The following is a 72,089-nucleotide window of genomic DNA, read 5'->3' on the forward strand; positions in this document are numbered from 1 at the left end:
ATTAGGATAGCCAATTGAGCTCTCTTTTGATTACCAACTGCATGTCTTTTTCCATTCTTTTTCTTTGAATTTTGTGTCTTTGAAGGAAAACTGTTGTCTCTTGTATAAAGCATGTAGTTGGATCATGTGGATTTTTTTTTGTTTTACCAATTCTGCTAATCTCTGCCTTTTAATTGGAGAGTTTAATAAATTTATTTTAACTAAATTACTGATAAGCAATGATTTATGCTGTCATTTTTCTATTTATTTTCTATATGTCTTGTGTCTTTCCGTACCTCCTAGAACTTTTTTCCTAATTATATCTGTTTCTCCACCTGTTGTAAGTTGCCTGCTCAAATCTGCTGTTGAATTCCTCTAGTGATTTTAATCTTTCATTTCAGTTATTGGACTTTTCAATTCCAATAAGAAAGCGAAAGGAAGAGTAAAACTAAGGGGATGACAGTGGCCTCACCTCGTTAGGTAGCCCTAAGGAGAGAAGGATTAAAGCCAAGAAGTGAAAGAATTTTTTCATCTGAGATACTCAAGACCCAAACACACAACTGTGCTGCTAGAGTGGCTGTATGACAAAGTGTACTGCAGAGCTACAGAGGGTCAGTTCTCCCTACTTGGTCATGGATAGTCAGCTCACCACCGGACCACTCACGACAATCACAATGGAATCCCACTATGCTGTTTTGCTGGACAGAGACAAGAAGGTCTACAGGTCAACTTCCCCTACAGGGCAGCATTCCCTTCAGGGGCTCCAGCAGCAGTGCTGATGGCAGTGGGCGTGTTTCTCAAGTTGTTAGTACAGTGAACTCACATAAGTAGCCTGAGTCAAAGAACCAGAATTCACTATTTCCTGAGCACCTGTGAGACAACCTTGGGGACTCCCATATACTTCTGATGAGACTTTGAAGTAACATAAAGATGCAGCAAATATTGAGTATTAAATATGAATGTGATCTCCTATATTCTCACAGACTCTTTCCACCCTTTAAATAGATTTCATTTTTTAGAGCTGTTGGAGGTTCACAACAAAATTGAACATAAAGTACAGACAGCTCCCATATATCCCATGCCCCCACACATTTATAACCTCCCTGGCTGTCAATATCACCCACCAGAGTGCTACATTTGTTACAATTGATGAACCTATATTGACACGCCATTTTCACCCAAATTCCATAATTTGCATTACACTTCACTCTTCGTATTGTACATTCGATGGGTTTTGAAAAACGTACAGTGACAAGTATCCACCATTATAGTACCATACAGAATAGTTTCACTGCCCTAAAAATCCCCTGTGCTCTGCCTATTAACCCCCCCCCCACCTTAACCCTTGATCTTTCTACTTTCTCTATAGTTTTGCCTTTTCCAGAATGTCATATAGTTGGAATCATACAGTATATAGCCTTTTCAGATTGTCTTCTTTCACTTAGTAATATGCAGTAAGTTTCTGCCATGTCTTTTCATGGCTTGATAGTTCACTTATTTTTAGTACTGAATGATGTCTTAATGTCTGGATGTACCAGTTTATTTATCCATTTATCTACTGAAGGACATCCTGGTTGCTTCCAAGTTTTGACAATTATGAATAAAACTGTTATAAACATCTATGTGCTGGTTTTTGTATAGACATAGGTTTTCAACTCCTTTGGGTAAATACCAAGTAGTGTGATTGTTGGACTGCATGGTAAGAGTATATTTAGTTTTGTAACAGATCATCAGACAGTCTTCCAAAGGGGCTGTACCATTTTGCATCCCACCAGTAATGAATGTTGTTCTGCATTGCCACCAATGTATGGTGTCTTTGTTGTTCCAGATTTTGGCCATTTCAATAAGTTTGTAGTCGTATCTCATTGTTATTCTAATTTGCACTCTCCTAATGACATATGATGTGGAACATCTTTTTATGTACTTATTTGCCATCTTTATGTCTCATCTCGTGAGGTATTTGTTCAGGTCTTCCGCCCACTCACAGACTTAAAGTTTGAGGCTAATCAGGTTATTTTCTAGGCAATATTGCTTGAAAACAGTTACTTTCAAGAGAATTATTCAGTTTAGGATTTAAATTTCTTTCTTCCATCCATCCATCCTTTTTTCCCCATCCTCTCCTTTTTCCTCCTTCTTTTCTTCCTAACAAAAGCAGGAGATATGCCTATGATTTGACTACATGATGTATGCGATATCAAAGTAAAGTTGCCAAGTAAAATACAGGATGCCCATTTAAATTTGAATTTCAAATAAACATGAATAATATCTAGTATAAGTGTGTTCCAAATATTTAATTATTCATTTTTTATTTTAAATTCAAATTTAACTAGATGTTCTATATTTTTTTCTTCATGCTTAATGTTTAAAGGTTTTATTGGACATATTAATTTTTCTCAGAAAACTTTGTAAGTTATCCAGGATTCTTAGAATGTCAACGTAGAGAAGAAAAACTGAGTTGAAGAGGACGGCAGGGGAAGCAGCAGTTTGGCCATGATTCCTCAACCGTCCTATATTTTCAGGCATCCCTGCTCTCCAGCAACACTTTGGGCAGCTCATCTGCATCTTTACTTCTTTATTTCTTCATATTCTAATTAACACTTTAACTGAGATGGTGGCATTTTTTCATCCATTGGTGGATTTACAAGACAGACAACAACTACATTGTTCTTCTGTGTTCCAGTACTCGGGACAGCAGGCGGATCAGAACTTTCAGCAGCATATTGCCTAAATTGGCATCTACCTGCACTAAAAGCTGTGCTTCTAATTTGCTGTAGATTTTAGTGCAGAGTACCTATGGCCTTCTCTTCAAATTAATTGCCATACTTATAAACTAGTCTTTAGGTTTTGGAGCAGAAAGCATCTTCTGTGACGTGAGTAACTGCTATTTTGGTGGCTCATCTCTCCCTTCCCTCTTCTCTACCTTTGCATTCATTTCTGCCACCTTCCACTTGGCTTTCCAACATTTTAGTGGAAAGTGTTGAATAAACTGGTTCACTCTGGGTAATATTTTTGCCAAATAAAATCGAGTTTCCAGGGGAAAATGAAAATCCAGTCAGGGGCTCAGAGCTTAACAAGCCCAAAACAGAGCTATCAATTTTCTTGTAAAGGCATTTGTTGCACTTAGTGATGGGCTCATTTTCTTTTCAGATGGAAACTCCACCTTCTTTTCAGATGTATCCTCAGTTTTGCTTCCATGAAAAAAAAAAAAATGTTGATTCTCCTTGTAATATGGTTGAACCAAGTAGGGAAGGAGATTGTTTCAACCAGCATTTTGTTAGTTTTGCTTTCATAATTACTACTGCTGTAACCACAACTGGCCCATTTAGAGCAAGTTCGAACAGACCCCATCTCTTATCAACAGAGTGATTAAGAATAGTCTTTCAGAAAATTTGCAAAATCACGTTGCCAGAGCATGTGCAGAAAAGGAAATGTTGAAGAACCAAAGATTCTCCTCCCCAAGGAACCAAAGGAGAAGGACTTAAAAGTCGGACTCTTATCAGGAGAAAGGGGTCCCTCATCCAGGAAGGTCCGGTGTTAAAATTCCTTCCCCATCTCATCATAAGTGTTTAGAACCCTGTCACAAAAGATTAGAACCTTGTCACAAGCATTTAGAACCCTGTCCTAAAAGATCAGAACGTCAGCATAAACGTTTAGAACCCTGTCTTAAAAATCGGAACCTCAGCACAAACGTTTAGAACTCTGTCATAAATGTTTAGAACCTTACCATAAATGTGTGAAGGATGCCAATCCAAACCTGCCCTGCCTGCATTCCTGCATGCCAACCTGTTCTCCTGAATCTCTGAAGTTTCACCCCAAATCCTGAATCAGGGAGAGAGATCTGAGGGCACACGCACCCTGTCTCCCTGCAGATTGATCTCGCAGAATAAAGCTGATTTTCCCCCCAAAATCTGATCCTGTAGTTAACTGGGTTTTTTAATGTGCATTGGGCAAGAGAACTCTAATTTGTGCAATAACACTACCACTGTTCCCGTGTTCAACATTTGCTAAATATTTCTCAGAGTCTTTAAAGACAGATGTCAGATGAGAGCGGGTTTATATTCAGGCGATTCCCTATCCAGTCACGAACAGAACAGTTGAACACAGTTGATGGCATGTTACCAGCATTCCCTTGGCATGCTTTATTTACAATAACAACAGAGGAAGAAGGCTACTGACTGTCACCATTAGTTTTGGGATTTGAAATCTTTTCCTTGCCCTTTTAAGTAATAATGGAAAGAAAAGTTGCCTTTGGACTAGTGAAGGAAGGCACACTAGTTACTGCTATCACCACTTGAAAGTCCTTGTAAAGGTCTCACTCCAGTGCCATTACCAAATCCAGAAAACCCTCCTCCTCCAGAAAGTACGACCAAACCTTTGAGACCTTTAAAAGCGCCTCCACTATCAGATTCAATCCAACATCTACACTTTGCTTTTCTAATGGCTCTATTCTTCAAAACTTCCTCACTTGACCAGTGTTGTTGGAAAGTACAGCCACATTTGTGTCAACAGCAGATTCAGTAATAGAGTGACTGCCTCTTACATGGCATCTAATTTAGAATCTCATAACTTAGAAAGGCCCATCTAAAGAATTAAATATTTTCTGTTTGACTCTCCTGGAAACCGAGACGGTATTCATAATTTCTTTGTTTTTTAAAAATTTTAATTGATATCTTACCAAATAATACATCTATTTTTAACAACAGAAACTCAAATAGTCCTAAATCTTATTAAAAAGAAAAAAATAGCATTTCCTTGCCTCCCAGGTCCTTACCCAGACTCCCACTGCCCCAAATTTAACTGATACATTTCCTTAGCCATTTGGTCCTATTCTAACTACAAGTTTATACCTTTTCTGTTCTTCCACACTCATTCTGGTGAAGTTTGTGGAAGGTTTCATATAAATATGTGTATCTTCAATATGAAGTCTGGAAGTCTGATTTACTTTATAATTCTTCATGGTGGCTAGCACAGTGATCTACACAAAATGACAAATCAGTAAATAAAACTGAATGTTACTGAGCACATAGAAGCAAACAGCTGCTTTGAAAAAAAGAAATTGGGAAATTCCCATTGGTAAATCTGTTTTTAGCAATGACCAAATACCTGTGGTCTGGATCTGCTGCACATTGGTCTTATTGTAACTCTTCAAATCATGTGTGAACAAACATTCTCCAAAATTATTTGGACATCCACAAAAGAATCACAGCCCATCTATGAACGGGTGGCCATTGCCAACACTTCAATGCGATGTCTCTCTGCTGTACTAGGGTATAGATTCACATGGTCTTTCCTCTGTGTGCTCAATAGAGAGGACCATCTCCAGTGTCTTTTCCTCTTCTTATGAGGATACAAGTCCTGCAGAATTAGGGCCTGAGCCTTATAACCTCATTTAACCTTAACTACCTCCTTAAAGACGCCATCTCCAAATACAGTCACATTGGGAGTTAGGACTTCACCATATGAAGGGGAGGGGGGACAGAATTCAGTCCATGACAGTCACAAATCATCTAAGTATACATCCAGTGGTTACACATGTTATTAGTATACTAAAAAGTCTATTCAATGCCCAGGGGGAAGTCTGGGAAAGTTGAAAGCAAGAATTAAACAAGGACACAAAGATTCAGTTTTCACTCAATTTCACTTGAAAATAAGAGCATGACTTTAAAAAGGAGAGCTGTCATTGCAAGGCAGGAGAACCAGCTCCAGGAATCTGGAAATTACATTATTATTAGCAAATGCTTCTTCTAAGAGGAGGTGTCCCTATCTGTTGCAATCTATTTTATAAAACTCACTAACAAGAGGTCAGAAAATCATTTGCGCCTGGAGAATATATCATCTCAACAGCCTCTCCTCGCAGATTAGTTGCCTCTCTGAGTGAACAAAAGTCACGTAAAATGTCAACAGCGAGCACACTTCCCTTAGGTGGTTGTTAGAGTTCTGGAAATTACACAAATAGCTTTCCCTAAATCTTTTCCAGATAATTTTAAAACTGAATTTATATATGTCTTCCACATTTTTCAGAGAAAATATTTACTGGCAAAATGTAATTTTTACAACTGTACTTTAGCTTTTGTGGGGGTTGTCAGCCCGATTAAAAGATTAAAAAATAGCTATTGTACCATTCTCTGCTCTTATTTTTAATGGTGGAAGCTTTGTCGCATGCAAAAGACCAGACTTGTCATTAAATTTCAAGATTCTTTTAAACAAAATTCAATCTAGAAACATTATGAAAGAACACTTCTTTTGAAATTATGAAAAGGGCTTATAAAATAATTCTATCATCCAAGCATGAAATACGTGCTTCACATGGGATCATTCGTGAGCAAGAGTGGAGTCCAGAGGGCGGCTGAGGGCCGGGAAGGGGCGTGGAGGGAGCAGGGGCTGCCGTGCTGCTGCTGCTGCTTTTCCGAGCAGGGACGGGATTGGTCTCCAAGTAACAAACTCTTGTTGCTCAAAATGTCAAGGAGGGAGACCCAGTTTACTCAAAATTTCACAACAGAGTCTAGACATCAGTATTTGATTTTTAGTATGTGATAATGTTTTGATGAATATAGTATTTTGTGAAACTTTGAACTATTAAATTAGAAAAATAAGAGCCTGGATAGAAGCACAGTTTGTGAGTTATTTTTCACAGATTTTTCTTTCAGCCACTGTTAGCCAGTTTTCTCTCTTCCATCAGAAATATATAAGCATGTCCTTCGTGGAAGTAAGTTCTCCTATGATTTCAGAAAATTTTAAAAATTCACTGTCTATGGATTCACTCATCCAAAAGTCTTAGTGTCTGGCCTTGTGCCTGATGCTGGGACAGAGCAGGGAGAGGCTGACACCCCCTCTGCCCTTAGGAGCCCCAGTGTATGGTTACTTAAGTGTTAGAGCTGATGGTCACTAGGGTACACTGGCTGTTCATGATCCACTTCTACTCCCATTGATCAGTGCCCTATTTTGATTGGCTAGTGTCTGTGCCACCAAAGATGCTTAAATATTCTGAATGTCTCCCCTGACTATAATGTTATAGCAAGTATTCAGCTTAAATTTTAAAACGATATTATTTCAGTGATATGTGATATGGTTTTACTTTATGGTAACATAAAAATTCTGAACATCATTTGGGAGATTTTACAATTCCAACATAGACAAAATAAGCCAATATGGAGTCAACTAATTGTATTTCTCAGAGGTTTGTATGCCCTACAAAGAGCAGCATCTCCTCAAGTGACTCAACATGCCCGCCTGATTGGAGCATCTCCGTTATACGTGAAGCAGGGACTACAATAGTACAGGCGAGACTTAACCTAGTCTCAGTTCTGAGAACTTGCACAAATCATAACCTCTTCAAGTGACAGTCTCCTCACCTCTAAGACAGAATCAAACCGTATGAGCTCATCTTATCAAAGGGCTGCAGTGAAAAACAGACAAGAAGGGAACATAAATGCAAGGCCTGTTGATCATTTTATTTCCATTGACTTTTAAGGGCCAAATCCATGATCTCTTACTCTTGGGAACAATGGTGTCTAAACCACTTCTCTTCAGTTCGCCTGGATCCACTATTTATACTAAAGAGAAGCACTCACTGCAGAATTCTGAAGATCTCGGGCCTGAAAACTTGCTGTTTCCTCATTTTTCTCCCATTAAGCTGAACTTTTTTGACCATCTTCTATATTGAAGAAACCTAGTGTCGTTATCCCTGCCTCCATTATTCCTAAGTTTCTTCCAAATATACTCTCCCTGGTATGTGACATGAAGTGGCTGGAGGCACACTGCGTTTTGACTTCACACAAAACAAATATTGAATTTTTTAAATTGTCATAAATGCTACAAATTTGAGGTAAACATAAAGTGGATTTTACTATAGCCCCTCTGTCAAACATTTATTTTTACCCTTAATAAAAAAGGAAATTTTATGAGAAGTTTGAAATCTGTGCACACCATAGGTTAGAAACACATTGGTCGCATAAACAACTGTGTATGTGTGACACAGCTGAATGTGGAACAAGTAGTGGGGGCAAAAGATAGGCATTCTGTGTGGAGGCAACCTCTTTTCCTCTCTCTAGCCTAAGTTATTGTAACTTTGTAATTTTTTAAATTTACAAACAGCTTATCAATTTTAAAAAGAATCTGAAGATATTCTTGGTCATGGTGAAAAGAGAAATTCTTATCTGCCACCTCTACTGTGAAGAACTGGTGACAGCCAGGAAGGGGAGGAATCCATGCCAGTACTTGAGGAACAGCTGATTCCAGACGGCTGACTCAAGTGTACGTGGCCCTGGTGTCTGCTAGACAACTGAGGGAGATAAAATTATTCAGGACTAGGCATTATCTTTGTTTAAAGATTTCAAGACAACGAGGTAGACCATACTGAAAACAATAAAGTTTTGGAAGTCAAAGACGGCTTCAGAAATTCAAAGCAGCCTCTAGATTCAGAGCCTTCAGCAAAGTCTCGAGGCTGTGATTCACTGAGTGTTTCAGGGGCCAGCCCCGTGGCCAGCTGGTTAAGTCTGTGCACTCCGCTTCAGTGGCCCCAAGTTCACCGGTGTGGATCCTGGGCGTGGACCTACACACAGCTCATCACGTCATGCTGAGGCAGTGTCCCACATAAAGGAACTAGAAGGACCTACAGCTAGGATATACAACCATGTGCTGAGGCTTTGGGGAGAAAATTGGCAACAGATGTTAGTTCAGTGCCAATCTTCCACATCAGAAAGCCTAGCCAAAAAAGAAAAAAAGGAGCATTTCAGAAAATCATTAGAGACTTGGGCTGGTGAATTCGTTTGGGTGATACTAGCAAAGAGAAAGAGAGTATGGAGAAGGGTGGTCGAGAAGAGACACACGTCATTTTTGTCCACATCCTACTAGTAAAATGGGGGTGGTCACCAGGGAACTTAGTCACTGCATGGGCAGCTGCTTCCCAGAGAGAATTCTATTCCAGAAAGGGGAAGCACATGGGTAATGGGCAGCTAGTTCTTTCTGCCTCTGGCTCAAAAAAAAAATTTGATAAAGAATTTGTACACAATTTTCAAATTGAGTTGTTTATGAAATCTTGCACAATATTATTTCCTTGAGTGATTTTTATAATAAATTTAAAGCTATATTTGAGATTTCACTTTAAATGGGTGAAATGGTAGAGCCCAGATTCCAGTGTAATGTTTGATTATGTTGCTAATCAAAGTAGATTATCAATTTAAGGAACGTGACATTATAAATGGTTTGTAAGGAGGAATTGTACTTGTAAACCAGCTGAGATTGCTTAATCTTTGGTCTTGGCCAGGTCTTGTCCTAGGTTGCTGACTCTATTTTCGTGTCCAATGAGTTCTCATGACAACCACCAACCTCACTTGTCCCATAATTTTTCTCCACTAATAGAGTTTCCCTGTGCCACCTAGTGAGCAGGACTACTGCTGCCCAGGAAAACAAGTCTCCCAGTAGATGACAAGCCATAAGACATATAGAAATTAGTGGGGGGTGGGGGAAATCCAGATGGTTTAGAATAGTATGCTGGCTTTTGCATGCTTGATTTTAGTTACTATTACCACTAAAAGCCATATCATCAAACCACGTAAACCTAAAAAACGTCATTTGGCAAAATCACTTGGTTTTCACTTAAATGACAAATGGAAGAGTTTATATGTGCACTAGGAACCCACAAGTGCTGTAGGAGGATTAAGCCAAAGGAGGATACATACTCATTTTTCTATGTGTCCTCCTTTTGGCTACATAGAATTCTAAATATAAAAATAATTTAAGTAAGGGTCAGAAAAGTATAACAAAATTTTCTGTCATGTTAGGCCAAGATCTGAATTTTAAAAAGGAAGTGAGATGTTACTAATTGACATTACCAAGGAGGAGGGGTGAGCGTCTGAGCAGAAGCCGGAGCTGGCAACGACACGCTTTCTCCTCTATGTAAAGAAACATATACGCAACATCTCTAAATTCATGAGGAGTCTGTGATCATCACTGGGTACAAAGTTCAAGAGAAAGGCAGCAGTTTGCTTATAATGTGAATTCTGTTTATGGGTCCTACTGTGAACAAAGAGGCATAAACTATCAAATAGCAATAGATTTACTGTGCCAAAAAATGAGAAAAAAAGTTATTTTAAGCTACTTAATCTTGGTTCAGAGTTTCAGGTTATGCTTTGGTAAAAACACAATAGTTTTAATAAGAATCTTGTGTTTCAAATTTCAATAACTGTGTTGTAGTAGATACATTTAAAGGTTAACCTTAGGGGGGCTGGCCCCGTGGGAGAGTGGGTTAAGTTCCTGTGCTCCGCTTCTGCAGCCCAGGGTTTCGCTGGTTCGGATCCTGGGTGCAGACATGGCACCACTCATCAGGCCATGCTGAGGCAGCGTCCCACGTAGCACAACCAGAGGACCTACAACTAGAATATGCAACTATGTATGGGAGGCTCTGGGGAGAAGAAGGAAAAAAATTGGCAACAGTTGTTAGCTCAGGTGCCAGGTTTTAAAAAATAAAAAAAATTAAAAAGGTTAACCTTAAATTTATTGTATATTTTTTAATTCAGTCTAGGACTATTTCTCGGCATCTTTACAAAGGTTTAAATTCAAATTTAAATATTTTTATTGTCAAAAAAGTCAGTAAGTACACTGAATAAAAAAAGCCCCCACTTTAACTTTATTAAACCTTCAGTGTTTGGAAAATTTCAAATAAGGTGGAGTGAAAGTTGTGGTCATGTTTCAGCATTCCACCTTATGACAGCAAAAGATACTCCACAGATCAAAATCTTTTGGTAGAAGATTTTTTTAATTAGTAAACAAAGAAAAAACAGTGGAGATTCAAAAGGATAAGCAAATTAGCTTGAAAAATATGTTTATACACAGTCATAATAAAATATCAGGGGCCGGCCCCATGGCCCAGTGGTTAAGTTCACGTGCTCGGCTTTGGTTGCCCAGGGTTTCGCCGGTTCGGATACTGGGCTCGGACATGGCCCCGCTCATTAGGCCACGTTGAAGCGGTGTCCCACATGCCACAACTAGAAGGACCCAGAACTAGAATATACGGCTATGTACTGGGTGGATTTGGGGAGAAAAAGCAATAAAAAAATTTCAGAACAAAAATAAGGTTATTTTCATTTAGAAAATACTGTTATGAACACAAAATTTTCTCACATATTCCCTAAGGATATTTGTTAATTCTTTTAAATGTAATAATTTGTGTCTGGTTAACAGCTTGCAAATCTATATTTGTTTACAACTATACAGTCATATTCAGTGGAAAATAACAACTAAATAGGAAGATTAATAGAAAGAAAGCTATATTTTTCCTTCAGCTTATTTTAATTTTTGGCTCTATTCTGGTGTGTGGTCAAAAGTCCTAAATCTAGAAGTTACCTCATCACCATGGTATTACTTGCCTAGAGCTGCCATAACAGTCACCACAAACTGAGTGGCTAAAACATAGACATTTAAGGTCCCACAATTCTGGAGGCTAGAAGTCCAAGGTGAAGGTGTAGGCAGGGCTGGTCTTTCTGAGGTCCAGGAGGCAAGGGTCTGTTCCAGGCTCTCTCCTTGGCTTGCAGATGGCCATCTTCATGTTCACATGGCATTCTGCCTGTATGCATTTTTCCGATTTTCTTTTTATGAAGATATCAGTCCTATTGGATTAGAGTTCGCCCAACTTCCTCCTTTTAACTTGGTAAAGACCTTATCTTCAGATAAGATTACATTTCTGAGATACTAGGGGTTAGGACTTTGGCATATGAGTTTGGAGGGGACACGATTCAATCCACAGCAACCGTGAGTCTCAGCAGTCGTGAGTGAGAGTGCTGGAGTGATTAATGTACACGTCTAGGCCATCTCTCCAACGCCTATGGCAGCAGAAGGTCCTTCCACCCAGGAGAGAACATTGGCAGCCTTCTTGGTTTTCACTAGCACGGAGTAATCATGCCACCTGCTTCTCTTGCTCCCCACAGTCCCCACACCATTTGTTAGTAAGTGGTACTTGATGTCTGCAGTCCAGAATGGAAGGTAATTTGTGAAGTATGCTTTGTGCACATTCATTTAAGGATTCTAAGACTACCCTTGGATCGAATGTGTCATTGAAGGTCAAGCTGACAGACCTTTATACCAAATAAATCCCTTGACTTTTATCATACTAACTCCTTGCAGGGAGCTGGTCACAGACTCACATTTTAATTTTAGCCTTGGAGTTTATCAAGAGGAATACTGGAAACATGCCTTTGAATCTGGGTTCTAGATTGACTCTAAAACTACTGTTGTCCACTTTTTCTGAATTTGGTAACTAGGAGCAGAATTGTCTTTCTCAGTAGCCAATTTATTTTCCCTTATCTATGATTATGAAAATCATATAACTTCAAATGTTACCTTTTTTGCCTTAGTGGACTATTATCAAAGTTTATGCTGTCAGAGCAATCGTGGAGAGTTTTACATCAGGAACAATTGTTTTTCTCCTTTTAAATGTATTATCATCACTTTTTAAATTCCACATTTTAATTAGTGTGTGTCTGTGTGTGTGTGGGTGCACATGTGTGTGCCTCTTCTTTGGCAACTTTCTCTCTAAAACATTTTGGAAATACATGGGGAAAAATGAGTTAATAACTTAAAATTTAATATTACAGGAAAAAAACCACTACCTTTTCGTTTCTCATATTGTCTATTTACCTACACCCACACCTATGACAACAGTACTCTCAAAAACTTGGAGAATTAAGCCAGTTATATCCGTCCACAGGCAGAACGGTTCTTAGTCTATAAATGCCAGTTATTCCAACTGCATCACATGATTGGTAGACAAATACTGAATGGTCTAAGCAAATGCCACAACTGAAATTACAGGAATCTTAGCTCTTACCACTGAACATTTAAAAATCACCTGTTGTCTTGACACTATGTGATTTATTAAGAGCTTAATTAAAATTAAGACTGCTAAAGATATTTTCAGTAACTTTAAAGCTGAGGTTACATTCCCCAATGCCTTAGAGCTGTAAGGGATTTTATATCAATTCTCCAAAAAAATTCAGAGGCAGAAAATTTAAATAATATTTCTTCTTATTTTATTTTAATTTAATTTAAGTATGCTTTTTGGTGAAGAAGATTGGCCCTGTGCTAACATCTGTTGCCAATCTTCCTCTTTTTTTTTGTTCCTCCCTAAAGCCCCAGCACATGGTCATATGTCCTACTTGTGAGTTTGTTCTAGTTCTTCTATGTGAGCTGCCACCACAGCGTGGCAGCTGACGGATGAGTGGTGTGGTTCTGCAACCAGGAAACAAACCTGGGCTGACAAATCAGTGAGCGTCAAACTTCAACCACTAGGCCATCAGGGCTGGATCAGTATGGACATTTTAAGAGCATTAATTCTTCCAATCCATAAGCATGGACTATCTTTCCATTTATTTGTGTCATCTTCAATTTTTTTATCAATGTCTTATGGTTTTCAGTGTACAGGTCTTTCACTTGTTTGGTTAAATGTACTCCTAGGTATTTTATTCTTTTTGATGCAATTGTAAATGGGATTGTTTTCTAATTTTTCTTTCTGATGGCTCATTATTAGTGTGTAGGAATGCAAAAGATTTTTATATATGGATTTTGTATCCTGCAACTTTACTGAATTTGTTTATTAGGTTATTTTTAAGATTTTATTTTTTTCCTTTTTCTCCCCAAAGCCCCCCAGTACATAGTTGTATATTCTTCTTTGTGGGTCCTTCTAGTTGTGGTATGTGGGACGCCGCCTCAGCGTGGTTTGATGAGCAGTGCCATGTCCGCGCCCAGGATTCGAACCAATGAAACACCGGGCCGCCTGCAGCGGAGTGCATGAACTTAACCACTCGGCCACGGGGCCAGCCCCTGTTTATTAGTTTTAACAGTCTTTTGGTAGAGTCTTTAGGATTTTTTATATGTAATATCATGGCCTCTGTAAATAATGATAGTTTTACTTCTTCCTTTCTGATTTGGATGGCTTTTACTTCTTTTTCTTGCCTAATTGCTCTGGCTAGGACTTCTATTACTGTGTTGAATAAAAGTGGCCAAGACTGGGCATCCTTGTCTTGTTTCCGATCTTAGAAGAAAATCTTTCAGTTTTTCACTATTGAATATGATATTAGCTGTGGGCTCCAACTGTTTTCTTTTGCATAGAAATTAAACACTGCTGATTTTGCTAGATATCTAGCATAGTTTACACAGGGTGGCTTGTTATGTTATGTAGTTTATACCCAGCCAAGAAGCTTGAGTGACAACCAAAACCAAACATAGCTCTTTGGCTTGAGTTCTGTCAAGGCAGAGGGGGAAACTTTTTTCTAGTTTGTCAATGCAGAAAGAGTACCTTTTCTAGGTCACTGTATGTGATGATGTGGCATCCCCATTTTGGGGTCATTTTATTTTCAGTTAAACCTATCTAGAGTTTCCATTAAGGCTAGGAAGTTCATATAATATCAATCTAAGAGGTTTGTTATTTAAAAGGCTTATGGAATAGATGATAATATTGCTGTACGTTGAAAAAAATTTCAATAATGTGAGATGAGAAAACAAATAATAAGGGGGAAAGGTCATCTATACTCAAACAGGAATAACTCACAACTCATATAAGATGCATGAAAGAATATGAGAAAGATATAATTTTGTCCAAATTGAAGGAGGATCTTGAAAATATGGTATAAAGTGGGAAGTAAAGAAGGAAATGCCCCACTAATATTCCCCAGCCTATAGGCACAGGCATGGGAGATCATCCAGACAGGAAAAAAATGAGAAATCCCTAAACCGGAACACATTTCCCCAAGTCCACAGATCATTGGTGGAGGCGAGACTGGAAGACAGACCAGGAACCTACACATTTCCATTATTTTTCCTCTACCCTCACTTCTTAAAAGACAAGGGTTATGTGTAAGGTTAGGGTGGACTGTGTGAGATGGAAACGAATATTCCCCAAGCCAATTCTGCAATTTCAGAACAAAGATAACTGGAAGAAAAGAAAACATGTATTGACCTAAGAAACAAAAACATCAGTTAACCTTTTCTCTAAACTGCAGCCTCACCAAGGCACCGGCTCGCTCAGAAGCAAAATTTAAGTGCCACAATTTGCTGTCACTGTAGCCCAGCACAAGAGTCTCAACCAATTTAAAGAAAAATCAAGCAAATACAGAAACAAAACAGAACAAAACAAAAACTCAGATTGTAGCTGCCTGTGGTGTCATATTCACACTGTTGACTGATGAAGAAAATATGAACTATCAATATCTCACTCTTAAGCTCTAGGGGATGTTTATACAATGCACAAGTGAACAAATAATGAAGTCAAGAAAAGTAAATCCACACTATTCTGGAATAAATAATAGGTGGAGAGATAACCATCCATTCCAAGATGAATAGATAGAAAATACTATAACCTTAAATTTTCGCAAAAAGACTTCAAGTATAAAAAAAGAAAAGGAACAGAAGATGTCAAAAATGAGAAACAATTTTCAGAAATTACTATGTATAACATAAAAAATTAAACTTGTGTCTGTACTCTCAAGGAATGCTGAGAAAACATTAACTCTAGGAAACATGAGTTAATAAGGCATTAGGATAACATTTTATTTTGAAAATCAAATAGGCACAACCAAAGAAAAGTTCTGGAGAAAAATAATACCAATGTATGATTTATAATTCAGTTAGAACCATTAATACACACAAGACTGTAATAGTGGTATGGAAAAGCAACTTCAGAAAAATTACGCAAGTGAAGAAATGGACAGAGAGATAAAAGTTATCATAGGTATGTATGAGGACAGATGTGAGGGATATAAAATATGAAGAATTGGTGCTCTTCAAAAAGTGATGACAATAAATGGAACAGGAAAAATCCTCACAGATACAATAAAGGGCTTCCACATAAGTATGACAGCTTAGCCACACTCGTTTCTGTCCTCCTTTCACAAATCGGCACTAAAATCACATCACAGTAATTAAACATTGTATTAGCCCACATGGACAAAAAGAATTTGAAAGGGGACACCAGTGACAAAGATTCCAACAGGTTTGGGAAGAAGGAAAGCTGACAGATTATAATATAAGGCCATGGAAAGTGATATTGAAGAGAGATTCAGAATTGGGGCAAATCATAAACCTGGAAAGTGAGGTCCTTCTTTCCCAAGACCCAGCAGATACTTGCACTCACAGCGAAGATTTATCACAGTGATACAAAAAGGATCAGTAAGGGAAAAGACGTAGGTGGAGTCTGGAGGAATCCATGTGCAGGCTTCTTGCGCTCTCTCCCTGCTCTGTCACAGAGCACATAGTCCTTCTATCAGGGAAAATGCAGCAACACATGTGTGATGTTTCTACCCAGGGAAGCCTGTTTGAGACTTTTAAATAGAGTTTTTATTGGGTGCTGGTCTTGTAAGCACCATTTGCCCAGCAACTTCAAAAATTTCAGACTTCCAGAAGGAAAACAGGTTTTCACCATAAATCACAGTGTTTCTACAAACAGCAAAGGCAAAGCAAAATAACCTTATCAGTTAGCAAGAAAGGGAACATTTTGAAAGTCAAGGTACTAGATGCCAGCTAAGGATCAACCTTGCAAGCACATCCTTCTGAAGACGGTAGCCTCAGGCCTCCTATGTTAACTTTTGTACAGTCCCATCCTAACCTTTACAATAAGACTTCTTCTTCCTCCACCGCTTTGCCAGATGGGTGACTTATTCCCTGAGAAATTGAACCAAGATGTCTTATACTGGGGACCTACGCCTCAGGCAGCACAGAAATGAGGCACAGTACTAAACACAAGGCAAGTAGGTACAATGCTGTATATTGGGCTGTGGAGTTCTTGGGCCACCCTACTGCCCTGAGGGTTGGAAGTTTCTACTCTAGAGAAACTAAACGATTCCCAAGAAAAAATCCTGTACTTCATGCAAAGATTTTGCAATGAAAAGATTTTAAAGATTTTTTAAATGTATTTCTCCAAATTAAATAATCGATTGTTTTAGTAGGTACTTGAATTGATTTGCTAAGTATCTTTTGTATAAAAACTGCCTTTTCCCCCATCAACATGGCTCATGTGGAAGTGTTTCTTTCAGTATGGTGTAACCCTGACCCCGGCCCAATCTGATTTAGAGTTTGGGCCCAACACAAGTTGAATCCCTTTTCTAGGATATTTTAACTCAGCCCTAAGGCAAACTTTAGGTCATTCTCTTCCTGGTGTCTTAAATAATGAGGTGTAAAATTTGGAACTCATTGGCAACCACATGTTCTGCCATATGGCTAAATTTTCTCTGCAATGGAAGAGAATAAAATTCAACAACAGACAGCAATGCTTGCACTTGAGTACCTGGCGCAGAATGTACCCAGCACCCTTGCATACTTGCCCTTTCCATGGTTTGTTATTCAATATTTTCCTGAGTTCTATAAGCCAATCAATTTGCCTTTATTCGTGTGCTGTTTCGGGTTGGCTTTCAGTCATTTGCAAATAAATGTGTTATTACTAAATATATTATGAAAATAAATCATTCCTAGTAGGTTTGTTTTTTAATTTATTTTGTTTTCTGCATTGCTTCTGGAACTCAAATATTTTACCAATATTTTCTCTGACAATTATTTCATCTGTAAAATAAAAAGATTGGATGCTGGTTTTTCAACCTTGGCTGGGCATTGGGAGTCACTTGGAAAGCCTTTTTTTTTAATGCCCAGACCCCACTCTATATACTTTCTTTTTCTTCTTCAAGCACTAAAATCTATCATTCTGTGATTCAAATTGAACATTTATGCAATATGTTAGGCTAACCTGAGAGATATTATGGTGGTGAAAGATTTGAGAAAAACTAAATTGAAATTATATGATAGAATATATCTAACCTAATTTATCCATATTCCAAAATACACTAGTCAATTAAATATCAGATTTGTTGTTGTCGTCACCTTTCATTATAATGGCAAGAACGGAAGAAAAGTATCTGAGGCAAAGAAAAAAGTTAAATAATACATAAATAATACCAGTGCCGAAACAAACATTTTTGTAGTATTTAAGGAAAATCTTGCTGAACAAATACAAGAATCTTTTATTTATTTATTTATTTTTAAAGATTGGCACCTGAGCTAACAACAGTTGCCAATCTTTTCTCTTTTTTCCCTGCTGTTTTCTCCCCAAATCCCCCCAGTACAAAATTGTATATTTTAGTTGCAGGTCCTTCTGGTTGTGGCATGTGAGATGCTACCTCAACGTGGCCTAATGAGGCAGTGCCATGTCCGCGCCCAGGATCCGAACCCTGGACTGCCCAAGAGGAGTGTGAGAACTTAACCACTCAGCCATGGGGCTGGCCCCCACAAGAATCTTTTAAAGAAAATAATATTGAATCCAGTCATTTGCAAAGAATCCAAGAATTGCTCTCCAATGTCTACTTTGTCTCAGGAGACAGCTATAAAAAAAGATCAACAGCTCTTCCAGCAGGGCCTTCCAGACCTCCAGCCTAGTATAGATACCCTGCAAGGTTCAGCACATCCAGAGGTCACAGCCTTCTTTCCTCCCTCCCAAAGAAAGAAACAGAAGAAACATAGCACTTTCTCATTTTCATCCAAGTCTTAGTCATCATTCAAAACTTTCTGTCTGCCATTAGTTTTTTTCATTACTTTTTTACTAATCAAGTCTATTAAATATTAATAGATCATCTACTCTAGAAAAAGCACAAGCCAACTAGAAAGGAAAAGAGACCTAAAAATACAAATTCTACCTTACTCTGAATTTGTGGGGATAGAGCATGTCCACATATAAACAGAATGGACACCACAAATATATAAACACCAAGTGAGCAATGATGAGAATCAGATCCAACACTAGAGACAGTGTACAGAGGGTTAGTCTAGATTTGGATCCAGGCTTGTCGCTTTCCTGCTTTGTGACTTCAACAGATTATTTAATCTCAACATCCTTATTTTCAAAATGGGATAATGATATCTATTTCAAAAAGCAGTTGTAAGAATTAAATTAGTTAACATATAAACACAAATATCACACCTGGAATAGGGTAGTCACTAAACAAATGAATTGTCTTAATCACAACTCTTTTGATGGCAAGTTAAAAAAAAACACGCTATCTTAAGTGAGATTATCTCAAGGAAATTAAAAAAAAGAAATTTGTTAGGAGAGCAAAGAGTAGAAACCAAGAACTAAGACATTGGAAATCTAAGTAGCGATTCTCACAGTTCTTCTTCTCTCTTTCCCTCTTTCTCGCTGATCACATAGCCACAGCACATCCAAACAAGGTACTTTGCATTCTGCAGAAAATTCCTAGCCACCCATCAAGAAGCAGTTTAAATATGATTTGTTCTACAAAGTGTTCGTAAATGCCCCAGAGAAGAATTAATCATTCTCCTCTCTGTATTCCTTTATGTAACATACACTCTGTATACTTCACACCTCCATCCATCCATCCATCCATACACACATGCTGGTGCATCCTCTGCGCCAGCCTGCCCTTGTTGAGAATGATCAGAGTGAAACCTCAGAACTCACGACTACAGATATCACTCAGAGCCAGTTTGGTCTGCTCCACAAACAGGTTTTCTACTACTGCTTCTTCCATTTCTTAAAGTTCATAGTTCTTGCTTTTTGGTTCCTGCATATCAGGAATTCTGAAAGAGCTTAGATGGGGGGTTCTGGCTCTGAGTCTCTCATGTGGTTGCCCTCAAAAGTTGGCTGTGGCTGGGGCAGGTCCCTGGCTGGTTTCTCTTTCTCTAAGTGTAGTCTCAGAGCTTCTCCATGCGAGGTGGTTTGTGCTCTCCTCACTCATGGTCTTCCCAGGGCAACTGAACTGCTTACAAGGCAGTTTAGGGCTTCAGAGCTATTGCTGCATGATGAGCTACACCAAAACTTAGTGACTTGACACAATCATTTGCTCATGAATGATTTAAAATTTTGTGAATCTGAAAGCTGAGCAGGACTAAGCACAGCATCAGCTAAAGTCACTCAACTGGGGACTGGATAGTTCACTCTCAAGATGGCTTATTCATAGTGCTGACACGGTGGGTGGAGGCTATTGGCTGAGAACTCAGCTGTGACTATGGAACAGAGGACTCCAGGAGAGCCTTCTCATAGGGCTTCTTGGGTTTCTGTATTATAAGAGCGAATGTCCCATAAGAACAAGAAAATTTTACGTTATTTTTAAATCTAGCCTCAGAAATCACTAATGCCACATTTTATTGGTTATAAGCAAACCACAAACATGCCAAAATTCAGGGGAAAGGAATTAGGCCATGCCTCTTGATGAGAGAGTGGTGAATTTCTGAAGGAACATGTGGAATGGGAAATTTTGTTGAGGATAACTTTGGAAAATACATTCTTCCACAACATATAGCTAAGAATATGGAAAACCTTATCTGAAATCTTTGGGGATAAATATGTTTCAAAATTCAGAATTTTTTAGATTTTAGAAAGGTAACATGGTAGATGTAATGCTTTTTATGTAAAATCCCCAGCAGATCTGGTGAGGCACCTGTAATAGAGAATATTAATATGTTGCCAGTGCAACAGTCATTCTAATTCCAAGTAAAGTGACTTTACAGAAAGATTATTCAGTTCAGATCATGTTTTGCCACCAAATGAGTTTGTCACATATTTACAAAAAACAAAAAACTTAACATTTTCAAAGTTTTTGGGGAGTTTGTATTGGCAAATAAGTGATTGTAAAATAAAGGTTATAATGTTTAGAAAAAAATAAAGTCAGTGATTTCTCCTAGACATATGTCTTTAAAAACTGTATTTATGATTTAATTATTTATTTTTAGGTCATATATTTTTCAAGGAGTAATACTACTTCATGATTTTTATATCTTATTGTGATAGACTGAGAGGAGAAAATTAATTTAACATATCAAGATTATGGGGAAAAAATTCTTCAAAATCGTGTTGACAACTTCCATGAAAAGTATCTTCTATCCACAAACAATAAAGAATATGAAAAACAAATGGTATTAGATAAAAGTGAGACCCTTCCAGTATCAGTTCAAAACATCTATTTGGCAACACAAATGTGTTTTAGAGGAATCTCCAAAGCCATTTATTGCTGACGGTGCTGAGCGATCACTGCTCCTGCATTATTTAACTCCTTTAAATGTTTACCGTAAACATTTGAACCAGGGAAATTTAATAATAATTAAACTTTGGGATAAAATTTCATTTTCCTCTATTGCCCCAGAAGTTCATTCTGTGATGGTGATATTCAGCCTTAGCTTAAGCTAGACATTGAATTTAATAACTGAACTTTCAACATCTGGCCAAAACGTCTATTTTGTTACCTCTTTAAACAGTTTAAGCTGTAAAACTGTTACTCCATTTTAAAAACTATGTTGAGGGGCCGGCCAAGTGGCACAGCGGTTAAGTGCGCACGTTCCGCTTTGGCTGCCTGGGGTTCGCTGGTTCAGATCCTGGGTGCGGACCTGGCACCGCTTGCCAAGCCATGCTGTGGTAGGTGTCCCACATATAAAGTAGAGGAAGATGGCATGAATGTTAGCTCAGGGCCAGTCTTCCTCAGCAAAAAGAGGAGGATTGGCGGCAGATGTTAGCTCGGGCTAATCTTCCTCAAAAAAAAGAAATTATCTTGACTACAAAAGCAGGACAATGAATTAAATATTACTTGATCTTGAATAATGTTTCTTTTCAGAAGCACAGTGCCATAGTACCCACTTTATGGATTATATGTTTTCTAAATCACCTTTGCTCTAGGTAGTTAAGAAGATAACAGAAACATTGAGTTTTAAATCCTGAAGAAATTTCACATAGTTAATCCAACCTCACTTTATACATGAAGCAACCAAAGCACAGACCACTGAGCTGATTTCCCCAAACAGGTGGTAATCATTGTTGTAGAAATTTTCTCCACTTCGGCTTTCTTAATAAACCCATTTGAAATAAACTAAATGAAACTTTTCACCATAAAAGATAGTAGAAGCTTCATGTTTGACCTCCACATATTTTCACAAACAAGAAAAAGGAATTCCTTTCACAGCTTTTCTTCAACAAAATCTTTCTTAACATATTTTTTTAATCATTATTAATAATATGCGTAGTTTTCCTAATAAATAAGTGATTTCTCAGGTGATACTATTAACTCTGTTTAGTAACAAAGTTAAATTAGGAAACAAAAGCAGCTGAATAAAATATTCAATGTTTGAAGTTTAAACTATATCAACAACAGAAAAGATTTTTAGTTCCTTTTTTCCCAAAATGAGCCTAAGGGTTTGTGAAGTTTGAATCTGACATATAATTCAATAGAGTATGAATAACAAACCAAGTCATAGCATTTACTTTTTCTTTTCTTGAAACCTAGTTGAGAAAATTCCTAACCATCATCACACTCACCACCCCTAGTGAATGTTTTTTGGGCTATGAACACTATTTGACTTTCTTTTTGATAAATTATCTAAGATACCTGCATTCAAAATTTATGCTAATCCAATCCAGTTTTCAGCATTTATTCCAGAAAGTCTTCTACACTGTTTTTTTAATTAAATATAAACTATAAGTCATGTATCCACCTTCCTAAACTTCATTTCCTCTTTTCCCCACTACTTCATTTCTCAGAAAGAGAAAAAATAAAATAAAATAAAATAAAACTGACGTGACACTTTTAATATTAACCTCAGCTATGTCTGCAAGAATATCGAGTGATGTGATTTTGTTTGGAGGGTTTTTTTCCTTCTGGAATGTGGAAAGTTAGTTCATACCTCAATTTTGTCCAGACTTAAACACCCCTTTTCTATTTTATATGTCTTGCAGGACCCACAGCGTCTGAGAATGCGACAGAGGAGCACTTCCACGTCTGGGAATGTGACAGGGAACATATTATATCTATTTTTAAATCTTCAAAATTCTTGTAGTCGCTGAAACCTGGAAACTAGACTTGAATTATCTCATTGTTGGATCTCACCTAACGCGTGATTGTCCTTTCCCTGGTGTTATTCACTTGGCTATTGCTCCTGTCATTTATGTGCTTCCTGCAATATTGTCATAGACCACCATCACCTCCACGTTCATTCTCCAACCACTCCCAACTACTCTGACTAAATGATAACCTAGTAGCTGGAAAGAGTTAGGGTAGTTTTCTAAAGGCCAAACTAAATTCCATCAGTAAAGCAACTGAATGGCATCCTTGTGAGTTTGAATAGTTAAACAGCATGCATTGGAATGGAGACTAGCAGAATCCGATAGAGCAGACAAACCAGGAGACTGGAGCCCCACACTTCAGGGAGGTGATTTGAGACATTGACAGATGAAGAAAGATAAGCTAAATATGTTACAACCACTCCACTGCCAGATGTGTTCTCAGTGGGCTCTTCATCTGAGATACAGTTTAACTAAATACGTGTTTACTGAATACTTCCTACATGAAAGGTTCTGTGTTTACTAACTTTTCTCTATCAGGTTCTGTAATGAGCAATAAGAAGATAGAAAGAGAGGCCATGCATTTTTCTTCCTTGAAGGGCTCATAGTTTAATAGAGAAGATAGACACTGACAATATCACAAGAAAAGGACTGTACTAAAAATACAGCCAGAATGAGCTGGGAACCCAGGAAAGGGACACCAATCCAGCCTGAAGATAAAAGGGAATACTTTCAGGGGTCAGTCCCGTGGCTGAGTGGTTAAAGTTCCATGCTCCACTTTGGTAGCCTGGGTTCACAGGTTCAGATCCTGGGTGCAGACCTACTCCATCAGCCATGCTGTGGAGGAGTCCCACACACAAAGTAGAGGAAGATTGGCATGGATGTTAGCTCAGGGTTAATCTTCCTCAAGCAAAATAAGAGGAGGATTGGCAACTGATGTTAGTTCAGGGTGAATCTTCCTCACACACAAAAAAAGTGAATACTTTCAGGAGAGAGATGCTTGGCAGGTGACAGTGGGTGGATGACAAAAGTGAGTGGGAGATAAGAGGAGGTGCTTTTAGGCAAGGCAAATAACACATGAAGGCTGTCAATAAAGCATAGTACTTTAAGGAACCACAAATTGGTATGCTGGGAGCACATATGAAGATATGAGATCAGATGAGGCTGGAGAGATAATACCATGGAATAAATCATGAAGGGTATTATATTGCCAGTCTATAGAAGGTGGATTTTTATCTACAGGCAATGAGGAGCCACTGAATCATTTAACTAGGGGAAAGGAGAGATTTTCATAAAAATATAATCCTGGAAGCAGTATGAATGATGAGTTAGAGTTCTAAACTAGAGCAGTAGTCATGGAATGAGAAGAGAATTTGAAAGTTATTTGGAAGTGATGTAGAGCTTAGTTATTTAGGGGCTGAGAGACAAAGAAGGGTCTATGATGATCTTCATTTTGCTATATCTGTCTCAATACAGTGTATTTGGAGACCAAAGCAAGTTAGGGAAAAAACTAATGTGTGGTGAATAATAGAAGTGACCTAGGGAGGATTTTGATCAAGGTAAGTTTGAGATACCTAGGAGAAATCTAGGAAAAATTGTAAGTAACTATATATGTTCATAACAATAATGAAGCTCAGGCAAGAGCTTTGGACTAGAAAATAATATCACGAGCTGGTGAACAAAGTTCACATTCACAAAAGTATTAAAAAGATAAGCCAGGCTTAGGTAAGACAGAGGTTAACCCAGAAATGCTTCTTCCCTGAGACTTCCATTCATGAAGGCGTCTGTTCAACCACATTTATGGGAGCATGCTAAGGGATAAACTCTCCACCAGGGTTTTTAAAAATGAGTAGAATCCAGCTTCCGCCTTCAAGTACTCACAGTCTGGGGAAGATGCTTGCATGTGAACAAACAATAAATAGCATGTGGAGGGTAAATAATAGAAGCACACACTGCGGTTGTTTCAAACGTAATTTGTCTTTCCCAGGAGACAGAGTCATAAAGAGACAATGTCATAGGAAGCTTCATGTAGGAGGGGTTACGTGTAAGAAAGTCTTGAATATCTTTAAACGTGAATAAGGAAAAAGAAGAAAAAGTACTAAATACAGAGTGGTAAAGTTCTATGTAGTAGGACTCTGGATAGTTCAATAGTACTGGATCACAGACCCGATTTTTTCTTTTAAAAAGAAAGGTAAGAATGACTGAAGACGATATAAAGCTTAGTTTTTATGTTTGTTTGCTTATGTTGAGTTTTTGTTTTTAAATAATAATAAATTCAACTAAACCAGGGTTTCTCAATATCAGCATTACTGAAATATTAGCCCAGATAATTCTTGTCAGGGTACCCTGTGTGATATAGGATATTCATCAGCATCTCTGGCCGCTACCCACTAGATACCAGTACAACCCATCTCCCCTTTTGTGACAACCAAAAATGTCTTCAGACATTGCAAATAGCCCTTGGGGGCGGTGGGGTAGGTAAAACAACCCAGATGGGAACTAATGGGTTAAGCTGCCCAAACTTTTGATTTCCAAAATTACACATAGAAGGTGATAATTAACAGATCAACGTGCCTGTTCTGTGTCCTCATGTCATTCTGAGTTTTCACCCAATCATCAAAAATATTAATATTTTTGATCAGAGATCACTAGAATCATAGTTTCCTAACCTCTGAATGAGATTCACCTTAAACTTTTCCTCTCCTCAGATTATCACTAAGTGATGAAATTTAGCAATATCTGTGCTTTCCTCCTCCTTTTTGTTTCTCTTACTTTTCCTTCTTATTTCTATAACAGAAGTTACTTAGCATTACTACAGTATTTATGGTGTTCAGAGTTCTTTCACAAAGAGAAATGATTAAGCATGTTCCTTTAGTTGTGAAGAGAGGGAGTTTGGAAGTTTGTTATTGACTAAACTTGGAAATGAGAAAAAATTAAGAAGGAAACACAGTAGCTAAGGGAACTCACTACACTGGGAAACCGAAGGGAGGGACTGAGGGAAAGGGGCCTTCCTAACAGGCGCCGTCTGTTATCTCTGTCTTTTTCTTTCAAGAAGCCCATTAAGCCTTCAGAAATACAATGATTCATTTTTATGATACACATGCTAGTCCATAGATGTCCATAATTATATCAGCAATGAAAACATAATGGAATGCTCTGGAACAGTGTTAAGGCCTCAATCTTCTACAAATCATTTAACAAAATACAAACACAGAACAGTTGTGCAGCCAGGTCACCAGGTAAATAAGTTCCATCACCACCTTCTCAAACTTTTTGACACATTTAAACCTGAAAATGTCAATATCCTTTCATCCAAGAAATTTTTAGAAATGCTTTATTTCAAGAAGAGCCAAAGGGAAACCTCTTTGCATTTCAAATACCTTATTTAGACATTGAGTAGTAAATGTTTTATTTAGAAAAATGATTAATCATTCTGCAAGACTTATAAAATACTTATGAGAGGAAAAAGACGACCTTTAAGTTGGAAAATTCCTCTCAAAGGAATTCTAAATGTCGCAAAGAACATACTGGACCAATTTTTTAAAAATTCTCCTTGCATCACAGTGTGTAACTCACATCTGGTTTGCAACACAGAGGCGGAGACTGTTTATGGATCGTCAGTATCAGAGACAGAAAAATGTAACTAGTGAAGCCGGGCCCAGGCTAAGTGAAATCGCAAACAGATCTCCCTGAAGGAAGCCCTTGCATGCAGCCTTCCATCCAAGCGAGAAAACCCTAGCGAGGTGGGACAGCCGGGAGAGCCTTCCCCTGCGGGGGCACAGCTCCCTCCAGCAGAGAGCTGCCTGTGAGAACAGAGGCTGCAGTTTGTGCTTTCCAGTCTTTTCTGTCCCCTTCTACCAGCCTGCTTCTGGACCAACTTTACAAGGTTAGACAAGATAAATGTTTCTCTGTTTAACCTCCTTGTGAGCTGGAGAAAGTGTGCTACAATCATTTCACTGGAGTGAAGGATTTACAGCTTCCCACCGGTAGTTTGGGTATATGTTCTGAGACAGATGCACTGCCCCCACGGCCTGTTCTCTCCACACATCCTCCTACTGGCCTTCCTTAAAACCCAGTCCTGCCTAACAGAAAGTCCTTCCAATTCCAATGCCTGGGAAAAACCTGGCCACACTAGGAGGTGCAAGAGGCCTCTGTGGGACACCCTGGATGAATTAGAAGCCAAAGAGAACAAGGAGTAGGGGGAGGATGTTAAAGAATCCAAAAGCACTGTGCCAAACAACTAAGCATCCTGTTCAGTTGCTTGAAACGTCCTTCTTCCTCCCTCCATAAGAGGAGGTATTGCATTCACTTGTTGCCTTTCCTTTTTAATAAATGCTCTAGAGCCCAGCTGCCACAGATAGTGAAATAAATCAAGGTCCAGGATCCTGCTGGAAGGCAGGGGCTGCTGCAGAGGGTGTAGGAGCCAGAAATGAGTACAACAGCAACGTGGCTGCAGAGAAGCTGCCTCCCCTTGGCAGGTCCTCAGCACTGAGTGAGGCGGCTCGATTACTTTTATATCCAGGGTTTCCATAACTATGTGATTCTGATAATAGGTATATCTGTCGAGAACAAACTGAACAATGTTTCCCTCTTAGAAAATGTGTTCCTCAGTAAGGAATAAAACAAAGTCTTCTCAAAGACCCTTCTACAAAATATCAGCAATCCAGGGACAACTCTCTTTGAACTAAGTAGTCGATCCAATGGTTAGCTCAGGGCAATAGAATGGACACCATCATTTGTCCTCCAAATGTGGAGAATCTCAGAATGTTTTAGAAGACATCAGGACTTCCTGGGAAAGTAAAGTGTTATCAGAAAATACTTAAATTCATCACAGGGTTCTATCTGCTTTTATAGCTTGTGATAGATTTTTCTTTTTAATCTAGTGTTTATCCGTTCTTCTAGAATTATAACTTACCCTATTTGTCGAACACCAGATGTTTAAAAAAATTATTTCTGTCCATTTTATGGTTTTAAAATTTGTATCTCTAAAGTTTTCATTTGCTTTTTTTCAGTATTACCAGCGAGATCTTGATTTTTTCTTCACATGTTCAAGAGCCGTTTTTCTCTCTTTTTCTCTCTGGTCACATTCTTTGTGCATTTTATTGAGGATTTTCCTGAATTTCTTTTCTTAATTTGTAAGAGTTATTCATATAGCAAGGAAATTAACCAGTTGGCTATCTTATTAACTGAAATACTTTCTTTTCTGTCATGTTTTCTTTTGACTTTTTATGGTATATTTGCCATGCAAAACCTCCCCCCGCAAACCTCTTTCTAGAGCTATATTGGCTTGTAACATTTCTGGATTGTGACTATATGTTTGAATCTGTTTTTTAATAAAAAATTTGAAAGCAGGAACTATATTTATCTTCACAGCCTCCACACAGTGTCTAGTACATATTGGATGCTCAATAAATGTTTCAGTTCCCCTATGACAAAATTTTGTCTATTTTGTCCACTGATGTGTACCCAGCACCTAACTGAACCTGCCTCTAGCTGGCTCAAAATATTTGCTGAATTAATGTATGAATGAATAACTCAAAATAGTGCCCCAGGTAAAACATTAATTCATGCATTGTTATTTTTTATGTCTTTAGGGAAGAAATTCAGATTTTTAAAATATAATACAAGATTGTCAACTGTAGTCACCATGTTTTACATTAGATCCTTGTTCATCTTACAGCTGAAAGTTTGTACCCTTTGACCAACCTCTCCCTATTTCCCCATCCTCTAGCCCCTGACAACCACTTTTCTTTCTCTGTTTCTGAGTTTGACTATGTTTTAGATTCCATATATAAGTCATACCGTGCAGTGTTTGTCTTTCTCTGTCTGGCTTATTTCACTTAGCATAATGCCTTCAAGGTCCATCTATGTTGTTGCAAATGGCAAGATTTCCTTCTTTCTCATGGCTGAATAAGTTTGCATTATTTATGTGTGTGTATGTATATATATATACCACATCTTCTTTATCCATTCATCTGTTAATGGAAGCTTAAGTTGTTTCCATATCTTGACTACTGTGAATAACTGAATAATGCTGCAATGAACATGGCAGTGCAAAAATCTCTTTGATATCCTGCTTTCATTTTGGGATATCAAAGATATCCTTATCTTTGGATAAATATGCAGAAGTGGGATTACTGGATCATATGGTAGCCCTATTTTTAATTTTTTGAGGAAGTTTTCAGGTACCTGTTGGCCATTTGTATGTCTTCTTTGGAAAACTGTTTATTCGGTTCTCTGTCCATTTTTCAGTTGGATTGCTTGGTTTTTTGCTGTTGAGTTGTATGCATTCTTTATATATGTTTGATATTAACCCCATCAGACATATGGTTTGCAAATATTTTCTCCCATTTCATAAGTTGCTTTTTTATTTTGTTTATTTTGTGCAGAAGCTGCCATATACTATTTTTTAAAACTTTTATGTAATTGAATTTCATAAATTCAAGCGATAAGTTGAACTTATCAACCCTTTATTTTGTGGTTTCTGGACTTTACATCATGTTCATAAATACTTGTCCATGTTCCAATTATTTACTTTAGTGTTTTATCATTTTTCAAAAATTTAAGTTTTGTATATATCAGTAATCTATTTTAGAGTGAGCTGCAACTTTATAGTGAATTCAACTTTGACCTTTTTCCAGATGGCTACCCGGTTATGGAAAAACCTTATTTTCTTCACTGACATGAAATGCCACCTTCACCATATACAAAACTATCATGTGAATTCTCAGTTTGGTTTCATGGATCTATTTGTCTTTTCATGAGCCAATATTCCCCTCTTCATTTCTCTAACAAACTTTCCTGGGTGCTTACTATGTGCCAGGCACTGTTCTGTTTAGTCACTAGGGGCATGACAGTGTAAAAAAATTATAAAAACAAAGCAAAATAACATTGATTATGATGATGATGGTGAAGAAGAACAACAACAAAAACACGATGGCTGCAAGAACTAGAGGAACAAGAAGAAAGAAAGAGGGAAACGAGCCCCCTTCCTCTTCTGAATTTGACACTCTAATGGATAAAAACGACTAAAAATTTGATATATTAAATAGTGATAATTTCTCTGGAGGAACACAAAGCAGAAAAAAGGGAGAGGCAGTTGGAAGTGTGACAGTGTTAATATATGGTCAGCAAAGGGTTCACTAGCAAAGAGGCATTTGAGGAAACACCTTAAAGAGGGGAGGGAGTGACTCATTGGATCTATGGGAGAAAAAAATAGACAGCAAGTCATTCCACATTTGAGAGACTATAAGGAAAATAATATGGCTGGAGCAGAGTGAGCAAGGGAAGAGTAAAGGGAAAGGATGCGAGTGGGTAGAAGAACGTGGAGGACTGGATCATGTAGTGAAATGAGAAGTTTGTGGGGCGTTCTGAGCAAAGGAATTATATGATATGCTTTATGCATTAAAAATTATACTGACAAATGTGTTGAGAACAGTTACACAGGTTTAAGGTATTGAAATAGGGCAATCGATTAGGAGGTGGACAACAATAGTAGCTTAGTGCTAAATGGTAGAGGTGGCAATGGAGAGAAATGATGATATTATGGATATGTTTTAAAGGCAAAACCAATAGGATTGGCTTTCAGATTGGATGTTGGGTGTGCAAGAAAGAGAAACATGAGAGGGAAGATTTTTGATCAAAAAACTGAGCAAATGCAATAGCTGTTAAAGAGATTGGGAAGAATATGGAGGAAACAGGCTCAGGGGAGATGTCAGAATTGCTAAGAATTCTTGTGCATTCCACATCTGTACCACAGATAGGCAAATTAAAATATAAAAAGCTAGAACCAATTACCGTTTTTCTACAATGATTATAATATTCATTAGGGCTATTCACAAACATTCTAGTATTCTTTCCAGGCATCTGGCAATATGACATTTCTCATTCCAATTTGAATTTAAGTGTAGCCAAGTAACTAGCTATAGCCAATGAACGCTAGCTACATGGAACTTCGGTCAACTGGAGCCTCCATCAATCTGAGTCCCTGGGCAATCATAAGGAGCAAAGCTCTTCTGTTATCCTGTGTTGGACGTGTAGCTGGAGCAAGAAATAAAGTTTGTTAAGCCTCTGAAATTTTAAGGATGTTTGTTACTACAGTGTATTCTTGCTGACACAGAAATTAGTACTCAATGTGAGAGACAGTCACGATATATGACATAAAACCATAAACATGCAGCATTGGTTAGTAATCAGATGTTGGGCAGCAAGAAAATTGTTATTGGAGGCTGGAAGGATGATTATCAATGCTATATACAAGTGATACTTTTGGTAAAACTATTGCCTAAAATAACTTGGAAGGAAGATAATATATATAAAGAACATGTAGCCTTAGTGAAAGAGATCAGACAATAATGTAACTGTTGTGTGCCGATTGCTGTTGGCTGTTTGATAAGGTATTATGAGAAAGAGAATAGTTCGGAAAAGAATTGGCTATCTTCAGGGAGAAGCAAAAGGAAATAAAATGGAATAGTTAAAACCTACAAATAAAAAAGCTGCAAGAGGGGCTGGTCTGGTGGCGTAGCAGTTAAGTTTGCATACCCTGCTTCAGTGGCGTGGGGTTCACCAGTTCAGATCCTGGGCATGGAGCTACACACCGCTCATCAAGCCATGCTGTGGCGGCATCCCACATCAAAATAGAGGAAAACTGGCACAGATGTTAGCCCAGGGCCAATCTTCCTCACCAAAAAAAAAAAAAAAAAAAGCTGCATGAAGTTATTAAATCTCCTTTCTCAACTTGTAAAAGAAAAACTTAAGGATGCCTTAGAATGATAAAAGCAAATTAGAACTCATCAAGGATAAAATCAAAAGTGTGGCTTTCAAATCCATTGTTAAAACCTCTGACTAGATTAAGGACACAAGAAGAGCAAGGTGCAACTAAAGGTTTAATTCTCATTTATTTCTTTCAACTGGAAAAAGACTTAAAGAAAAAAAAGATCTAACTCAATTCAAAGAAAGAACTTCAGCAAAATGAATTAATATGTCTAAAAATGAACTGTGTTTGGTTATCAGCACATAGAACTGAATGGAATCTAATAGATACAGTGCTTGCTATGTTTTCCACAGGTTATACTAGCAAAGAAACCACATGTCTGAACTGAAAAGGTCAGTGACCATCCAAGAGTCACAGTGATTTCATGTCTCTGACTTTCCAGTTATGAAGCAAATTCAATGGCAGACAAAGTTTCCACTATCAGTTTTAGTTAGGTCAAAGAGTAATGGAAAAGGAAGAATCTTCTAGAGTGACATATTCAAGGGCCACAGGCAACAGTGGACCAGAGAGTTCTCCCAGTGAGCAGAATTAGGGTCTAATCAAGTCACGTTTCTCACAGTCAGGGTGGGCCCTCGCTGGATTTCAGAATTGCTATGGGCCTGTAGCTGCTCTGTGTCTCCTCTCTTCCCCCTTTGTAAACGGGAATGTTTACTTTGCTTGTCCTACCCTTCTTCCACCATTGTGTCACGGGTGTGTGGGAGATAGATAATTTATTACATCCATAGATCTTCAAACTAAGAGGAGCTGTGTCAGACCTGGTAAAGAGGCTGTGGAGCATCACAGAGATTCTGGACTCAGGGCAGGATGCAATGTCTGCAGGAAACTTTTGAGTAAGAAGCAGCCAAATATTTGGGGACCAGAAAGTTAGACTATGGTGGTCATTAGGGCTGCTCCGTTTGGCCAATAAAAACTGATTGGAAGTGAGATAAGGCATTTCTAGGTGGCAGCTTTAAGAATATGGGATTCCCCACAGTGCCTTTTTCCTCGATCTGTCCCTGTGAAAGTAGATAAGGGAGTGAGAAACTCTTACACGTGCGGGAAAGGACAATGGAAACACTTGTGAGCAGCCCTGATAACCACCATAGACTGCCTTTCCTGAGAGAAGGAGAGTAGCTATCCCCAACGTATTCAAGTCTTAGCCTCCCTCCTGACAAGCAGCGGGGAGATAAAAGAGCAGACCCTACCCAGCCCGCCCAGATCTACTGGGAGAGAGGAGGAGCTAAGGTTTCAATCACAAAAGAAGATCAGACTTTTAAAATAGACTCTCTTTAAATCATCAAGTGACCCCAACTTTAATCTGTCCAAGATGTTGTCCAAGATACAAGAAAGAGGAATTCCTCTGAGCACGGTTCCAATCAGTGACTGGAGAAAAACAGGGTTGTTTTATGTTCGTTCCCCACAGAGTTCAGACTGTTTGAGAAACCTATTACAGCTGTGACTCCGTGGGGGGACTGCTGTGCAAGGATCAAGGTGGACTCCGAAAAAGATGAATGTGGGAAACACTCATGGATGCGATAGAACTGAATTTGAAAGCATTTACAGAATGCTTTAAATCTCCTAAGAAAGTATAGAGTGATACTCAAAAGGTTTAGAAAGGGAAAAAAGATGAGTATAGTCTTAAGAGTTTACCCAAGAGGTGGATTTCCCTGTCCTTGCCAGAGAAACAGCAAAACTAAAGGAACTTAGAAATTAATGTTAAAAGTCCTTATTTCAGTCTCCGAATTTCCAAACAGGAAACCTCTTCCTAAATAAGAAACATACGTGGTGCCCGGAATGCCAGAGTCCTGGGGTATGAAAACACTCCTGTGGGCTCGCACATAAACATCCCACCCAAGACAGTGCTAACGTGTTGGAGCAGGGGGGAAAGCTGTATTACCTTTGATGCAAAATGTAAATTATTAATAACTGAGTTTATTTTCCAGGAATGGCGTTCCCATCCATTGGTGCTTTAGTGACTGAATGAATGTCTCAACTAAGCAAAGCAGATTTTTAAAGATGCGTTGAATACCAGAGATCAGAGCATGTCGGCTTTTTGTATAAACACCAGGAGGCCGGCTGGAAGGGTGTCTGTGTATATACAGGCTATAACAACAGACTGATCAGAAGGGTTCTGGCCGGGGCACCTTTAGACTCAGGAAATGTGAAAGGTCTCTTTAAAACAAGTGTAGCAGGGCAATTTTCAGCCTCTTGCTTTGCTCTGAGATCAATTTGGCTAAACTTCTCTCACATTCTTTCAACTACTGGTGCTACCAGGGGAAAGAGCAGAGGAAGGCAGTGAGGGCTCACATCCAGGATCTGAGAAGCAGGTGTCAGATGGATGATTCCAGGGCAATTGGTCTAATCTCTCGTCAGCTGCTTTGTCAGTTTGGGGAAGACTGTGTAAACACCTCTCCTGAGGCCCCTTCCAAAACACACTGGTGAGAGAAGGGTGGCCCTACTTGCAAACGGGCAAGTCATCAATCTGCCTGCCCTGGGACTGATTGGGCAACAAGCAAAGGTACCAGGATTTGCAGGAGGAGGTCTGAGCCCACAGTGAGACTAAGAACAACACTGCACACCACAACAGGAGGACTCAGCGACACCTGTCAGGGTTAGAGAAGTGCAACTGCCCATCTTCCAGCTTTCCTTGGGGGCAAAGCGGGCAGTTGGTGGCAGGCTGCACTCACCAATACGAAGTCAAAGACACGGGAATCACGTAAAGCAAAAGCAGGCCTGGAGGATCCTGAAGACCACAGTCCACTTAGGGAGAGAGACTACCTGGTCCCACAGAAACTCATCTCTGATCCAGTTAGGGAAGAGAAAAGTCCTAAAATTACCCATGGTGTAGGAATGCAGTAGAAAACGGGGGGCTGTGACTCGGCAGTGCCAGCTCTCAGGGGCCCAGGATGGGCCTCCAGTCCTCTTCCTTCACAGCCAGATCCTCCTCTCCCAGGGACGTAATAGAAACAGAAAGGGGATTAAACACAAAAGACGGAATTCCTTAGCCAAATTTTTGAGCTTAAGGCTGAGGGCAAGTGAAGAATATTTTAGAGATACCGGTTGGAAGATCAGTCCAAGTTTCTCTCAAAATTAAATTCTATGTGACTTTCTTTAAAGCAAAGACAAGTTCTCATGGCTTGATTAAACTATAGATGCCATGAGCGGTCAACCATGGGAAAGTGAAGAGCTCAGAGGGTACTTGCCCAAGTTTTCTGACCAGTTAACCCTCTGGAAATTTTGTCAATGCCTCTAGAAGAATAGAACCCTCTACGAGAAGCAGAACCAAGGTTAAAGTCCCACAGATAAAGCACGGATCCTAGAAGCTGGGTTAAGTTTGAATAACAGGAAATATTAAAATGTGACTCTTCTCCCATCTGAGTTTCATGGAGCAAATTCATATCTAAATACACATATTGGATAAATATGCCTCTAATCAAAGACTGCTCTCTGATACAGAAATATTTTTGTAAACTTTGGAAAATATGAATAATAAGACAAAATATCTACATGATTTTGCCACTAAAACTTCTGGCCATTAGTGACTAGTTGTTATAGCTTCAACCAAAAGAGACATTCTAATGGGTCAGATAGCATTACACACCTCTTGAAACAAACAGTATTGGAGTTGCTCAAGGTTTGGTATAGCCACTCTTAAATACCATCCATATATTCTGATGACTTCAAAATTTACATTTCCATCCTAGACTCATTTCTGAGCTCCATGCATACGATTGCCTTCTTGATACTTGGTACCTCCATTTGATGTTTGTAAATCACACCTGCTGTACGTAAAACTCCACCTTCACCTGTGTTCCCCACTTAGCCAATGCCACCTCCATCAACCAGTTGCTCAAGCAGGAATTCTGAGAATCACTCTTGATAGTGTCTGATCACACAGTTTGCATTGAAAAAAAATCCATCCCAACCACTGTCAGCTCTATGCACAAAATGCATTTCCAACTCATCCACTTTTCACCAGTTCCACTGCCCCACCATAGACCAGCCTCTGTCATCCCTCCTCTGTACCAGTAAAACAGCCTCCCACTTTCTCTCTCCTTTTCCTCTCCTGCTGCTCTCTATACTATTTCTCCATCATCCAATACACTCCTACCACACAAGGTCTTCTGTTTGTTCCTCTGGGCTTTCACCCTTTTTACTATCTCCCACTAATACTCTTCTCACCTCTTTTCTTCTGTCTAACTTATACTGTAAATTACAGAAGCACCACATGCCCAGAGAGGCCCTATCAGACGCTGATCCAGACCAGATTCCCCCATTTACACTCTCTTATAAAGCCCACTGCTTTATCTCTATAGCATTTATCAAAGTTTATCTGTTTATTCAATTTATTTTTCCCATTATATCCTAACTTCTATTTAATTTATTTTTGCATGATCGTAACAAAATGTCCAATAAATATTTATTGCACAAATGAGATGATGTTGCACCTCTTAGAGATCACACTGGAATAATGCTGCAAGGAAATTTAAAAACCGTTTACTCCAACCCATTCATTTTTTGACTGAGGAAATCAGTAGACGTCGGGTGCCTCGCACAAGGCCGTGCAACTGGCCAAGTGGCAGAACTGGTCTTCCTGCTTCTTAGCCCTTGTCTCCTCACCACACCAATTAAGTGTAAAGAATTTCAAACTGAACCAGTACTCATTCACTTTTTCCATCCATTTGTTAAGTGCTTCCTATGCTGGCACTGGGACCACAATGAAGAACAAGATAGACACTGAGCTCAAGGAGCTTTTAGTTAACAGGTTCCTGGAATGAAATATTGGATATTCAACATTATTTATAAAAATTCATTAATTCATTGATATTTCACAGGAATTTATGAGTGGCTTATTTCTTTAAGGGGAATAGTTTATTATTTTACCCTGATTAATTCAGAAAAACATTTTTTCCTAACCTTAGTAATATAATTCTACATGAAAGCAAAGACATCTGAGCATTAAAGAGTGTCTGACAGCCAAACTCATTTTTAATGTCTTTATCCTACAAAATCAACAAAACTCGTTAATGAAAACAGGACTTGTTGATCAATCATTCAAATATTTTGTCAAATTCAGGTATTTAGTACCATGGTGAATGATTATTTAATGTTCACCTGCATGTTGTTTATATTATTTAGACATCTGGTACTGTTTTGGGCAAGATCATTGTGTTCTCTCTTGGTCTTCAGCTTAGTTTTCAACTATCAGGTTGCCAATTCAACTGCTTACAAGGACGGTATTTTAAAATTTTCTTCTTGCTTATATGCCAACTTACTTTCTGGCATTTTCTTTTTCCTTAAAGAAAAATTATTTTATAGACTTTGCAACATATCTCTTTCTGCAAGGAAATATTAGTAAACAAATCATTACTGTAGATTTGTTTCTAACTTTTTTAAATTGTAAAAGAACAAATGCAATATATTCTGAAAAATTCAAAAATTTTTAATGACTGCTGATTTTATTGAAAAACAAATATTTGTGCATTAGATAAATTCAAACAGGAGCAAAGACTGTGTATTGTGTTCTATGAAGACTGTGTCTATATGCTCTCTACATTATATAGACACAAACACATTAACTAAGTGTACATATAAAGACTTTTACTAGGAAGAGTTGGGCCTACAAATACCTAATAAAGTAAGATGTTTATTTAGGAAAGGACTTTCTCTGAAACAAATCAAGGAGCTGACATGCATGACCCCAGAAACAGGCAGCCCTCATGGATAGTGGGGGTAGGGTAGAAACGGAAGGACTTCTCAGCAGATGAAAAATGTTAAATAGGTAGGAGGATTTACTTGTTTTTAAGTAGAGAAGAAGAAACATGGACCTTTGGAGGTGGGTGGGGCACATACAATACTCTATTTCATTTTCTCTTCAAGCCCCAATTGGCCTTCTTTATGCAGATCCCCGTGTGGGAGACTCATATGAACTTATTTAACATCTTTGGTGATATAATCCCTGAACGTAGAAAGAAGCACCAAGACTCATGAGTGTGCTGCTACTGGTGTCACAACATCAAAAGGAACTGGGAAGGGAACCAGCTGCTAGAATTTGAATTAGACGAAGCAATCGCTGCCGATTGTTTATGGAAGCACAGATGGCTAAAGGAAGGCAGCCTCTCAGAGCCAGCTCACCAGGAGGAACACTGGCAGGACACACTTGCGTTTTGTTAACATTTCCCTCCAATTTGAGAGCATCCCAATTTCACTGCTGGACAATGATATTTGAAACTTTGCATATATGACTTGTATACAGACTATGGCTATAAAAGTTTGAACTGGAAAACATCTGGAGAGAGAAAAAAGCAGTTCACCTAGCAGGAGGTCAGGGCACACAACGACCTTTTGGAGCCTTCAAAAGAATTACAGAAGCTTAGGAATGGCCAAACATGGAGCGAACCGCCAAGAATGACAAACACATAATTTAAAAAGCATGGTCTGATTCAGGGTTATAAAAAAAATAAGTCAGAGAAAAAAAGACCCATTTGTAGACATTTATGATAACTGTCTAACAAAAATGAGAGTAAAAGTTCACACTATAGCTTAAATGAATGTACAAAAAACAACTTGTTTAGGCGTAATTTGAGCACGTTTGCATAACTGTTCATAGAGGGGCATACAGTTAAATACATAGTGTAGTTTTTATAATTCTGTTTTGATTTTATCTCCTTAAATTTTTACTATAAAAGGATAATGAACACAACAAAAAATAATACATCATTAGGGCCAGCCTGGTGACGTGCTAGTTAAGTTTGGGTGCTCTGCTTCGGTGGCCTGGTGTTCGCTGGCTCAGATCCCGGGTGTGGACCTACACACTGCTCATAAGCCATGCTGTGGCAGCACCCCACACAGGACTAGAACGACTTACAACTAGGTTGTGCAACTATGTGCTGAGGCTTTGGGGAGGAAAAAGAATAAAAGAGGAAGATTGGCAACAGATGTTAGCTCAGAGCCAATCTTCCTCACCAAAAAGCATACTTTAAAAAAATAAAAAGTAAAAAAAAATAATAATAATACATCACTAACCTCGTTTTGCTTTCTAGTACAGGAAAAATTTTCATATCACACAATGGCCTGATCAAAACGTACACACACAGACTGAAGAAAAAGAAAAGGGTGGAGATGATAATTCTTAAAGTTTTCTATATCTATTTTATTTTCTAGTTAGAGTTGTTCAAAAGTCCCAATCCCATAGTGAGAATACACCTCCCTGACACAAACGTGTCCATGCACAAGTGGAGATCAGGACAATCTTCCTGCTGAGCATCAAGCGCAAGAGAGTTTGGTTTCTGCAAGTGATCATCTTTCCCAACTTCATTCTAAACAAACAAAGAATTTGGGGAGATATAAAACGTAATTTACCCCCAATCATGTCTACTCAGTTTTATATTAAGGGAAGACTCAAGCCAATTAGTATGTATTTAACTATGTTAATACTATGTCATTGAACTATGTTAACAAAATGTATGTCTGACAGTCTGGGAAAACAAGATACTTCAAAAATAGCTTCAGAAAATCACATAAGAAAGTGAAAAATTAAAACATATACTTCCACTGTGATTTTCAAGGATTGTGCAAATCCCCACTCTTGAGAAATTCTTTCAATGCCCATATGAAAATCTGTGAATCAGTTTTCTTTACATTAACCTTAGATGAGAGTGAGCTCATTCATTCTCAAGCCACAGCTTTATTTCTTTAAAAATTTATGTCCCAAACACTAACACAAGATATCTCAATGTCAGACATAAATCATTGTATCCTCTTAAATCACCCCGTGTCTAGTCAAATTTACTAAGTGCCAGATAATATAACAGACTCTACAAGGTAAAACACATGCTCTCTGCCTCCAGGGGACAAGAAAACAATTGAAGAGCTAAGAAATAAATATGTGAAAGGTTTAATAGCAATAGTACATCTCAATGAAAGTTGAGAATAGCACAGAAAACCACATCATAGGCATATGGTGATTAACTTCCCAACAAGTTAGTAGCTGACTTTAAGAACTACAGGAATTCAGAAGATGACAAAATGACTCCCATCTGCCATGGTTGGGGTGACTCTGCTGAGGCGGTTGGATTTGACCTTACCCTGAAGAGTCTACAGGATTTGAACAGGTAGAAAGGACTTCCAGAGAGCAGGTACTCCAGTGAGCCAAAGCAGGGAGCATGAAAGGCAGGGACATGCAAACCAGCTTCTGGGGACTGGAAACAATCTGGTTGGCTGAAGTGCAGTGTTCGAGCATGCAGAGGGCGAGAATGCTGACCACCCAGCTCAGAGTTAGGCTTGGGGTGCCACTGAGTACTAGGGAGTCCGAGAGGTGGTGAGAGGATGCTGGAAATGTTTTAGTTAGACGACTTGGTGGGGGTGAACCTGGAAGGGGCGGAGCATCAGGAAGGAAAGTGGTTAATAACCCTAACTTTCATTTAGAGAGCCTGGTTTGTGTCAAACTTTGTGCTTTATAGACATTATTTTTCACAGCTACCCCCAAACCTATAAGGTGGCTGTACCAGCCCTATTTTGTTTACCCATGCTCGTCAGTGCCATGGTTAGGATTTGATCCCAGGGTATCGAACTCCAAAGCTCATTCTGCTCAGACGCGTGCTGCTTCCAAGGCGCAGTGCAATGAGGGACTGTGGGCACAGCAGGAGGGAACAGACACGCTCTAAACTTCAGTAATAGAATAAAGGCAAAATCAGAGGGGCTCGGTGACTCACTGGATGTGAGGGAGATGAAGTCACAATGAATTTCCAGATTTCCTGGTTGAGGGATGAGAAAATGATCTCGAGACTAATGCAGGGAAGGTGGGAGAGGGACCAGGCAAGGGGCAGTGACAAGATGAGCACAACAGTAAATACGTTTCAGATGGTGGGAGATATTTAAGTGGAAATGTCTGGTGGTTGGAGACTTTGAGGGAAAGTTCTCGTTGACCTTTCCCCAGCTAGAACAGTTATTGCAGCACTGGCACCACAATGGAAGGTGGAAATGCCCATGGAAATCCAGACTCAATCTAGGGTCACAAGATCCCCTCCTGAACGTTTCTTACAAGTTTGCTTAAAATGTGAAACATGAAAAAAATTGTACATGATTTTGAAGAACTCAGACATTGTGGTTTAACAGAGTACACATTTTCTTTCCCCACCAACCAAGACTTTCCTGCCTTCTAATGCCAATTTATGCCCAAATTCCCTTTTTCCCTAACAACTTAAAGTGTGAAAACATAAACTTTCCTCTGCCCTCACCCTGTCTGCAGCACGTCCTATAAAATTCCGTCCTTCAGCAGTTAACTTATAGCTTTAGAATGATATAGGTCTTAAAATAAAAGTTTGAGGCTTAAGGAAAACACTGGGTTCCGAACATAAATATATCATAAGGCCAAACCTTTCAGAAAATATTCAAGTTCCCTAATTTTGCCTTTCTTAAAAGAGCTTTTGGAGAGTTATTGCTTTTTCTTCTCCATTTTAAAGTGTGAAGTTCACGCAGTGGTCGTCTTCTCCAGGACTGCGAATGCAGACAAACTGTCTTTCACCCTCGCAGAAGGTACCCGAAGCTTAGCCCTTCGGTATTCTCCGGAAAAATGAGCCATTCCCTAAGCAGGTTCTGCACTTTGGGGATAAATTGTAATACCAAATTTAGTGTATACTTCACTCTGGAAAAAAAAGTTTTTAAACTTCAGTAAACTTTTATTTCTAAATGAATATGATCCATAAATAGATAATGTAGGATTGTTCAGTTACTAAAAGTTAGACGGCAAAATATATCACAGCCAAGCCATCTCTTTAGGTGTTCCATAACTTCAGAAAAAAGTCCAGTGAATGAAAGGAGTATGAATATCTCATATTCTGTCAAAAACTATTAAAATGTAGGCAGTAAGGAGAATGAAACGTGTAATTCTAGTGCAGGTGGATTAGATTAGGGAAAAAAAATGCCTTTTGGATCCAGAAATTGCAGAGGCATAATAAGCATCTTTTGAGTGAAATAGAAGGAGGATATTCTTTCATTCACAGCAATGCTCTGAGTATAACTATAAGGATAACGAGAAGAGGAAGACAACAGAAAACATGTAACCAGCGTGGAAGTGCACTGTAGCAGAGTGGCTGACCCTGGGTACCGTTTCCAGGGGTGACTGGCAGCAGGAAATGTGCTTCTCTCCGTAAAAGGTTGGCATTGTTTGTTCTCACCTTCGTCCACTTCCAAAGGTAAAGTATACATGATGATAACGTTCAAGGGGGATGTTTCCTTGAGGAGGCTATCCTATGTATCCCAAGAAAGAATCACATAAGTGCAACCCCAGCCAGGCTTTAAAACCTCCAGAAAGCACTAAGCAGCCTTTCCGAAGAATAGCCGCGTTCTAAAGCCAGAAGCCCAAAGGCAGACAGCTGAAGAAATGCTCAGTTCAACATCGACATGCAATATGGTGATTCAGGGCATGAATTTTTTCATTAAAAGTAACCCTAGTTTACGTGTGCAGAATAATCGGATGGTTAGGAAAGCTCAAAATGTTTGACAAGTAGAGGAATGATTGGGCAAATTGCTATTTTTATCTTGATGAAATATTATGAAGGTATTAAAAATAATTATGAAACCTAAAATGAAACATCAAATCATTATGATTTAATCATTATTGATAAGAACACAACATTGATTACAATTATGGAAAAATATGTTTTTGTACAAAGGCTGGAAGAGAGTATATCACATGAAAATTATGTTTGAATAGTTGTATGATGGATTTTTTAAATTTTTAGATCAATTTTAGATTATTTTATGAACTTTTAAATAATTCCTGAACATCAAGTGTATTATACTCTGTTTATATGTCTAACACAAAAAGAGAAATTTAAAATTCAAAATTAGGCAATCTTTTATCTTATTTATAGAGGTGGAAGAGCACAACATTTGGCCAGGTTCAAAGCCTGGCTCTGCCATTGTATTTGTTGTGTGACCTTGGGTAAGTTCACCTTTCTGTGCCCCAATTTCTTTCCTCTATAAAATGGAAATACTGATAGAACCAACCTCTCATGATTATTATCAGGATTAAATTAGGTAATTCATAAAAAGCCTTAGCAGAGTACTTGGCACACAGGAAATTTCATTAAATGACAACTATTATCACGAATGTACAAATTATAAAGCACATCTATATACATGTGTGTATTACACACAGTTCACATGTGCAAAGGCACTTACCCCATGCCTGGCACATGTACTTAGTAAGCCGGGGTCGTCACATAGTACTCATACAGCTACAGTTACTGAGCAAGAGCACAAACTATGTGTCAAGATTCTGAAACACATATATTATACATTATATGTGACATGTTGTATGTTCTATATTACAGCTTTTCATCCTTACAAGAATTCTGAGATTTAGGAATTATTATGCCCATTCTACAGGTGGGGAAATAGACACTCAAAGAGCTTAAATAACTTCCTAAGATCATAGACTGCTACCTGGCATGGCTAGACAAGAACAAGGCGAGCTGCCACCAAATACAAGCTCTTAATTAACTGCCAGCCACACTGCTTTTAATAAATGAGAAATAAGATACACTTAACTCATATTTCAGCCCAGTATATACCTTACCAGTCTGGTGACAGTCAATAAAATGGAGGCTCCAGTCCTTCAACCACCAGTGAGGGTAAAGCCCTGCTGTGAAGGCCCCTGACTTCTCTTGTTGGCAAGAATCCTGGTCCTGCTCATCTCAATGGCATGCAGCAAAGCCCGTGGGCTGCCCTAATTTGAGAAATGAGGATGAAGGGTAGTGCGGTTATCCCAAACACCATCCATCCTCATGTTAAGGAAAAGTAACCCCCCATTAAAAGGATGTACAAAGAAAAGTCTTTCTCTACAAATATGTTATCTTAACTATTTAACATTACTAAATGTTTCTTTTTTCACTACTGAAGCTCCTGCAAATTTTTAAAGTGTTATTATGAAATTTGGATCTTCAAGAGAAGGATTTCACATGCAGTATTTCCTCCCTAGAACCCTCTGTTCTGAGAACCCCAATTAACAGCTCCTGGAATGAGTGTCCCTCGGAGCCCACTCCAGGGACACAGATCGAGTGGAAAAAGTCACCGCCGGCGTCAAAGACTGAGTTTGGGCCCCAGCCCTCCGCACACGCAGTGTGATCTTAGGCAACGGCCAAAGGCCTCGATTTCCTCCCGTAAAATTAAGAAATGGTGTCTAATATGCTCCGGTGGTACAGAATGTCTTTCTGTGTCAAATGTCTGGAAAAATCTACCCACACGATTACTCCACACCACAGTGAGGCTCTTAATTCTATCCTTCCACATGGTTGAGAACTGGTTGATACAGGAACAAGTGTTAAAAAGATTGAAGCCCATATTGTTTGTCTCAGCATAACACAGGAGGAATGTAAGAATTATAAAACTAAGAATGGAAAACTTCGCAACCTAAGAGGACTCAGGAAAAATATTCTTATGCCAGGCCACACACTGATGCCATGCTCAGAAAGCAATCCCAAGTGTTTTATTGTGGAATTTTCTCTTTGCGTACCCAGCCTGACCCCCCGCCGCGCTCCAGGACTCCCCGCACTCCGGCCAGGTCCATCTCCCACATAAACAAAGCTTGCCCCACAGTGCTTACTCCCTTCCACGGAATGCTCTGCTCTTCTGCCCAAAACAGTGCCTCTCACATGACATGTGAAGCCTTCCTTGATTCGGGAGATTCTGGCTTCTTCTATTTCCAGTTCCTCACATAATGCCAGGCATGTTGTAAAGACGAAATGACAACAGCAGCTCAAGTATTCTCTCCTATCTCTAACTCCTTTTCTACTTCTGGAATCATACAGATAAGCATTTAAAACTACAATCTGCCACATACAATCATTTTTCCTCTGTTTTTCATGGGTGTACATGGCTCTAGTAGGTTGTAAGAGACTTGACTTATTCCTGCATTTGTCGTAATACCTTACATAGTGTTAGGTAAGTAGAAAGTATTCCTTAAATACTTGTCGATTGTCTATTTGATTGTAATCTTTTTAAAAGAACAGTTATAATATTAATAGCTAAACTGCAACTAGCACTTTGCATACATTGTTTTATTTATCCCTCATACTAAACTCTGAGGTAGATAACATCATCCTCATTTGTACATGAGGAAACTAAAGGTTAGAAATCATAGTTAAATGATTTCTCGAGATCATATAGCTAGGGAAATAAGGTGGCTATATAATTTATTGTCAGCTGGAACACATCTGAGGGTGAGCAAAAACATTAACAGTCATTAAAGTTATATAAGTTTTTAAATATTTATTAACTGCTCGTTTATATTGGTAAACCTATAAAATAGTTTTATTCAAAAATTATTTTCAAAATTATAATTCTTTTAAAAATAAAAATACATAAAACAAAATTGAAAAGGATTTGTGATTAACTGAATATTAAAAATAATTTGTTTGTGATTAGTGCTGACACATATTTCAATGTCTGAGATTGTTTTATAGTATCTTTGAGAATTTCTTTTCTTTTTTGTGTGTGTGAGGAGGATTGGCCCTGAGCTAACATCTGTGCTAATCTTTCCCTACTTTGTATGTGGGATGCTGCCACAGCATGGCATGATGAGTAGTGTGTAGGTCTGCATCCAGGATCTGAACCAGTAACGCCGGGCCGCCGAGGTGGAGTGCGTGAACTTAAGCACTACGCCACCAGGTCAGCCCCAGAGAAATTTTATTTTCACTATGTCTTATTATTTTTAGGTTTTTCATAAAGTTTCCTGAAATCTTCTTCAAAATTGCATTTTATGATAAGTAGATTTGAAATTATACCATTTTCAATATACTTTTCTCTATGAAACATAATTTTTATGAAATATACTTTTAAAAATAATTTCTAAAAGTTTTGATGTATTCAGGAAAATGCCTGCTAAATTGTCTATTTTAAATTCTAGTTTTATTTTGTCTTTTGTGATGAAACAGATAAATTTTGCAGCCCAAGTAATTTCATTCAAAGTTGTCTATTCAAGGGCTGGCCCAGTGGCAAAATGGTTAAGTGGGATTACTGGATCATACTGTATTTCTATTCTTAATGTTTTGAGGGACCTCCAGACTGTTTTCCATAAATTGGCTGCACCAATTTACATTCCCACCAACAGTGCACAAGAGTTTCCTTTTCCCCACATTCTTGCCAACACTTGTTATCTTTTGTCTTTTTGATGATGGCCATTGTAACAAGTGTAAGATGGTTTCTTACCCTGGTTTTGACTTGCACCTTTAATGATGCTGAGCACCTTTTCAGGTACCTGTTTGCCATCTGTATGTCTTCCTAAGAATAATGTCTGTTTAGTTCATCTGCCCCTTTTTAATTGGATTATTATATTTTTTTGCTATTAAGTTGTATGAGTTTTTTATATATATTTTGAAAATTAACCCCTTATCAGACAAATGATTTGCAAATACTTCTACTGTTTGGTAGGTTGCCTTTTCATTTTGTTGATGGTTTCCTTTGCTGTGCAGAAGCTTTTTTGGTTTGATGTAATCTGGCTTGCTTTTGTTAGAGTTAAATTAAAAAGATCATTGCCAAGACAAATACTAAGGAGATTATCCCCTATGTTTTATTCTAGGAGTTTTATGGTTTCAGGTCTTATGTTCAAGTCTTTAATCTATTTTGAGTTGATTTTTGCATAGTGTGTAAGATAGTGGTTCAGTTTCATTCTTTTGCAGGTAGCTATCCAGTTTTCCCAACATCATTTATTGAAGAGACTCTCCTGCCCTCATTGTACATTGTTGGCACCTTTGTCATAAGTTATTTGACCATATATGGGTGAGTTTGTTTCTGAACCTCTAGTCTGTTCCATTTATCAATATGTCTGTTTTTATGTGAATAACATACTGTTTTGATTACTATCGCTTTGTAATAGAGTGTGAAATCAGGAAGTGTGATGCCTCCAGCTTTGTTCTTCTTTCTCAAGATTTCTTTGGCTATTTCAGGTCTTTTATGGTTTCATACAAATTCCAGGATTTTTTTCTGTTTCTGTGAAAAATACTGTTGGAATTTTGATAGAGATTGCACTGAATTGGTAGATCACTTTGAGTGGTATGGATATTTCAACAATATTAATTCTTTTAGTCTGTAAGTATGGAATATCTTTCCATGTGTTTGTGTCTTCAGTTTCTTTCATCAATGTCTTATAGCTTTCAGTGCAGAGATCTTTCCCCTCCTTGGTCAAATTTATTCTTAGGTATTTTAGTCTTTTGTTGCAATTGTAAATGAGACTGTTTCTGAATTTCTCTTTCTGATAGTTTATTATTAGTATATAAAACCCAACTGACTGTTGTGTATTGATTTTGTATCCTGCAACTTGCTAAATTTGTTCATTAACTCTAACAATTTTGTGATGGAGTCTTTGGGGCTTTCTATGTGTAAGATCATGTCATCTGCAAATAGAGACAGTTTTACTTCTCTTTCTGATTTGGATGCCTTTTATCTTTTTCTTGCCTAATTGCTGAGGCTAGGACTTCCAGTACTGTTGAAAAAAGTGGCAAGAGTGGGCCTCCTTGTCTTGTTTCTGATCTTAGAGGAAAATGTTCAGCTTTTCACTGTTGAGTATGATGTTGGCTTTGTCATACATAGCCTTTAGTGTGTTGAAATATGTTCCCGCTATACTCATTTTGTTGAGAGTTTTTATCATGAATGGATGTTGAATTTTGTCAAATTCTTTTTCTGTATCTGTTGAGATTGTCATATGATTTTTAGCTTTCATTTTCCTAATGTGGTGTACCACATTGATTGATTTGTGGATATTGGACCATCCTTGTATCCCCAGGATGAATCCCACTTGATCATGGTGTATGTTCCTATGTGGCCATCTCAGACCAGCACTTCAAAGTTTTATTTTAAATGGAATCATGGACACAGTTTGAATTCCCTGTTTTTCCATAGGCAGAATATTAAAAGTCAGCTAGTTGTTCCTATCTGTGTATAAAGTAATATGGCAAGAAAGAGATGAGATAAAGCAAAAACTGATCAGTTCACAAGCAAAATTTAGAAAGAAGAGAGGAGCCAGGACTTTCTGGATACAACTACTTCTCATCTCTAGTCTCTTAGCTGGCAAAACATCCTTCAAATACAATGTAGCCTAGGATGTAGAGCAATTCAAGGGAGTCTAAATCAAATCTTGAACCCACTAGAGCTCATGTCATTTAATTTGTTCAGTTTTTCCTTTAATTTGTGGATTTAAACAATAATTTTCCTGTTGCAAGCATTGTTTTTAATAATTGCAATTTTTTAAAATGCTTTGAAAGCTGAAGTTTTGGGATCTCACTCATTAAATACTTTGATTAAAGATTTCCAACCAATTTGAAAAAAATGCAGCCAACATTTAGAGGACACATTTACAAAAAGGGTAATAACATCATAAGTCACTTAGATTCGTTTAAGTTCACACATTTCTAAAATCTGATTGTTAGTAGGTACCACAGAGAGAAAATACATATTACCATTTAAGGATTTTTTCCTAATATTGGCCTGTCCACAAAATATTTAGAGTTCAGTTATTCTAAATGTGTATTTATATATAATTATGAATTTTGACCAGCAATTCAAAATATAGTTCTGCTCTATAAAATTCTGAATTTCATAAGGAAGGACAGTGTACACCATGACAAGATTCTTCCCCAAAATTTGCATTCATGGTTCCAGATATTTTACGTTCAATGATGAGCTTTTTCATTGAAATTACAATAGGTTTCATCACGCAAAGTGCAGTTTCATTCCTGCCATCTCCTCCCCGAATTCTTCCTCAGAGTCTTGCTTCAGCAGAATCAGTGGGAATCCTGACAATTACTTTTATACTATATAAAAGTTTATATTTTACATTTATAGAAACACTATTTTATTTTTTTAAAAGTGACTGTGGAATCGGTGGGCAGAGCAAAATGGGGTGAACTGACCTGGGACTCTCTCCCCTCCAAACTACAACAAAGGATTGGAAAAAAACTGAATTTCAGCTAATAAACCTAATGCCAGGACATCAGAGACCTACAATACCTAAAAGACAGAGGAAGGAGACCCTGCTGCCGGCCTTGGAGGAGCTGAAACGGGGTAGGAGAGAACTTCACTCCCTCCCCTAGAGTCTGGGATCGCTGCCGCGGGTGCGGGAAGGAGCAGGGGAGGGGCCATGTGGCCGGGGGATCGTCCAGGACTCCCGCTGCCAGTACAGTGGAAACCCACTGATGGGGGAAAGCTTCCGTGCATGGGGACCCCATAAAGCCAGGGCCCTGGGAGTCCAGAGAACAGAGCTGATCTGAATCCAGATCGGTGTGTGAGAGAACCAACCCCCCCACCCCCCGCCCCGAGAGCTCAGAAGGCACGGCTCTTGACCCCCATCTAGTGGTGACAGGCTATAACTGCAACCGAATTCTACCATAATGCGAAAAAACCGCTCCTCTACCATCCAGCAATTTATAAAAGCTCCAGACCAGAAGGAAAACAATAAAAACACATAATTAAGTCCTGAGGACTTGGAAATAGGTAAACTAAGTGAAAATGAGTTCAGAGTAGCTATAATCAAAAAAACTCAATGAGGTAGAGAGAAAGAGAGAGAAACAAGCCGAGTTCTAGAGTTACTTCACAAAAGAGATTAAAATTATAAAGAAGAATCAAACAGAATTACTAGAGACGAAAAACACAATGGACCAGATAAAACAGAATATGGATTCCCTGAATGCCCGGGTAGACTCCATAGAAGAGCAAATTAGCATAATTGAAGATAGACAGGCTGAATGGCTCCAGACAGAGGAAGAAAGAGAGCTAAGAATTAAAAGAAATGAGGAAAATCTCCGAGAGATAGTGGATTCAATGAGGAGAAAGAATTTAAGGATCATAGGAATTCCCGAGAATGAGGAAAAGAAAAATGGAGCAGAAAGTGTGCTTAATGAAATTATAGAAGAGAACCTCCCAAATCTAGGGATTGAGGGAGAAATGTGTGTAGAGGAAGCTGTCAGGTCTCCTAGATTTGTCAGTGTAAAAAGACCTACTGCAAGGCATATAGTAGTAAAAACGGCAGAAAGGAAAGACAAAGAAAGAATACTCAGGGCAGCAAGGCAGAAGAAAATAACCTACAAAGGAACCCCCATCATTCTTTCAGCAGATTTCTCTACAGAGACCTTACAAGTGAGGAGAGAATGGAGTGACATATTCAAAACTTTAAAAGATAAAAATCTTCAGCCAAGAATACTCTATCCAGCAAGAATATCCTTCAGATATGAGAGAGAAATTAAATCTTTTCCAGACAAACAAAAGTTAAGGGAATTTGTAACCAAAAGTCCTCCACTACAAGAAATCCTCAAGGGCCGGCTCCATGGCCGAGTGGTTAAGTTGGCGTGCTCTGCTGTGGTGGCCCAGGGTTCGGATCCTGGGCGCAGACATGGCACCACTTGTCAGGCCACATTGAGGCGGCATCCCACATCCCACAACTAGAAGGACATGCAACTAAGACATACAACTGTGTACAGGAGGGGTTTGGGGAGATAAAGCAGAAAAAAAAAAAAGATTGGCAAAACTTGTTAGCCCAGGTGAAAATCCTTAAAAAAAAAAAGGAAGATTGGCAACAGTTGTTAGCCCAGGTGCCAATCTTTAAAAAAAAAAAAAAAAAGAAATCCTCAAGAAAGCTCTCACACCTGAAAAAGGAAAAAAGGGTGAAAAGGGTCACAAACCACAGAGTCAGGAGACAGATAGATAGAACCAGAATAGGATAGCAAATATTCAACTATAGCATTAGGATGAAGGGAAGGAAACTACCAAAGCAAAGATGATCTTATCACTCTAACTAAAAACTCAGAACATGAGTTGGAATAAGAAATGAAAATGATAATTTAGGAGGGGAAGAGCAAAGGGACTAAATCAGTCTAGGCCAAGTAAGTAAGAGACCACCAGAGAATAGAATATATTATACACGAGATTCTAAATACAAACTTCAGGGTAGCCACTAAACTGAAAAACAGAACAGAGCCACAAAACACAAATAAGGAAAAATCTAAGAAACACAGCATAAGAAATTGCAGTATTAAATGGGTAGGCTAAAGCACACAGGAAGAGAAACGCAGGACAACCAGATAACTAGTGACAGATTGAGAGCATTAAGTCCACATGCATCAATAATCACTCTCAATGTAAACGGATTGAACTCTCCAATAAAAAGACACAGAGTGGCAAAATGGATTAAAGAACAAGATCCAACAATTTGTTGCCTCCAGGAAACACACCTCAGCCCCAAGGACAAACACAGACTCAGGGTGAAGGGGTGGAAGACAATACTTCAAGCTAATAGCAAGCAAAACAAAGCAGGTGTTGCAATTCTTATATCAGACAAAATGGATTTCAAAATAAGACAGGTAAAGAGAGACAAAGAGGGACAATATATAATGATCAAAGGGACACTTCATCAAGAAGAAATAACGCTTATAAATATCTATGCACCCAACATAGGAGCACCAAGCTTCATAAAGCAACTATTAACAGACCTAAAGGAAGATGTTAAAAACAACACAATAATAGTAGGGGACCTCAACACCCCACTCACATCAATGGACAGATCATCCAGACAGAAAATCAACAAGGAAACAGTGGATGTAAACGAAAAACTAAAACAATTGGACTTAATAGACATACATGGATCACTTCATCCTAAAACAGCAGAATACGCATTCTTCTCAAGAGCACATGGAACATTCTCAAGGATAGACCATATGTTGGGAAACAAGGCAAGCCTCTACAAATTTAAAAAAATTGAAATAATAACAAGCATCTTCTCCAATCATAATGCTATAAGGCTAAAAATTAATTACAAGAAAAAAGCTGAGAAAGGCACAAAGGTGTGGAGACTAAACAATACACTACTGAACAAGCAATGGACCATTGAAGAAATTCAAGAAGAAATAAAAAAATACCTGGAAACAAATGAAAATGATAACATGCCATACCAACTCATATGGGATACAGCAAAAACTGTATTAAGAGGAAAATTCATCGCAATACAGGCACATCTTAACAAACAAGAAAAATCCTAAATAAGCAATCTTAAACTACAGCTAACTAAGGTAGAGAAAGAAGAACAAAAAAAGCCCAAAGTCAGCAGAAGGAGAGAAATAATAAAAATCAGAGCAGAAATAAATACAATTGAAATGAAAAAGGCGGTAGAAAGGATCAATGAAACAAAGAGCTGGTTCTTTGAGAAAATAAATAAAATTGACAAACCCCTAATCAGACTTACAATGAAAAAAAGGGAGAAAGCTCAAATAAACAAAATCAGAAATGAAAGAGGAGAAATAACAACAGACTCTGCAGAAATACAACGGATTATAAGAGAATACTACAAAAAACTATATGCCAACAGAATGGATAACCTAAGGGAAATGGATAAATTCTTGGACTCCTACAATCTCCCAAAGCTCACTCAAGAAAAAGCAGACAATTTGAACAGACCAATCACAAGGAAAGAGATTGAAACAGCAATCAAAAACATCCCAAAGAATAAAACCCCAGGACCAGATGGCTTTCCTGGGGAATTCTACCAAACTTTCAGAGAGGATTTAATACCTATCCTTTTCAAGCTATTCCAAAAAATTAGGGAGGATGGAACACTTCCTAACACATTATATGAGGCCAACATCATGCTGATACAAAAGCCTGACAAAAACACCACGAAAAAAGAGAGCTACAGGCCAATATCACTGATGAACATAGATGCAAAAATTCTCAGCAAAATTTTGGCAACCAGAATTCAGCAATTCATCAAAAGAGTCATACATCATGATCAGGTGGGTTTCATACCAAGGACACAGAGATGGTTAAACATCCGCAAATCAATCAACGTGATACACCACATCAACAAACTGAGGAATAAAAACCACATGATCATCTCAATAGATGCAGAGAAAGCATTTGACAAGATCCCACAGCCATTTATGATAAAAACTCTGAACAAAATGAGCATAGAAGAAAACTACCTCAACATAATAAAGGCCATATATGACAAACCAACAGCCAACATCATACTCAATGGGCAAAAACTGAGCGCCATCCCCCTGAAAACAGGAACGAGACAAGGATGCCCTCTATCACCACTCTTATTATTTTTTTTTTAAAGATTTTATTTTTTTCCTCTTTCTCCCCAAAGCCCCCCGGTACATAGTTGTATATTCTTCGTTGTGGGTCCTTCTAGTTGTGGCATGTGGGACGCTGCCTCAGCGTGGTTTGATGAGCAGTGCCATGTCTGCGCCCAGGATTCGAACCAATGAAACACTGGGCCGCCTGCAGCGGAGTGCGCGAACTTAACCACTCGGCCACAGGGCCAGCCCCTATCACCACTCTTATTTAACATAGTACTGGAGGTCCTGACCAGAGCAATCAGGCAAGAAAAAGGAATAAAAGGAATCCAAATAGGGAGGGAAGAAGTGAAACACTCGCTGTTTGCAGACGACATGATCTTATATATAGAAAACCCCAAAGAATCCATTGGAAAACTGTTAGAAGTAATCAACAACTACAGCAAAGTTGCAGGGTATAAAATCAATTTGCATAAATCAGTAGCATTTCTGTATTCTAATGACGAACTAACAGAAAAAGAACTCGAGAACATAGTACCATTCACAATCGCAACAAAAAGAATAAAATACCTTGGGGTAAATTTAACTAAGGAAGTGAAGGACCTATATAATGAAAATTACAAGGCCTTTCTAAGAGAATTGGATGACGACATAAGGAGATGGAAAGACATTCCATGTACATGGATTGGAAGAATAAACATAGTTAAAATGTCCGTTCTACCTAAAGCAATCTACAGATTCAACACTATCCCAATCAGAATCCCGATGACATTCTTTACAGAATTAGAACAAAGAATCCTAAAATTCATATGGGGCAAGAAAAGACCCCGAATTGCTAAAGCAATCCTGAGAAAAAGGAACAAAACAGGAGGCATCACAATCCCTGACTTCAAAACATACTACAAAGCTACAGTAATCAAAATAGCATGGTACTGGTACAAAAACAGGTGCACAGATCAGTGGAACAGAATTGAAAGCCCAGAAATAAAACCACACATCTATGGACAGCTTATCTTCGACAAAGGAGCTGAGGGCATACAATGGAGAAAAGAAAGTCTTTTCAACAAATGGTGCTGGGAAAACTGGAAAGCCACATGGAAAAGAATGAAAATTGACCATTCTTTCTCACCATTCACCAAAATGAACTCAAAATGGATCAAAGACCTAAAGGCGAGACCTGAAACCATAAGGCTTTTAGAAGAAAATGTAGGCAGTACACTCTTTGACATCAGTATTAAAAGGATATTTTTGGACACCATGTCTTCTCAGAGAAGGGAAACAATAGAAAGAATAAACAAATGGGACTTCATAAGACTAAAGAGCTTTGTCAAGGCAAATGAAAACAGGATTGAAACAAAAAAACAACCCACTAACTGGGAAAAAAATATTTGCAAGTCATATATCTGACAAAAGCTTAGTATCCATAATATATAAAGAACTCTCACAACTCAACAATAAAAAATCAAACAACCGGATCAAAAAATGGACTGGAGACATGAACAGACATTTCTCCAAAGAAGATATATAGATGGCAAATAGGTACATGAAAAGATGCTCATCATCACTGATCATCAGGGAAATGCAAATCAAAACTACACTAAGATATCACCTTACACCCATTAGAATGACAAAAATATCTAAAACTAATAGTAACAAATGTTGGAGAGGTTGTGGAGAAAAAGGAACCCTCATACACTGCTGGTGGGAATGCAAACTGGTGCAGCCACTATGGAAAACAGTATGGAGATTCCTCAAAAAATTAAAAATAGAACTACCATACTATCCAGCCATCCCACTACTGGGTATTTATCCAAAGAGCTTGAAGTCAGCAATTCCAAAAGTCCTATGCACCCCAATGTTCATTGCAGCATTATTTACAATAACCAAGACGTGGAAGCAACCTAAGTGCCCATCAACAGATGAATGGATAAAGAAGATGTGGTATATATATATACAATGGAATACTACTCAGCTGTTAAACAGAACAAAATCATTCCATTTGCAATAACATGGCTGGACCTTGAGGGAATTATGTTAAGTGAAATAAGCCAGTTAGAGAAGGATAATCTCTGTATGACTCCACTCATATGAGGAATTTAAAAATGTGGACAAAGAGAACAGATTAGTGGCTACCAGGGGAAAGGTGGGGTGGGGGGTGGGCACAAAGGGTGAAGTGGTGCACCTACAACACGACTGACAAACAACAATGTACAACTGAAATTTCATAAGATTGTAACCTATCATTAACTCAATAAAAAAATAGTGACTGTAAAATGGGGCCAGTCCAGTGGCGCAGCGGTTAAGTTCACACATTCCACTTCGGTGGCCCAGGGTTCACCAGCTCAGATCACAGGCACAGACCTACACACCACTGGTCAAGCCATGCTGTGGTAGGCATCCCACATATAAAGTAGAGGAAGATGGGCACGGATGTTAGCTCAGGGTCAGTCTTCCTCAGCAAAAAGAGGAGGATTGGCAGCAGAAGTTAGCTCAGCGCTAATCTTCCTCAAAAAAAAAAAAAAAGTGACTCTAAATTGAAGCACAGCCTTGAAAGGACCTTAGCAAAGCTTTAGGCACATCTTTAGAGTTTATTAATTTGTTAATGCTTTTTAGACTCTTTGTAAGGAGAAATCATTTTAAATTTATTTTCATTTGAAGCTCAGTTAACCCAATTACTCTCTTCAGCAATATTACCTTTTAGAATAATTAACATATAAAAAAGGATATCAGGGATGTAATTATGAGCCAAACATACTTTCTACAATAAGAAATTGTAATAATTATGCCTGCAAAAAACAAGCTGAAATTATTTGAGATTAAATTATTTGCACATAGTAAGCTTATAATATAAGTCATAGTCATGTTTCTGAGAATGGAGTTGTCTTCAGCAATAAAATGTTAGCAATATTAGAAAGCAGTCAAGTCAACAATTACGTAGAGACATTGGGTATAACTTGGGGAACGTGTTTAATCTGTAGAATATTCCAGGTTGATGTTTCACTCACAAATTGTAATATAATCATGTTACAAGGAGTGGTCTCATAGAGAAAATGAAGAACACACTCCAGTGAATACCACTACTCTACAGTGCTCTCCCACCACAAATATTCCTTCACCCTGGCACCACACAGCTTCAAAACGCGAGCATGAACAGGTCCCCTTTGAAGCGTCTGAAGGCTCCCCACAGCTTATAGTATTAAGTACAGCCTCCTTAGCATGACATAATTAGACCTCAATTTACTTTCCAGCCTCCTCTCTCTCCCCCATATTGTACCACATGGCAGTGTCCCTACCTCTCTGCATCATTCTTACACTATTCCCTGTACCTGCGTCCTACCCGCTGTATGTCCAGCCAGTTCTTACCCAGTATGCAAGGCCCAGGTAGATGATGTCCTCTTGTTTGCATACCTTGCTAACTCAGCCCTACTTCGGCTTTCACTTGCACTGTGGGTGCCCTATGAGGTCTGCCCGTGACTCCTATTCAGTCCCTGCCTCAACAAGTCTGCCTTGCTCTAGTCCTTGTGAAACTCCCGTTTGCCTCTATTAATATAAGCCCCCCTGGCAAGTTCACCAGTCAAACTCTGAAGTAGATTCCACTTCTCCTAAAGAGCCTATCATAATCCCTGGGTCCCTTCTATGACACTGGTGTCCAAGGTCAGCTCGAGAACTCCCAGTCAGGCTTGTTTATCCGGACTTCTGCTCTTGCTCCTATAACGTGCCCCACTACTGTCCCCCTGCCAGGTTGTTTTAAGACCACGCTCAGAGGCAGTCTCTTTCTAGAGTTCTAAAAGGGGAGTGATCTCATATTCCTCTGCTTTAGATTTTTCTCTTAAACTAAACAACACTATTTGTTCCCTAAGATTTGAGGCTAGAGTCAGAAGTCTTATCACGTACTGGTGTCTATCTTCCCCTTCCCACAATCCCCTGGGAGGAACAGTTGGCCTTCCATGTCTTCTGTCTTTTTGGGTGGATCTTTGTCTGCATCTTACCTAATTCTTCCCAAGAGAAGATTGTTTATTTCATTCTTAATAGCAAAAAATTATCCTTTCTTCACAGTGGGAAAAATTTGTGCTCTGAATCAGCCAACTAAAGATCTTCGTAAAGAAATTGTTAAATTACTTGAAACCAGGAATTATAAAAGCCAAAAATTTATTAGCTCCTTATCTTAAAAATGTTATCCCTACTTTTCCCAGTTTTACAAGTCAAGAAACAAATCACATTCCTATTTGGCACCTAACCTGTTTGTAGAAGAAAGCTTCTTGTAGCCAGGACAAAATTATTTGTGAGAAATACAGTTCACATATAAATTATTTACAAGTACCGTAAAAGCTTAAGATTCAGAAGCAACACATAGTCCAAATGATATTCACTTGCCTAATATGACACCTCAAAACTAGGAATTTGGCCATCTTTTATTCCAATTAGCCTGCATAAATACCTTCGGTTGTGTCCTAGATAAGATCTATTAGCTAAATATTAAAAAGTAAAGGCAAGTTGAAAATTTGTGTTATTATGTATGGCAGTTTTAACATTTGGACAGAGAAATATATGTACAACAGTAGATTATACATTTGGTAACTATTTACAAAATAAATCACTAGCAGCTCAGGGAAGAGTAATGAATTGTACTACTACTGAGAAATAATTTAAACTAACAAAATTCTTAACTTCTTTCAATGCTGAAATGATTAACCCGATAAGGGAAATTAATTAACTCTTGAGAAATGATTATACCTTTTGTCTATACAGCTTGGGAACTACTAACTCCATTTCTACATTTCTAAATAAAAATTGTTAATGTTTTTCTTTCTGCTTTATTTTCATTGTATATATTACACTAAGATGTATAATGTATATATAAGATGGTTTTAAATAAAAGTAGACTTTTATTACCATAAACAGCCTTTCTTTGGGATGCCAAAAGGTTGATCTTCACTATTCCATCAAATAATGCCTATTTCACATCCACTCTGTGCAAAGTACAGTGCTATAGGCTGGAGATGTAAAGATGATTAAGACACAACGAGTATTACTACGTAGTTATGGAAATAAGAAAAACATTTTACAAATATTTTTAATATAAAAGAGCTAAAGGTAAGTGACGTATTATGAAACCTCTCACTGATGAGTGCTCTAGTAGACAGCAGGTCAGTGTTCCAGTGCAGAGCAGAGAGCGCTGAATCGTGAAGGAGAAAACCTGGTCACTGAGGTCCGATAGGTTGCGTTCCTCACTGTTCTGCAATTTGCTAGATAAAAGAACTTGGGCAAGGCCCTGGGCCTATTTGCTTGTCTACAAAGAGTAGTTATAATATTCATCAAGATTGAGATGAGGGCCAAATGAGATGTCAATGTTAAAGGCTTATCAGAGTGACTGGCATAAATACATCATTTCTCTCTCCAAAGACTCCGTATAGGTTATTTTATCTATGTTTTCTTCCCCTAGAGCTGTATTTGGTCCTCTGAATTTTCTCACTCTTTTTGAGAGCACTGCATGACTCATGTGTTCAAGAATATATTTCTTGTTGAAGAAGAGAAGGACCAGAAAGAACGGGACAAGGTGGGCTATAGAGAATCAGTTGGTTTATGATTGCGAACCTCTGTTCCAGAGTCATGCACAACAAATCACTGTGCTTTTCTGTGATACGTAATGCAATAACCACATACATAATTTTTAACTTTATATCATTTTGTGGTGCTTCACAAAAGTTGTGGTTAAAACTTTTAATCTGTTAAACTATTTCAGATGAAGAATTTAACCTTACTTTGTCTTTTCCTTTCATGTTTTATATGGAATCTGTTCACTTCTGTTTTCCCCATTTGAAGACTTGGTGAATTCAGCAAGTAAATTTAGTTTATTGAATCTCCGTGTTCACATTTGGTTTAATCATATAAAAATGTCAGAAAAAATAGATCACTACATAAAAAACCTAAAATGTTTAATAATGATAATTAATCAAATAAATTAAGAAATTAGTCCATTTGTTGGTATTTATAATTTTTCTCCAGGCCCCTAAAATGATCCACTTTGGGGGGACAACTATGGACAAATAACATTTGAATACATGAACAAAATTCACCTTAATAAAAACCAAATCCAGTTGAAAACAAAGATTTAGAATCTGGAGCCCAGATTAACAGCAACTACTGCAATTTGAGAATGCCGCTCTTTTTTCCTCAAAGTGGTGGCTTTACCACCCACTATTTGACCTTCTCCATACAGCTCTAACAAGCTCCCTTAAAATTAAAAGAAAAAAAAGGAAAGGGAGATAAATACATGTTCCATTGAATTCTATGAGTTTTGATAATTCTGACACTTTCTTTATTATGATAGAAATCAGTTCCTAAAAAGTGTGTGTGTGTGAGAGAGAGAAAGAGACAAAGAAAGAGTGATTAAATATACCTAGAAAAAAGTTTAGAAAGATGAACCATTAGCTGCTAACAGCACTCAACTCAAGAGTGAGATTACAAAGGAATATTCTTTTTCATATACTCCTGCATTCTTTGCATTCTCCCACAAGTGTTACACTTATAATTTCTTAAATAAAATAAAAATATTTCATGGTGCACATAACATAACAAAATATACCAACCTACATTCAAGGGTTAAGATAATTTTTCCTTCAAGTTTTCCAGCCTCAGAGAAAAGAACCATCCTTAGCCCTTTATTTGGATGCAAAACACAGGATTCATGTTTGCTTCTCTTTTGTTTACACTGTACTTCCAGTCCATCAGCAAGACCTTTGGCTCTACCCCGAGGACATACCCTGAATCCAATTCTCACTTTCTCCACCACCAGCACCGGGTCCAAGCCACGTGCTCGTCTCATGTGGGCTGCTGCACGCACCTGTTAACCAATCTCCTGCTTCTACTCTAGCTCCCCAAAGTCAATGTTTCATGCTGCAGTCAGCTTGCTCTCTTTAAAAGCGAATCACTTATGTCAATCTCCTGCTCAAAAACTCGGTCACATTTACGAAGAACAAAATCCAGCCTTCTTATCACCACACAATCTGGCCCTGTCTCCCTTTCCAATCCCACTTCCTACCACTCTCCCCATCCTTCATCCTGACCTATCTGCTGTTCATCAAACATATCAAGCTCTTTCTGGCTGACATACTCATATTCATTTGCTGGGGCTGCCACATCAAAACACCACAGTCTGCCTGGCTTAAACAGTAGAAACTTATTTTCTCACAGTTCTGGAGGCTGGAAGTTTTGGTTCAAGGGGTCAGCAGGTTTGGTTTCTTCTGAGGCCTCCCTGCAGACTCTACCTTTCACTGTGTCCTCATAACCATCTCTGCCTGTGTCTGTGTCCAAATCCTCTCTTCTTATAAAGATACCAGTCGTATTGGATTATAGATCACCCATGTGGCCTCATTTTACCTTAATTACCTCTTTAAAGGCTTTAATCCCAAATACAGTCACATTCTGGGTGCTGAGGGTTAGGACCTCAACGTATGAATTTGGAAAGGATAGAATTCAGCCCCTAACAATGCTCTTTCCTCTGCCTAAAATGTTTTTTCCCAAGAACTTCCAGGATTCATTCTTTCATATCATTCAGTCCTCTGCTCAAACATCATTTCCTATCATTCAGTCCTCTGCTCACACATCATTTCCTCAAGCAGACTATCTTCGACACCAATTTGCAGTAGCACACAGACCCTCTTCATTCCATGCCTTGCCCTATTTGACTTTTCTTCATAGTACTTCAATGACTTCATCGCACCATATGATTTTTTAAAAATTTTCACTGTTTCTTCATCCTCACTTCCAGCACACATACACACTTGCATTCATATGCCCACACATACACACAGACACACACATTAATATGTGTTTTATGAAGGCAGGAATTTTTATCTGTCTTATTTATGGCTCCAATTCCCGTATATATAATTCTACCTAGAACATATTCTCAGCTCAGCAAATATTTACTTCATGAATTAATAGTATTTCAAATATTTTGCAAAGAAATATCCAGGAGGTCTTTCTAATAGCGTAAAGGCACTGGGTAAAAAATAAACAATCCCTTACATAGACCACGCACAAAAATGAACATGGAGCATATTATTGTTGGTTATGCTCCCTACAATTAACATTTGTGTTGGATATTTAACAACAAACCTAACAGGATATGTTTCACCATGATTGATGTAGTTTATTAATTATGTACTCAATTAGACTAGTTGATCTCAACCAAGGTCAATTTTATCCCCCTAGAGGACACTTGGCAGCATCTGATATATTTTTACTTGTCACAACTGGGGTAGGGTGCTACTGGTATCTAGTAGGTAAAGCCAGGGATGCTGTTAAACATTATACGATTCAACAGGCAGCTTCCTACAACAAAGAATTGTTTGGCCAAAAATGTGAATAGTGCCGAGGTTGAAAAACCCTGCTCTAAAATCAGAATAAAGAAGTCTTTGACTAATGCATCCCTACTTTACCCCTATGGCACTTTTTTGCATAAATGATGGGTTCTATATAATAAAATATATATGAGTTCAATATATCTTTTAAAAATTCCCTATTTCTAGCCAGCTCTAGACAGAGTTGAAAATTAATGGACTTTGTCTTAGGAAGCTTTTCACTTTTTCCCTCCTGCCTCACTCCTCTTTTGCTACCTCTTTATCCCTATCAGTGTGGTCCCTCAAAGGCTAGGATGTCCTCCCACCCAAGCCCATTTCCTAGGGGTGAGAGTTTTCACTGGAAACATACCAGGGTCTATCCTCACCTGGGCTAGCCCCAGATTGCCCACCAACCTTTGCCATTTGTCTATGTCAGCTCAAAATGCAAGAGCACTAGGAACAAACCATAAAAACTTCAGCAGGGAAAAGTATAGAGCACTGCATTAAGTTTCATTGACTAAATTTCACTGAGAAAGGATATCAGACAGATGATTTTAGCTAAGGTTCATATTGAAAGATCTGGGATATTTTCTTGACCTCCACACTCAACATGAGCCAGGACTGTACTGGAAGTTTAATGACCTGGTCCAAGAATGTAATATACCAACCATACCTGAGCTTGGTAAGCACTACCTAGAATAAACAAGAAAGTGCTGGGAACCTGCAGTTATTATGTGAGCATCAATTTCTAGGTGAACACTGACAAATCAGTATATTCAGAGGAACCACTAAAACAGCTGGGAATCTCAAAACCATGCTTTATATGGAACAACTAAAGAAACTGAAATGCTGGTGTGACAGAAGAGAACACTTAGAATGGATAGAGTAACAATCTCTAAATGTTTGTGCAGTGACTACCAAAGGAAAAAAAAAAAAGAACAAACCTTCTTTTCCCTTGCTTTAGAGGGAATAACTAATACTACTGAGTTGAAGTTATGAGGATGGAGTGGCTGACTGATGCCCAATATGGAAAAGTTTTGTGACATCTTGGTAAAAAGTGCTGCTTCATAAATAGTGTGCTTCTTATTACTGGAAATATGCAAGCAGAAACCACAAGACTGCTTCTCAGAGACACTGCAGAAGGGATTCATATTTTGGGTAGGAAGTTAGACTAGAAATCTCTACATGCCCTTCCAATTCTGAGATTCCATGAGTATAACCATTCTTTTATTAAAAGCAAAATATTTAACTATTCTCTCCCAAAAGAAAATATACTTGAAATAAGGTTTTCTCCTTACTCTCAATAGCTATAAGAAAATCTTGAAAGAAATATATTACCTACGTCTTTCAAACACTAGAGGATTGCATCATTAAGTAAGTATCCTAATTTGAAGTTATAATAAAAATTATAATTGATATCCCTTTTTCTGATATATAATTAAAGTTTACTTTAGGTGTTAGAATAAGAATATATATAATTTTTACTAGCATAATTCTGCTCTACTTATCTCTTTTGATTTTTTTAAATGCTTTCTTAGATATATTTTTTCAGATAGGTATAAAAATTTTCTGTAAGTTACAATACTTATTTGAGTCATTAGGAAATAATGAAAAAAGCTACTAATTAGATACCAAGAGATAAGTTTCTAGTTCGGGTTTGTTCCCAGTGTCCTAGAATTTTGAGCTGTCACAGCATTCTGGCCATGAATGACTCTGTCTTCTATCCAACTAAGAAGTCCCTGGGAGTCATTTTTCTCATCCTTAAAATTAGATTTTGTACTAGATTACCCCATTATTTGACATCATAGATGAAGTTACTACCAAAGCTACAGTGTTAGTCTAGAAGACTTCAAAGAGTTATAAAAAGGAATCAAAGGAATAGGCCAGATGCAGGCTCCTCCATATCCTAGTGTTTTTGTGCTATTACTGACATACAAAGGTTTAAACAGTACTGTGGTGTCCCAATCAACTAATCTTAGAAATCACAGCTTTTTGAGGATTAATCATTCATGTGGTCCTATTTAGTATGATGGAATCAAAAAGGAAGATGGAATGCACATGCAAATAAGAACAAGAGAAAGAAATCTATATCATATTTGTTCTTTTTCTTTCATTCAATTCTGCCCAAAGATCCGCTACCCAGCAGCAGTAGAGAAAAATTGAATTCCTTTGGCAAGGGTGAAGAAGCCATTCTGAAATGTCTACAGCAGCCTACAAGGTCAAGCCGCAGTACTGATGAATATTGGTTAGAGTACTGATTGATGCTTCACACCTGGATTTCTTCAATGCCACCTCAATGTGACTGTAGAACCCCATAATAGCCAAAGCCAATACTAGGAGTTGACCCGTGAAAGGAAAGTCCCCATGAAAACTGCTGTCCTCCTCTCTTCAGATGGGGACAGTTTTTCTTTGATTGAAACGAAATTCTGACCTCAGTTCCCCTGAGTAGCATATGTGTCACTTAACTATTGATTCGGCATGGATTATTAATATTCTTTAAACATTGTTTAATAGTTTCTTGAAATTCCTTAATTGAAATCTCTATATTCTTTCAAAACTTTGATGAAGTTATACTCTTGACAATAACAAATTGTGATTGTACTTTAACAACTTTCTCCCCTTGTTCATGAAGCAAAATCATGGTGCAATTATTTCTTTTTTCCTACAAGGAAAACCCATCAACATTATAATTTAAATTAGTAGTTTATTGGCTATTATCTACAATGTATGTATCAGATTTTAAGTGACAATGTACAATTTCCCTGAATAAAATATGTAAGAGGTATTGCCTGAGATTGAGAACTCACACTCTGAATCTGATAATGTGCTTGTTACCACAGTTTGCCCCCCAGATGAGCTCTCCACCCGTGTCCACCCTGCTCTGTGCCCCAGGAAGCTGACCATACAGACCACATCAGTGAATTTCAGGGTCCTCTGTCTTCCAGTTGGGCTCACTAGTGGGGAATTACAGCAGGAGAGAAGAAGGAGAGAGCAGAGTGAAACTGGGGTGTATATTCCCCTGCCTCCTTTCCCACAGGCTCTTTCCAGGCTGACTTTGACTCTCTGCTGAAAGCCACAGAAGGTGGCTTCTCTGCACAACTCTCCCCTTCCAGATTCTGGTTATAACTGCCTTTCCTTTTCCCTTCAGGAGCAAGTGGGAGTAACAACTCTGCAGTCACTATCTGAAAATGCCATGCTGTTGTTTTTGTTTTTTCTACCCAATGCCCTGGTCTTAATGAATAGCATCTTTCTCAAACCATCCTGGAATTATCCTAGTTTGAGTGAACCTTTTTCTTTTTTCTTTTGCTGGAGCCTGATCTTGTCAGATACTTGGGTGGAAATATGTCAGATACTTAATGGAAATGTATAATTCTCTTTCGAAGAACCTGCTTTTGGATTTATTTAGCCTTTTAATCATTTTTGTTTCTATTTCATTAAGTTCAGGTCTTACATTAATTAATTTCCCTCTTCCAAATTTCTTTTGGCTTATTTTGTTGCTCATTTTCAAATTCATTAAGGTAAGTAGCTGGTTTTTTATTTCACTTTTACTTTTTAATGATGGTGATATCTAATATTGTACATTTTTTTTTGAGATGTGTTGATTGCTAGATTTCATTGAATTTAGATAAGGTATTCTTCCCCTTGATTTCTAGAAATGTTTTTCTGTTTAATTTCCTTTGTGGTCCAGATGTTATGTACTACTATTTCTTAATTTTTAAATATTTTAAGTTTTTGGTGAGGTCTCTATTTTATTATTTACTTCTAATCTTAACAGTGTATAGGTCCTGTAAAGTCTCCCCTTTTTTCAATTTAGTAAGGATTTCTTTGTGGCCAAGTACATGATCAATTGTTTTGCACATAGATACTTGAAAAAAATGATATTCTCCATTTGAAGAATGTAAGACTGTACGTCAAACACATCGTTTGATAAAGAGAGACTTATTTTTCTGTAGAGTAAATTGATCTATTTCTGTGAAAGATATACTCAAAGATCTTTCGTTATCATTGTACTTCTATGAGGTTTTCTGATAATTTTTGCTTTGTGTATTTGTCATTGTGTTGTTTGGCACATGACAATCTATGACAAATCTTCAAGTTAGATTTAAATCATTACACACTATGCCTGTTTATTCTAAGTGCTTTTAACCTTAAATTTCATCTTGTGTGTGATGTTAATATTGTCATTCCAGTTTTCTTTTGGTTTGCATTTCCTTAGGTTGTCCAACTCCTTTACTGGAAGAAGGGAAGGAAGGAAAGGAAGAAGGAAGGAAAGAGGGAAGGAGGGACGGAAGGAAGGAAAGGAAGAAGGAAGGAAAGAGGGAAGGAGGGACGGAAGGAAGGAGGGATGGAAGGAGGGAAAAAGAGAGAAAAAGGGAAAGAAAGTTATTTTTGACTCAATATGCACTTCTTCGTAAGCTCACATATCTGAATTTTGTTTTTTAACCCAAAGTAGCAATTTTTGACTTTAGTGGGTGAATTCAGTACATTCACATTTGGCAGAAGATCTAAGTTTGTTGATTTTGTTCCTTCCACCTTGCTCCATAGTTTACTACTTATTTACACTGTCGTCTCCCTATTTTTGTTCCCCTGGCTTTGTTAGTTTGATTGAGTTCCTTCGCAGCCCATTTCCCCCATGTTAATTTAAGCTTCTGGTGTGTTTCTCCAGGCACTTCATGGTGATCGTCTCTTACCCTGCTCTCTTCATCAGACACGTAGGTCACTGCAATTGCTTTGAAAACAAAGCACTAACTATAGTCCTGTTTCTCCGCCGTAGTGTTCTAATCAACACTCATATTATGTATTCTTAGACAGTGTTTTCCTAAACTAATATATAGGATAATAATGAGAGAACATTTACTGAGCACATATTATGTGCCAGATTCTCTTCTAAATGTTTTACATTTATTAGCTCACTTATTCTTTGTAACCATACTGTGGGAAAAGCTCTACAATTATTCTCCTTCTTAATTTTACAAATCAAGAAACTGAGGCAAAGAGATGTTAAATATTTTGAGAACTGAATTCAGGTGAGCCACTCAGAGTTTGTGCATGTAACTCCTGGGCCATACTCCCTCACCACGTTTTGGTCAAGGTTGTGTCTCTTCATTTTGGTCCAGGTAGAATTCCCTGCTTGGGTTAATGTGTTGTTTAGTTATAATCTTTTCTCATGCATTTTCTTAATATGGGGAACTTGGTGGCATTCAAGTTGAGTACCTGTCTACCCTGAGATCATGTCTTTCACTTGACATGTGAATGAATGTTGGCTGTGTATAGGATTTGGGGACTGTGGGTCTTTTCTCTATATGGTCTGTCTTCTATTTTCCAGGGATGCAAATGAGAAGTCTTCCTTATGTTCACTTGGCTGAGAAACTGTGGGAAGATAGAGAGCAAAGAGACTTCTTCCAGGAACTGCTGAAGGGTGCATACATCCTGCCTGTAGTCCATAGGCTATTGGATCAGAACATTACAGCAGGATTCCCACCAGTCCCACCAATATTTTGACAGCTGACCTGAGCTCCAGTGCTGGCAGGGAAAAATAACTGTCCATCCTTGGAGCCTCACAGCCTAAAAGAAAAGGATGAGCCCAACAATTTGAAGACACACTGTGAGATAGAACTGCTGCATAAGACAGATGATCACCTGAATAAAAATTCATCGTGAATGCTTAAGGAGATTCAAACACAATACCAACAATACAAAAAAAGACTTTCTTGAGATTAAAATTATTATTTTCAAACTAAGACAAATCAGTAGATAATAAATAAAGGGGAGTTTGGCCACTGGATGACCAGATCAGTAGCCAGAAATATCTTAAAGCACAAGAATGGAAGAAGTAGAAGTCCTGTGGGAAAAGGTGAAAGAGTCACAGAAGATCTAGCAAGCAAATACTGGAAGAAAAAAATGGAAGAGACACATGAAAAAATAATATCCCAGGGCTGAAAGAAGATCTGAATCTACACGCTGAGATCCAATCAGTCTTCATGAAAAAGATGCACATCTAGGCATATCCTGATGGATAAGAAAAATATCTTAAATGCTCCTAGATAGGAAGAGCAAGTTTACCCATCAATGGACATTTCACTTTCAACCTGTGAATAGAAAGTTAAAGTGCTGTCAATGCTGAGAACAAACAGGGTCCCATCCCAGATAATCCTTAAAGTTGTTCCTCCCGTGGTGGTTAGACAATATATTCAACAGAAGGACACCCACTCTGCAGCACAACTGTCCTGTTTCCTCAACAAGTCAGTGTCCCGAGGAAAAGGGCCTGTGCTAGAGGAAGACACTTAAAGGGGCGTAACTACCAGATGCAAAATGTGGCTGTGACTCAAATGCTGTTTTGTACAAACCAGCAGCAAAGGTCATTCTGGAATCAACTGGAGAAATTTAAATAAGGTTTGGGTATCTCATGAGATGAAAATTTACTGAAATAGTAAAATGGAGATGGCTCATTGGAAAAAGCAGGCTACAAAACAACAAATCACACAAATACACACACATATACACGTATTTAAAATAAGTATGTATACACACACATAACAAAAAATAGGTATACATACACATAAAAGATAAATATATGAAAAACTGTATGTATATAACATATATATATAATCTGCAAGAACATGCCTTAGAGTTTAAAATGGTGATGCATTGTGTCAATATGATATTTTTCATTTTATTTTCTAATTTTCAATAATTAAAAATACGGCCACCATAAAATGTATACCTATTTATGTGTGTGTGTGTGTATATATACATGAAAATTTCCTTCTCCTTCTTCTTCCGTATATATAGAAAAAGGGAAGGAAGAAGAGGAGGAAGATGAGCAGCGATAGAAGGGGTGAGGATGGGAGGAGGAGCGGAGGGGAGAAAAAGGAGGAGTAGGAAGGGCAATCCTGAAAGGATCTTCCAAGAGGAAGCAGGGTGGAGCTTCAAGAACGAAGGACGACAATGCTGCAGCATCGCTGTGGTGTGTCTGGCACAGCACAGGTTCAGATGCAGAATGTGGGAGATTCTTGCCTGTTGTGAATTATCGCAAAATACCACGGGAGGAAAATGTCACCCTAAACCAGTTGTGTTTAGCTTCCACACATCAAAATATGGCATAACAGGTTTCAGAAAGAACTAGGTTTAATTCTGAAAAAGAATACCCAAACCTGGATTAGTTATGGATGGCTCCAAATTATAGTGCCTGTTTATGCACATGCTAGTGAAATAACGAGTTTTATGACAGCTGCCTCTCTTATAAAAATACTAAAATTACAAAAACAGGACTTTGTTTTGTGATATCCACGTTCTCAGTAGTTTTAAATGTCATTAATTTAGATTTCACAATTTTGAACTATGTAAAAGTGTAATCTGGCAAAAAATATTTACGTAAAATTGTTCATGAAAAAGAGACTTCTGGACAAATTCATCTTGAAAATCAAATTGCATGAAGCATGTTTACTTCTCATAAATTGCATACTCTTTTACTAAAGAACTTATAGTATTCTGTATAAATTGAAGATGCTGAATTCAATTACACCTTAGTTTACGTCATCAGCAGCTCATCAAGCTCTTTGGTGTTTTTTTCCTGACTTTTCCTGACTGAGCCAAGGTGGCAAAATAGGTTTAGTTCTGCAAGTAATCCTCCCTGTAATTAGCCAGGATTAGGGAACCCTGAATGTTCCTGTAGCTAAATATATTTAAAATAACTTTGAGTCTAGTTTCTCTCTGTTTCATGCGGTGCTGCATTCAGCGTGTTGACATTGCTGTGCTGGTCACATCCAGGCTTGGCCCTGCACTTAGTTGTGATACATCCCTTCATCAGCCTGTTGATAAGACTATACCATTATCAGCCAAGTGGTTTGATGGCTTTCTTTCCACCAATTGATTGATTCTAAATAATTTCTTTTCCCTTTTTGGTTCCATAAAACTTCATTTTTTAGGGTTACCAGGAACTAACACATAGCCACAAAATCAACTTAAGAATACAAATTATTGCTATTATTAAACATTCAATGTGATGCATATACGGTCTTGCTGAGGTCAAACCACCTACTACCAGTGTTTGGTCCTGTGACAGCATGAGGGATCAGATTTCACGCTGTCTTCGAGTTTTTCTCTTGAGTCATTAAATTGTATCTATGCACCACATAAACCGAACATTCGTTCAATCACTTTTTTGCAATACAGTTATTTTTAGTTGGCTATATAGGTAAATACTGAGTCAACAAATAACGTTACCTTCAAAGAACTTTTGTTCTCTTTCAAATTAATTGTTATTTTTCCAAAACATATCAACATATTAATATGTAGTTCAGAGTCCACTTTTTTGGATACGAAATTCTTCTGAAGGTATTCAGCTAAATAATTTTGGTTCTAATGAAATGCTGGCAGTAATGTCATAAAGTAGCAAAAGCTTCCAGGCAGCCTGAGACTGTCTTCCAGGAAGCATGAGACGTGAATGGTCGAAACGTGTCTTGGGATGAGGACTATCAGTGCCAGGCTTACACACACGCTAGGAGATAACGTTTCCAGTCTGCTGATGCACTCTGATGGGGCTCAGGGCAGGCCGCCCCAAGATGTGCCACTCTGGTATGCGGATTATTTTGAGCTGAGGACAATGGAGGCTCGGACTTGGGAGGAACATTTGACCTTTCCCCCGTAACTGCCTAAAATAAATTCAAAATAAAGGCCTGTCCCCAGGACAGGCCATTACCATAGATAACTTTCTGTTCCAGTAGACTGGGAGGATCCTGGCTAAGCTTACTCTTACCAAAGATCTATTTACCAAACATTTGCTTTTCCATTTCCATGTGAGTTGCCTTCCTCCTCTTTGAAGCCCCAAGTCAGTACCCCGACATCCTCCTTGTCTGTAGCTGAAGATATTTAAACAGGCAGCTTTGGTCAGTTGGCTGAGTTACTCAGTTTCTCCTAAGTTTCTCCTGTGTATACACGCTATTAAACTTTGTTTGATTTTCTCCTGCTGACCTGCCTTTTTAATTATTTGATCAGGCATAAGAACCTTAAGGAAATGAAGGGGGCGAGGGAGAATTCTCCCACTTTCCTGACAGCTCCATCCATAAGAGCATGTGAATACAGCTGGCATCAGATCACGTTACCTTATTCCCTGCGTGCTGAAGGGAGTGTGCTGTGCTCTGCCCTACATTATCAACTCTTTCCAATTCATGGTTAGTCTGAATACTTTCACCTAGCCACAAAGCCACAGCTGCCAAAAATGCATGCAGGCACACCCTCACATTCTTAAAATGGATGTACTTAGAAATTTCAGGAGCTCCTGTCCTTAATCTCTCAAGATTTTCTGTTGTCAGCCTGTTTGTTCAACTTTAAAATAACGTTGCTCATGTAATTATTCAGGATTTAAAAGTGTCCATGTGCTTAAAATCTGGGTCATGGTTTTCAAGCAACCTCAGTAATTCATTTTTGCATTAACTAGTTGGAATTTGTTCAAACTAGGGCCTTGTTTCAATTTGGATGCAGGCAAATGTCTCCTAAAAGGGAGAAGCTTGTGGAGAGAGAGAACTTTTACCCCCCAGGTTTGCACAACCCAATCTTGTCTTTTTTCACAGTCATTCCTTACTACCTATTGGCTTTGGCTGGTTAGTGCTTTTACATAGGAAGGTATTGTGGTCTTTTCTACTACAGGTGATGAAACCAGCTTCAGTGATCATATCTCTTCACTCTTAGAATGGGGCCACCATGGTGACTGACTTGTAGGGTCAAGTGTTAAAGCCAGGCTTCCCGTGGCGAACAGAGGCGCCCTCAGTTCATGTCAACTGAGGATACTTGTGGTCCAACCGGGACTGCTGCACCCCAGAGGCCCCTAACACCTCTTTCTGCATGTCTGCTCAGCTGTGATCTCACTCTCAATGTTCTCTTCTTATTCTATGACCTTAATTAATGAGCTGCTTCCCCCACTTGGACAGTGCTTCATGCCAAACCACTTCATAAGACACTGGCCAAGCTGTAACTGGCACTGTTCGGTCAAAAGCCTAGGTCTGATGCAATGCAGGTCCACCTCTTGGCTTGGAGCTAAGAGTATAATAATTTCATCAGGATGGAAAAAAGCATATGATGAGCACCCTGACTGGCACACACAGGGCAGGTCACCAGTCTCCAAAGCCTTACAGAAGGTTGTATAAGACTGCATGCCCTACATGACAGTGTTTTTAACTCAAGTTTTGAGCTATATCTCATTGGTTACTCTTGAGTTTTATCCAACTGATTTCCAACAAAACCAAATACTGGTTGGGTTGATATAGTCCCAATTTCGTTTTCTTTTTTTGACAACTTGCATTTTCTGTAGCCAGTTTATTGACTTTCTCTAAATGACTCTAAGACTTATATAAGCCAGTTCTTCTAGTGCATAAGACGAATCCTAGATCTTGGGGTGGGGGCGGAGAGGTGAAACTACACAGACGCAATACTGCACTTTTTAGCTAGACCACAAAATATCCAGACTCCCCCGCCAAAAAAGAATATTATGCTAAGATATAAATTCATAAGATAACTCGATAGGAAAGGAGGTCAAGTGTCTTCAGTTAAGATTACAAAACTTGTGCCCTCACTGCACCTGGGTGCTTTCCTGGAACAACTGCCCTTCCTCAGCTCTCTCAGATAATTTCAAAGTGAGAATTCAAGTGCAACTTGATGTTTCACTAAGCTGACTCTCAGGACCATTGGCTTCCCTCTGGAGGTGTACACGTATAGAGGTTGGGTCCACATTTACCGCTGAAGAGAGCATTACATAAACCGGATGAATACATTCATTACATAAATGTCACAGAGGTTAGATAGAATTTGAAAAGGGAAAGAGTTAGAGAACTTCAGCCCCCTAAGGAAAGCAGATTGTTTTGTCTTTATTCTTTAAAATGTGATCTTCAGAGGTCAGATATTTTAGAATTAGCCACAAAAGAAGCAGATTCAGAGTAAAACAGGAAGACAAAGACAATGAGATAAAACAGGTGATGCCAGGTGAAGAAAAGAAGGAACAATATAGCCTGGATCATTAGTCAGCCTTTGACAAATCAGAGAAGACAATTCTCTTGGATTTAAAAAAAGTCACATTCATTTGTATTCCAGCAGTTCAAATTCCCTTCTCATATTCGGGCACAGCATATGGTTGC

General features: G+C 38.3%; 1 pseudogene; it reads right to left on the minus strand.

Annotated features, from left to right (window-relative positions):
- Positions 1-2,570: 2,570 nt before the first annotated feature.
- On the minus strand, positions 2,571-44,121 carry LOC106848632 (nuclear pore complex protein Nup50-like; annotated as a pseudogene).
- Positions 44,122-72,089: the final 27,968 nt, after the last annotated feature.

Source organism: Equus asinus, chromosome 24, assembly GCF_041296235.1.
Source record: "Equus asinus isolate D_3611 breed Donkey chromosome 24, EquAss-T2T_v2, whole genome shotgun sequence".
In the NCBI taxonomy this organism is placed as follows: domain Eukaryota; kingdom Metazoa; phylum Chordata; class Mammalia; order Perissodactyla; family Equidae; genus Equus; species Equus asinus.